Source organism: Grammomys surdaster, unplaced genomic scaffold, assembly GCF_004785775.1.
Source record: "Grammomys surdaster isolate TR1022 unplaced genomic scaffold, NIH_TR_1.0 125769, whole genome shotgun sequence".
Taxonomy (NCBI): domain Eukaryota; kingdom Metazoa; phylum Chordata; class Mammalia; order Rodentia; family Muridae; genus Grammomys; species Grammomys surdaster.
This window is the reverse complement of record NW_021620600.1, coordinates 2,530,822-2,597,650: the sequence shown is the minus strand read 5'-3', so window position 1 is coordinate 2,597,650 and position 66,829 is coordinate 2,530,822. Positions and strand designations below refer to the sequence as shown.

General features: G+C 46.7%; 3 protein-coding genes across 3 annotated transcripts; 2 read left to right on the top strand and 1 right to left on the bottom strand.

Moving 5' to 3' along the window:
* Positions 1-523: 523 nt before the first annotated feature.
* On the top strand, positions 524-4,695 carry Ptpn5 (protein tyrosine phosphatase non-receptor type 5; the record flags this gene model as incomplete). The annotated part of the gene is made up of 4 exons (XM_028788845.1): positions 524-634; positions 2,895-3,055; positions 3,143-3,256; positions 3,584-4,695. Coding segments are annotated over 4 exons (480 nt in total), but the record flags the coding sequence as incomplete, so codon positions are not given.
* A 2,664-nt stretch (positions 4,696-7,359) lies between these two features.
* Igsf22 (immunoglobulin superfamily member 22) lies at positions 7,360-20,664 on the top strand. The gene is given in 16 exon segments (XM_028788844.1): positions 7,360-7,468; positions 9,780-9,852; positions 9,854-9,923; positions 11,024-11,122; positions 11,561-11,713; positions 12,425-12,464; positions 12,467-12,591; positions 14,122-14,214; positions 15,137-15,210; positions 15,212-15,314; positions 15,317-15,403; positions 16,675-16,932; positions 18,839-19,025; positions 19,344-19,528; positions 20,322-20,518; positions 20,520-20,664. Coding segments are annotated over 16 exon segments (1,998 nt in total).
* Positions 20,665-24,481: 3,817 nt separating this feature from the next.
* On the bottom strand, positions 24,482-28,573 carry Tmem86a (transmembrane protein 86A). The gene is made up of 3 exons (XM_028788965.1): positions 28,413-28,573; positions 26,157-26,421; positions 24,482-25,851 (listed from the first exon to the last, which is right to left on the bottom strand). Exons 1-3 carry the CDS (start codon positions 28,431-28,433, stop codon positions 25,415-25,417), a joined length of 723 nt encoding a protein of 240 aa, XP_028644798.1. The 5' UTR covers positions 28,434-28,573; the 3' UTR covers positions 24,482-25,414.
* Between the last annotated feature and the right edge of the window lie 38,256 nt (positions 28,574-66,829).

Below are 66,829 nucleotides of genomic sequence, written 5' to 3'. Positions count from 1 at the left end.
AAAAAAAAAAAAAAATATATCCTTCAGAGGGAGGTTGGAGAGAGAGCTCAACTGAAGACCTGAGTTTTATCCCCATGTAAATAAGTCCAGGTGTGCTGTATGCATGCAGCTGTATCCCCAGTGCTAAGGAAGCTGAGAGACAGGCAGATCTAGGGCTCACTGGACAGCCAGTCTAGTCAACTAGTGAGTTCCAAACCAATGAGAGATCCTGTCTGAAAAACCAAGGTGGACTGCCCAGGAGGAACAACACTTGAGGCTAAACTCTGACCTCCACACATAGGCACACACATACACACACACACACACACAAAGTCCTATAAAAAGGCATCATTTTCATTTTTCAAATGGGGAAACTGAGGCTCAGCAATAAGGAGTATGTTACAGGTTATAAAGTCAAAATTTCAGCACAGACCTCTAAAACGAAGCCTGTCATCCTGTACACCCATCTGCTGGCCCCAACGGAGCAGGAAGGGACATGGGAGAGGAACAGGACTGTAACCCAGCCTGATCTTGGTCCTTGCAGAAGTGCACAGAATACTGGCCAGAAGAGCAGGTAGTCCATGACGGCGTGGAGATCACTGTGCAGAAAGTCATCCACACGGAGGACTACCGGCTGAGACTCATCTCCCTCAGGGTGAGGCCTGGACCTAGACAGGAAAGGGCTGACGGGGAGGCTTAGCTAAGACTCCTAACTGAAAACAGTACTGAAAGGCCTACTGTAGGTGACACACCAGCCCACGGCACTCCCAGGACTTACTGGTAAGCAGGGGTCAATAGACTCAGAAACTAAGAGAGCCTCAGCTGCACTTTTCAAACCGTGCTTGTGTGTGCACTGAGCTCTTCCTGTGCACTGAGCTCTTCCTGTGCACTGCCGATCATAGCAGCTCTTCTCCACACCTTCTCAAGGCCAGACTACCTGGGCAAGGAGCCTTCAAGGGCTTCCAGCATTGTCCATATCTTAACTGAGAGTTCCTTATGATTTTGAGTGATGGTAATGTCCCTTCCAATGGAGTGCTAGCTTCATGTGTGATGCACTCAAAATGCCCACCAGCAGAGGGCAGGCACTCCTTGCTACTTTGGGACACACAATCATGGTTACAGGAAATGGCTGGAAAAAGGAAGACACACAAAATATGAGCAACACGAAGCAACTCAGAAGAGTGGGGGAAGGCGTCCTCCAGCCAGAAAGTTGTACTGCTTCTGGGATAAGCAGAAGAGGAGAGACGCTCCTTTGGGCATCAGAAGGTTCTGGTTTGGAGAAGTGATGAGATGTATTTGTGGAAGGTGGAGAACCTGTGATAGCCTAGAAAGGTAGAGAAATTAACTCAAGCACCAGGAAGCTGGTAGCCTATTCAGAAACAGCATGATGCTGATACTAACAGCCATAGGGTTCAGCCACATAAAACAACTCAGGACCTGACATTTGTCTCCTTGAGCTGCCCTGTCTCTCACTGGATGCAATGCTGGGCAAGACGCCAGGGTGCCTTAGCCCCACCCTGTCATGTGGACACTGTCCACATGAGCATCTAACACCAAGACTTCCTGGAAAGCCTGAAGGCCAGGGAGTGAGGGGCAGGCGCTGTGGTCACTGTCACTACAGAGTAACCCAAGGACATGAGGAACCATCTTCCAAGTAAAACGGCTATGAGACAGGCTAAAGAAGAACCAGGGTGTCTTGGTAATTGAGGGTGTTTCCAAGCACCTGCTTTGTGGTTCTGGGTAGGGTACTGGGAGCATAACTGTGTCCTGTTCTCTGCAAGGAGCACCCATAAGATGGAAAACACCAACTAGTAATAGGCAAGAATAGAGAATGGCAGTCTGCTGGATGGCATGCTCAGGGGTGGAGGGTGCATCCTGAAGTGCTGTATGGGGTCCTGGAGGATCGGTAAGGGGTGCCCGGGAGTGGGCAAGTGGGAACGCTTTCCTAGCACGCAGAAGGTACAGCTGTATGGGCAAGCTCACATGTGTGCCCATTTCCTGGACTGTGTCCTCCCAGGGCAGGAAGGATGATGGAGTGAGGAAACTTCCTGGGGTCTCTAATCTGAGGGTATGAATCACGTCTGAAGGAGTGAACTCCTGACCCATCTTCAGATTCTCACACAATGGAAAGGAGGTTTTAACATACAAAGTTGGGGGAGGAAGCCACCGCATTCAGTCTACAGTGAAGAGTTTCCTGGTTTGTTGTGGGATTAGAGATTTAACCCAGGTTCTCACTCACACAAGGCAAGACCTCTCTCACTGAACTACATCCCTAGCCCTGTTTACCGTTTTGAGACAGTCTCACTAAGTTGCTGAGGCTGGCCTGGAACTTGCCCTGCAGACCATGCAGAACTTGAGATTGTGATCTTTCTGCCTTGGGCTTCCACATAGCTATATTTACAGGCCTGAACCATCAGACCGAGCCAACAAAAGGTCTTAAACTCTGAAGTGTCCAGATTTGTACTGGGGAGGGACCATTTTGATGCTACAGGTCTTTGGTAGTCAAGGAGGAGGGAGGTTGGACCTACCTATAGGATGGTAGAGTAGAGGGGAGGGTATGAGGTAATGAGGACAGTGGGGTGGGCAGGCAGAGCACAGTGCCTGTGCTCTCGGTCATGTGACTAAGGGGTACCTGGAACATCAGTCAGGATAAGGAACTTTCCAACAGTAATAAATTAGAGAACAGGCCCTTAGCCTTTCTTGGATGATTTTAGAGTTTAGAAGCCAATGTCACATGCGCGCACACACTGATCTGTCTTGTGCCATTAAGCAATATGGTAGATACAGACTAAGGATCCGTGCTCTCTGTGTTCCTCCCTTTCCTCCCTTCCCATCTCCATCTTTGGATCAACTAGGTCTGAAAGCATTCACATGTATCTGGGGGGTGGGGGGGACTCTCTCTCTCTCCTGGGCAGAGAGGGACTGAAGAGCGAAGCTTGAAGCATTACTGGTTCACATCCTGGCCTGACCAGAAGACCCCAGACCGGGCTCCCCCACTCCTACACCTGGTACGGGAGGTGGAGGAGGCAGCCCAGCAAGAGGGTCCCCATTGTTCTCCAATCATCGTTCACTGCAGGTGGGTTCTCCTGGCCACCCACTGGGGCAGGGCCACTCCATCCCCAGGCTGCTCTGTCCCTCACCCCATCATCCCCTTGGCCCTCAGTGCAGGGATTGGGAGAACTGGCTGCTTCATCGCCACCAGCATCTGCTGCCAGCAGCTGCAACGTGAGGGCGTGGTGGACATCCTAAAGACCACGTGCCAGCTCCGTCAGGACAGGTCAGTCCACTGATCAGGGGAAGAGAGGGTGGCTGTATAATGTGTGCATGAATCAAGGGACAGTTGACAAACCAGACATAGTGTGTAAGGCGGATGGGGAGGAGAAAAACCAAATGGGAGAGAGGAATCCAGTCAGCTCTCTTCTGGAGGAAGGCAGAGAGAGGCAGCAGGTGGGAAGGACAGAGGCTGAAAACAAAGGTGTATCCCTGAAAGGAAGGGGCAGAGGACCATGGCTGGGGAGAGTTTGTCTCTCTAAGCTGCAGACAAGCTGGTGCCCCTAGTTTTTGGGGAACCCCACCCACAGCCTTCTGCATCTCTACTGGGCAGGGGTGGCATGATCCAGACATGCGAACAGTACCAGTTTGTGCACCATGCCATGAGCCTCTATGAGAAGCAGCTGTCCCTCCAGTCCTCAGAATGACCACACTCTTCCTCTGAGATCCACTGGGCACTGCCAAGCCTGAAGCTGGGCCTTCACCCCAACTACCCAAGATCTTGCCTTGGGTCCTGGGCCTGTTTGGTGGCCCTCCCCCTCATTCCTCCCTCTCTTCAGTCTGTTCCTCATCTATTGTCCTGGCCTGGTCCCTACCCCAAGCCTAGCTCTTCTACTGTATACACTGCAGAGTTGGGGATGGCAGGGGAGGAATGTGCCAGGCCAGGCCTGGGGTCCCTGGGCCTAACCCACACTATATAGACCTGGGGCCTCAGTTTTAACCATGGTTCCACAGCTACTTGGTCCAAAAATGTTTCCATGCCACACCCCAAGTGTCCTACCACAATGTGTTCTGTCTGTCCATCCATCACAGCTATCTGTACCAAACACTGTGTCCCCTCAGTCAGGAAAGGAGCACTAAACTGATCTCTCACCCCTCAGCCCTCACGCACCCAGACTCTCACCCTGCTCCCCAGGCAGAGGTACTTACCTGCCTCTGGCCCCGCTGGCTCCCCTGAAAATGCAGACTGCGTTTGGCCACTAGGATGCAGATGGCAGATACCAGGCAGAGGAGCATGTGATGGTTGACAGAGAGATCCCTGCTAAGAAGGTTCCTGGGCAAGGACAGGCATCTCCAGCCTATGAGGCACTGGAGAGGAAGAGGACAGATGAAGTGGGGAACCCCAAAGATCTGAGCCCTGAGGGGGGCCTCCAAGAATGGGATGGGGACAGCTCCAGACCTGCGAGACATCTTTCTGTGCCACTATGGGAAACCACAAGTGTCTCGCTACATGTCGCTCTGTGTGTGTTCCCTTATCCATGTGTGTGTCCAGAGCCCATGAGCAGGGCATGCATGACTCTTCGGCAACATGTATTATCTTGGAGCCACGTGTTTTTATTGCTGACTTTAAATATTTATTCCACGGCAAACAGAGGCATTTGGTGTCTTTTTATAATCCGCTCGTGGTCATTGAATAGAGCAATAAACAGAGCATTTTGAGCAAAACTAGCCTCCTGGGTCTGTCATTTCCTGCTCTCTCCTTACACCTGAGGCTTTTGTGTGACACACACACACACACACACACAAAACCTTCCCAGCCCATGTGCATAAAGTTGGCCCTCATGCTCACTGGCGCCCCCTGTGGAGGTTGGAAATACACATGAAGCTGGATTTGAAAAACCAGTCTAGTAACACCTCAGGATTCCCACTTGCCTTCAGTCCACAGGGGTCCACTACACTGTAAGGAACCTCAAAGATGGGTATGGGACGCTTCCAGGAAGTCAAAGGAACTAACAGGTCAACAGGGGCAACAGGTGAGCCAGGGAGGCCAAGGGTGGGACAAGGGGACACTCCCATCACACCCAGGCCCCTCTCTCATTAGATAGCATGCTCCTTTTCTCTGAAACCCCACCAGGCCTTCAGACACTCTTATTTTGTTCATTATTGTCTGTGGTATACCCTCCATGGTTGAATCTTTTAAGGTCCTGCTGGCCGGTCAGCAGCCCTGCCCCGGGGTGACAGCAGTGGCTTGCAGCTACCCTTGCTTCATCCTAGGGGCATAAGAACAATGGAGACGTGTCCCAGGTGGCTTCTGATCCAGTTCCCTAGGGCCCCTTGCAGGGGAGGAGCTGCTCTCAGCCCAGGCCTTACAAGAGAAACTGCTGGTTTGCAGATACTATAGGGACCCAGGGGCTAACATGACACAAATGAACTGGTCAATAGGTCCGAGGCAGGGATGCCAGCTCAGGGAGATCTCCCACCCAGAGGATGAGCCCTTCTATCCAGATTTCAGAGTGAGGAGTAGGAAGAAGGAGGGTTAATGTCATCTCTTGCCCCATAAGGCCACAGATCGCAGAACAAATGGCACTCCCAGGATTTGTGCCAGGCGGTACATCCACCAGACTCATCCAGTGCACCTCTTCCCAGTATTGGGGAGACAAAGGTCTTTGGTCTTTTTCCCAACCCTGTTAGGCTGTGTGCACTATCATGCCCGAGTGTGGACAGGCACGTATTCCACCCTAAGCCCCTCAGCTTGGAGAGGTCCCACCCTACAGCAGTGAGAATCAGGGCCTCTTCCATAAGGCTCAGGAAGTGTACTGCTTGCTGCCACCTCAGCGTCCCTCAGGCCTGATCCCCAGCATTCTGTCCATTCCTGGGTCCAGCTTGCTCCCCTCCCCTAATTCCAACTGCCAAGCTGTGTGCCCTGCACCTGAGATAAGAGCCTAAGAAAAAGGATCCCCCAATCTTATACACAGCACCTAAGGGTCTGGCGATGACCAGTGCCCGCTATCGGAACAAAGAAGGAAGAGACTGGCTATCCTCCTTCAGCAGAGTAGCTGAGCCTCCAAGCCACAGGCACTGTCATTCAAGGTTTAGAAGGCCCAGGTTTGTACAGAAGCTAAGGCTTCCTGCCATTTCCCCTGGAAAAAGCCAGAAACTGGTACTTTCTATACAAGAAGGGGATATGGTCTGAGGCAGAATAAATGGTCTCGGAACCCAGAGATAGAAGTAACCCAGGCGAAGATACGTAAGGGAGAAACTGGGAGTTAGTTTCAAAGCACCTGCTCAGGAGAAGGCTTAAAGTTACTTGGAGGTCACTGGGACAAAGCAGGGCTGGAGGAACAAGAAGCTCAGATTCTTTCCTAGGTGACAAATTTGGGTAAGTGATTTCAATCAGACATGTTTCCTCATATGCAAAACAGGTTCTTAAAAACCACCACGCAGGTTAACTAAGAGGCAGGTGCACCCACTCCCTGTAACACCTGGGCAGTCATCAAGAACAAAGAAAAGTCTTGTAAACTGTCATACAGAGATCCCCAAGACGCAGAGAGAAATCAGGGGCAGAACTGTGTGTCTGATGGGTCTCCTGACATGTACAATGGGAAGGCCACATACACATACATATGCATGTCTGCATGGAAGAGATCCAGAGGAAATCCCAGATTGCATGCATGCAGGTCTGTATCTGAGGGCCTGAGAGGTGGGAAGGAGATGTTTGTGGCACTTTATGTTTTAAATATATTAAACTACTGGTTCAAAAAAGTACACGGAAGAAAAGCTAAGGCTCTGCTTTGTCCTGAGTCAAACGGCAGCAGAGCAGTGGAAACAGTCGCCCACCTCACCGTTCCAAATACCACCAGTCCTCAGGACCCAGGAACGAGCTAATCAGCTCCCTTGCAAGGCCTACTCCAGAACTACATAGTCAGAAATCTCCCCTTTGGCCTGACTTCCTTTCCTTCTGAGGAAACATCCAGCACTGCCTTCCTCACCCACGTACCTCTAACAGGTACCCCAGTCCCTGTGTGCCCTATTCAGTTGGGCAAGCTTAAGTCCCTCATTCTCCCTCTCCAGGAACCTGGGATTGTTTGTGTTGTTGGATGTGGAACAACTCACTAGTTCTTGTAACCAGTCAGGGAAGCAGAAATGGACAGTAAAGAAAAGAGGCCAGAGAGAAGAAGTTTGTTGCCTGACTGTTCTTCTCGATGCATTACTATCTCCCTTTGTGTCCACAGACACAGCACATGTGTGAGCATGTGTGCGTGTGTACACACACACATAAGGACGCACACACAAACACGCCACCTCTGAATATCCCTCCTACTCCCTTATCTTCAGTGGCCTCATCCTCTCCCTGGTCCACACAGGTGAGTGCCCAAACCTGCTGTCACCATGACGACCACTCAACACCAGCAGATGGTATAGGAATATGTGTCCATGGAGTTCTCCAGCTCCACCACCCACATGGAGACCTTCTCCCAGACAACCAAGACTGTGGGAGGCAAGTGGAATGGGTGAGGGAATATGAGGGGGGAGGTCTTCCTCTATACCCACTCATGGGTAGCCTGAGTGTTTGCCAGGAGTTGGTCCTACAGGAGCCCCCATACCAGCAGCAACCTCCTCTGCTCTGATCCAAGGCTGGATCTGGATGGTCAGCACAGATCAAATCTCTGGGGAAACAGACTAGGAAAAACATGAATCCCACAGATGTGTGTGAAGGGTTGACAAACTCTTCAGTTGCTTAAGACTTTCAGAGCCAGGTGCAAACAGATTGCGTGAATGTCACACTTGCAGGAAGGTAGATACCTTATCTACATGTAGGAATGCTAATCCTGGTCCACTTAAGAAATGGTAGACCCAGCCACCAGCAGAGGCAAGGAAAGAGCATAAAAGCCCTAAGTGATCTTAGTTTAATCCTTGGGGGCTGGACTAGAAGGAGAGAACACCAAAGGAAAGCTGAGAACAGGTCTCAGGGCAAGTCTGTTCCAGCTGTGTCTCTGGTACAAGTGGTTAAAAGATGGCTGGTAGCCAGGGTAGTGAGTAGCCTTCCTCATAGCCATTGCATCTACCTTCAAGGTCCCAGAAGAACAGAGGCTAAGTCCTCTGTGTACAAGGTCATGAGATAAACACCATTATCACTCTGGCCACTAAGAAAGAACCTTGAAGTAAGGACTCAAGGTCTTAGATCTAAACTAGAAATTGCAAAATGGTTTCTTCTCATGACTCTCAGCCCTAGCTGTGAATTAGAGCCATCTCAGCATAGGGGTGGAGCTGGAAAAACTAACCATGCCCAAGTCTCTCCCCAGACCATTAAATCGGGAATGTTTTTAAGCTCCTCGGGGATTCTGGTGTGCAGCCAGGGCTGAAAGGACTGACCAGCAGAGTTCAGGCAGGAAATGGGGAAACACATGTGGAGGAGAGAGTAGGGGACACTGGAGAGAACTCCTTTCTAAGGAGACAGTTGTGGTTCATCTCCCACTAACTAGCAACTGAAATTCACATGTGACATCGTTCCTTTTCCATGGACGGCTACTTTTTGTTTATACATTGTGGAGGTCAAATAAAAGACATCTGCAGGCAAAGTGCAGCCTCACCATGGCCTGTTTAAGACTTCTGGTTGCTATTTAAAATCAAGGCATGAGAGTGTCTTAAAATGTTTTCTATCTCAGTCCTTCATAGGAATACAGATAGCAAAAGCACCTACTTCACTGGGCTGCCCTGAGGATTAAAAAAATCACCTCTAATATGTGCCCCACATGGCTCTCGACACAGGGGAAAGGCTTCATAACACTAGCAACTGTTATTCATTGATAACTAATCACCCGTGAAGATCTTCTGTAGTTTACACTGCAGTGATAGAGCACTGAGCTAGAGCATGCAAGGCCCTGGGTTCACTCCACAGCACTGCAAGGAAACAAAACAAGAAGGGGATCTGGGAAGTAAGGTGATGCTCTTCCCGTTATGGGAGTCTAGAGACAGCGCCTCAGGGTTGGCAATGTGTCCTGTCTCTCACCCAAGTATCACTACTGCCAAGAAAACTAATACTGAACCCATAGACGGGCGGAGAAATCTAGAACAGAGTCAGCTAAGTTACAGCCCTCCCAAGAAGGAGCAGGCCCAACACCTTATATTAAGGGGACCAGAACTTCCAGGAGAGAAATCCAAGAGACAGACAGACAGATGCAGACTGACAGACAGACAGGCAGGCAGGCAGACAGGCAGGCAGGCAGGCAAGCAGACAGACCTCTTCAAAAGTCTCCTTTTATATATCTGTATGAGACCCTATAAGTGGTCCTTGACCATTGAGTGGTGGAGAGGTTTTAGTGCCCCCTAGTGGCTAAAATTTGATAGAATTTGATGACTATCATCTCTGATGTAAGCTTCTCTCAGTCACAGATGGCTTCCCGTCCTCTGTCACTGCCCTTCTTTTCTATGTTCCGCCCACTCAAGCAAACATGAGTCCTCAATCCCTGCCTGAACTCCCCCACCTGGAGGCTTCCTGATTTTTCTCTTGGCCCACAGAAAGTTGTGAAAGGACACAGCAGCACAGTATGATTATCTGTTTGAGCCCCTGAGTTCCAGCACCCTACCTGGAGACATGTCTCTGAGTTCATGAGAAACTCTGAGGGTGTGTCTTCCCTGTGACTCCCCTATTCCTTTTTCTTCTCCAGCCCCTTCCCCAATGCCCCCCAGTACACAAGCTGGGTATTGTGTCCCTCCATACTCCAGGCTGGACCCAGATCCCCAGGCGGAGACAAAGCATGTCAGTGCTTCCAATATACAGGCTGTGGAGTAAAGCACATCCACCATAGGAAATAAAGCAGTATCCAGAACCCTGGTGCAGGGAACCCCCAAGCCCAACATATCCTGGAAGAAGGAAATAGGGAACTACTAAGATCTTCTATAACAAAATCAACAAGGAACACATGCTAATGGTGAGGCTAGACCCCAAGGACGTAGAGGCCTAGACACCCCCCAACCATCACACACTCCAGCTGACCCCCTGCTAGGGCAGGCTGCAGGCCTCAGAGAGCCACCATGGCAACCCAAAATCAGTGGTGGGGAAAGGGACACTTGCATGGTGGGAGGGGCCTTGGGGGCTGAGGTTTTGCCAGAGCAAGGAGGGGCCCAAAATTATCTTCAGGGCAAGGTAATAGTGGGCAAAGCCCCGGGCAGGGATACAGCCAGATGGAAGGGAAGCATGGAGTCCAGTAGACAAAGGAAAAGGTGTAGCTGGTCAAAACAAGGACTCGGTGGATGGCAACAGAGTGAGTACAGCAAAGAGAGGTCATAGTGCATGGAGGGACACCGAGCTGAGGGACACAGGGACCCAGTAAGAGACTGGTCATAGGGCAAGGGCTGGAGATCCTGGACTCTCCAGAAAAGGCTTGTCAAGGACCTAGCGTGCTTCAGGTATCCACCTTCTGGGTCGCTTTCAGAGAATTGCTGCCCAGCTGCAATTCTGACTTCCAGAGGCTGATGAAAGGGAGAGACGGGTCACTGGGAGAGCCTATAATTTCTAAGGCCTTTTTCCCCTCCCCACTGTAAAAGTACAGTTCTGCCTCCCTCCACCAACAGAAGTCAGTTTCTTTTCCCACAGCCCCATCTTTGGATCTTCTGCCCACACACAAGCTTCCCCAGAGTCACCTCTTACAAACGCCCTGCCATTCAACAAGCTCTCTGAAAGCCTGTGAGCGCCACGCAGACCAGAAGCAAACCAAACTTACTCACTCCTGTTTCCTCTAGGCCAGTGTCTCGATGAATATATAAATTGCATTAGATGAAATATTCATCTCACTTCAGGAAAATGGAATATGAAGTCCAACTCAGGAGATCCATGCCCTTTAGGAGCTCATAGGGAGGGTGTGATGTGGAAGCTACTGCTGCTGCTGCTATAGACTCAGCCTCTACACACCCGTGCCCACACTGATTGCCCAGTTTTTCACACATAACCTCAACACACACCCAAAAAAAAACCTCTTTTTTTTTCCTTCTACTAGAAAATCTGTGCCACCACCCCTCACCCTCTAATGGTGTAACTCTGATCCACCTAAAGTGGCTGATCTCAGGTGACTCAGACAACTACAGGTACATTACAAACAATGAGCACACAGATGCCATTACACCATCTGTGCTGGTAACAGAGGCTGGGCCTGTCATCTCCTCCTCCTCCTCCTCCTCCTCCTCCTCCTCCTCCTCCTCCTCCCTTCCTCTTCCTCCTCCTCCTCTTCTTCATCCTCCTCCTCCTGGATTTTTCTCCTTGGGAACTAGATATCTGTCAGATTATGCCCTCTTTCTGTCCTCAGGTCATGAAAAACTAGATCAAGAAGCTGTTAAAAAAGAAGGGAGGTGGGGGGAAGTCCCCTGCCTAAGATGCAGTCTCCCAATCCAGCTGAAGCATTCCAAAGGCTTTGTCACAAAAGTTCTGAGTTCAAAGCCCACAGAAAGTGGAAGGTTATCTCAAGGTCGGTACAGAGGGAAACAGTGAGTAACAATCTCAGTCCCCCTCTAACAATCTAGGGTTTCCCTGAGCCCAGAGAAGGAGGAGGGAGAGGAGGAGGAGGAGGAGGAGGAGGAGGAGGAGGAGGAGGAGGAGGAGATGACAAATGAAAAAGAGATGCCAATGATTTGGGCCGAGGTACCCAATAAGGACTTCACAAAGGTCTGTATGGACTATGGTTTCCCTGACTTGGGAGAGCTGCTCAAGAAGCTCAAAATGATAAAGAGGAAGTGGAGAGATAGGGGGGTCAGTGCCCAAGATGGAACAGCAACCTGGGGATCAGCCCTAGGCTTCTCCCCTGCCCTGCAGACATACACACACAGACACACACACAGACACACAGACACACACACACAGACACACAGACAGACAGACAGACACACACACACACAGACACACACACACACACAGACACACACACAGACACACACAGGCACACACACACACACACACACACACACACACACACACCAAGCTGTGTACCATAAATGCAGCAAGAGAACCTAGCATCTTCCTACCTTTACTCACTTCATGTCCCAAGTTGCATGCATGTGAACTTAGACAGACCTAGGTTCAAATCCCACTTCTGCTGTCTTGAGTTTCAGTTTCTACATCAGCAAAAACTATACCTCTCTCACACATTTATTTTTCTATTGTTGTTGTTATTTGCTCAGTCAACAAAGTCTTGTTAAGCACTGACCACATAATTATAGAGTCTGTGTCCTGGGCCCAGACACATAATGACTGCTCTGTGAATGGTGGCTCCCTCTTCATCCCCAACAACCTTCCGGTGAATCATCCTCCTCATCCTCTTCTGTCTTCCAGTTAATCAATTCCTTTAGTAGGATAGGAGGTATTGAGCTTAGTCTGTTAAGGGGTTTCCTCCAGGATTCTGGGCACAACTAGACAGAGTCCAAATGCCTCTGATCCTTATATTTTGATGAACCAATCTCTCAGGTCATTAGAATCCTGAAGCCACTAGAAGATGTAGAAACCAAGATGACACCACCAGTGTCTTCACCTGCATCACAGAGCTGAAGGACCCCATCCTGAATAATACAAGTCAAGGTGGGAAGCACCTAACCACGGACCACCCTGGCCCTACCATGGCTTCTGCCTCATCTGTCTTTTCAGACCCTCTCAATCTATAAGCCAGATACTCTCTTGTAGCCAATCAAGAGGATACCTTCTGATACCACTGAAAGATGCTGATTCCTAGACTTTGTTTCTGGTCATTCTGCCATTTTTGTTTTGATCTGAAATTGTCACTGTCCTCTTCCAATGCCTTTGTCTACCCACCTTTGAACAGAACACCTGAATTAAATAACCCTGAAGTAACCAAACTTCCGCTCCTAGGAAGAAGCATCTAACAGGTTCATATGGATTATGATCCTTACAGGAAGACAAAAACTTTGGGTCTCACCAGGCTGGATGAGGAAGCTAGAGAGATTTATGGGGCCTGGGTATGTTTAGAGAAATGTGCATATACCCTTCAGAGTCAATCATGCTGGCTCTGGGGAACAGGGATCTCAGATGTCTCTTCCTAAACCCCTTCATTGCCTTCCCCTCTTCCTGTTCTCAGAGGCAGGACACTGAGCCTTTCAGGATCCAGTAAAATACAGACTGCCTTGTTCTGAGCACTAAGTTCATGTCACAACCACACTGAATGGACCAGACGTGGATGTGCATGGGTTTGATAGAAAGTCAATACTTCAGCATTGTAAATGCTTTAAACATTGGCTTGGATATGCTAACAGGGTAAATCATCAGAAAACACAAAATACTCTTACTTTATAGTAATGAAGAAGAATGGGCCATCATTTATGAATGTAAGAATTATTATAGAATAATATTATTAATGATTGTGACAACAAACTGAAGAAGATATTTGCTATCTGTAGCCATGAGTTTGGGCTACACAGCTTTGGGTCGAGTGCTTCCAGCCACCCACCCAGGAACTCTTTGGAACCATGAATAGAACACACACACCAGTTAGTTTAAAATGCCTTGGCCAACTCAAAGGCTGGGAACTCCTAAATCTTCGCTGCTACCCCTGACCCAGCTGGGGAAGTGGCCAATGACCACCCACCCAAATTCTCACATAGCTGGTTGACTTTCTCTCCTGAAGCTCCTACATCCCATCCTTCCCCCTCACCCCCAGTCATGTGATTATCTGTCTCCTTTTTCCCAGTTCCTAGCCCGCACAAATCTAAAGGTCCCACCCTGTCTCTTTATGCCCAGCCATTGGTCACTGGCATCTTTATTGATCAATCAAAAACCAACTGGGGACAAGGACCTTCAGCATTTGGACATGCAGATTCCCGATTAAATCAAAGCATTTAAACTAATCCCCAACAGTTATCTATGATAACTTGATCTATGATAAAGTTTGATGTTATTAGTAATATAATGTTCATAAATAATTTTTAATAGAAAATAAGGGCTGGTGAGATGGCTCAGTGGGTACAAAGCTGATGGTCTGGTAAAGATTTTACCAGAAGGGTTACCAGATTTCTTCCATGTTCTAGGTCTATACAAACTCAAGGCTAAAATTACTCAATGAGGTAAACATTTAATCCTAAAATTAAATACTATATCTCGAATCTCTGATAAGTCAGAGATAAGCCTACAGTTACAGTCACCTCAGGAGGTAGATGGGAACCAAGTACATGCTGGTTATTACTAACATAAACCTGACCAGGACCAGTACCTAAGGCCTGACTGTGGGAGATAAGTGGATAAGCACCATGGCAATTTGAGAATGAAAATGGCCCCCAGGCTCATATATTTGGTAGAACTGTTTGGGAAGGATTAGAAGGTGTGGTCTTATTGGAGGTGTAACACCGGGAATAAAGGTTTCAAAGGCCCATGCTATTACCAGTAAGTTCTCTCTGCCTTGTAATTGTGTCTCAAGATGTGAGGTCTCAGCTACTGTGCCCATCTTATACCTGACAGCCTGATGCCATGCTGCCTGCCATGATACTTATGGTCACTAACCCTCTGAAGCTGTAAGCCCCAAATAAGCACTTTCTTTTATAAGCAATAGAAAATTAACCAAGATAAATGCATAGTCTGCCATGCTAGATATGAAAGTAGGCATCAAGGCCCAAAAGGCCTGTCGGGTTCAGAACAAGAAAATGGCCTTGAGGGGGTCTATGGCTATATTAGAGAGAGGATTGTGATCAAGGCAGGAAAGGATTATATGGGGATTGGAGTTAGTACAAAAAGGAAACATGAGATATACAGTATAGATATTCCTTAGAGACTGTGAAGTAATGTCATGGGACAGTGTAGCATAGTGGTTAAGACAGTCCATAGTGGTGGACAGACTCTGAAGCTAGACGACTGGGGTTCAAGTCCCAGCTTCTGCTACTTATTGGATGTGCGATTTAGGGCAACTTGCTTTAACTTCTTTGCCCTAGTTTGTCTGTAAATTGGGGAATCATCATAGAACATACCTATGAGAATTAGATTAAATATTAGCTATAATAATGCCTATCAGATCTCTAATACTACATAAATGTTTTTTAACTGATATTAATATTGCTGGAGGGGAGACTATGTAAATATCATAAGACGGGACTCCAGAGCAGATGGTGACTAGCAAATAGAACAAAAGGAAGAGTGCTTCCCCATCTGTAGGCCACAGAAGGTCAATGACCCCTGAACTCCATCTCCCTGCTCCCTGCTGCAGATGAGCCACTGAAGTTCATGGAAGAAGTGAAACTGGTAGCAGTGACCATGGCAGACAGCTGTGTTTGAGATCTACTCCTCCAAGGAAGAGAATGACTCTGTGTGAAAGTTCAACAGGAAGGAGCTGAAGAGGGGTAACAAGTATGAGATCTCAGACCGTCTAAGGATGGTCTGACTCACACAGTTAAGATCAAAGATGCCAGACTCAGCAACATGTGGGTTTTCTGCCCAGGCAGGAACCTGGTACAGAAGGGTCATCTCACTGTCCATTGCAAGTGGTTCAGTGAGAGCTAGACAGATGGAATTCTTGTCATGGCAATCCCCATATATCCATCCATCCATCCATCCATCCATCCATCCATCCATCCATCTGCTCTTGACAAGACTCTGTGATGGGTACTGAAAAGAGAAGGCTCTTCTAGTGGAGGAGGCAGATGTGAAAGTAAAATTATAATAGTTACTAACCCAGAGTCAACACACACTGGGGTCATATTATCAGCTAAGTAATCATGGACTGAAAACTTACTAGCTCTTAGCTGTGAGACTTTCCCTGTGGAGATATGAATCCCCATCTGTTCTCCCCAAGATTGTCAGATTGCACTGACAATAGCCCAAAGACTATTCCACCAAGTCTAGCCTGGTGGACCAATGAGTTTATTGGAGTTACTTTCACTTGCATGAGTTGGGGGTTGCAGGAGTATGGATGTCTTGAAAGCAACTGCATCCCCAAAGCCCTTCCTCAGAGTGGGTGACAACTCACAAAATCTTCCTCACTGGAGCTTCCTGCTCAGTGTTCAGCCTCCTCTGCCTACCTATGGTTTACTGCTAACATAGCTGTGGGGAGGGGCCTTGCAAACCTCTGTTTCCCGAGAGTTGCAAGTTTTCTTAGCTTCAGGTGTCTTATGAGCCTCTATTCCCTCCTGGAGGGAATGTGTCAGTTCAGGAAATAGCTATATAACAGCTTTATAGTTCCCACGTCACATATTCCGTCAGTTGGACATGTTCCCACATAAGCAGTTGTTGCATATGTGTGTGATGGTGAGATGCCACACATGTGAACCACACCTGCAATCTGCCCTATGAACCCATCATTGCTGTGATGGAGGGAGGCATAGCAGCTGTGGAGAGCCAAAGGAAGACAATGTCACCAAGCCCCAAGATTATCCAGAAGAACAACAGGCAGTAAGTAACAGCCTGAACAAAAGCCCAGACATCAGAGAGACAAGGCAGGGAGGGCATTAAGACTTCTGACTGTAAAGATATAAAAGTTGTTGTCCACATTCACATATTAGCAAACAGACTAGATGGGTGAGTGAGTTGTGTAAAGCCAACGCTCTCTCTGCCATGCACTTCCACAGGTCATATACCGCACACAAATACTAGTGCCTCGAGTTCTTGTGATTTCTAGGGTCAGAAAAAGAGGAGCCTACAGAACTGTGGGAAAGTGTGTGGTGATTTGGGAGAATGCTAAAAATTAGTCTGTCTATGGGCCTTCCCTTTAAATCTATAATCAGTTTCAAAATGCATGTGTAAAAGAGAGGGGCCACTCACACCTTGAATGTGAGCTGGTGTCTAAGGATGTGTCACTACCCTCAGAGAAAGATGAGTGACCACTGTCGCATAGCCTCAAGTACAGTGTGAGCCACAAAGGCAAGCAAACTGAGTGTGTCATTAATGATGTACAGAGCAGAGATGGTGGGAAATACACCACAGTGGCCATGGAGGATGGGGACCCCACTGAATACTGCAGTACTGCACCCTCACTGTGGAAGGTACACATTCTCTCTGCTGACCCAAACTGACCAAACTGTTTGACCCCAGCATACCCTCACTAGAATGTTTGTTGGCTTTATAACCAGAAGCCAATTACCTAATATCTTAAGTGGCCTCTCTAAGCCTGTTTCCCACCAGGAACAGAGTAGAGATTTTACCCTAGCATCTTCTTCGAATACCTTTCAAATGCATAGCCAAGCGCACAGTACACGACACATCTTGCAGTAGTCACTTGAGTGTTACCAAACAGTGAGGATGCGAGTGGTAGCAAGGAGATGAGGTGAAAGAGAGGTGGGACTGAGAGGTAGAGGTGAGGTTGAAAGAGCACTGAGGTGGGAAGTAAAATGGGATGCAGAGGAGGCCGAAGGGGAGGGATAAAGTGAGAATGCGAAGCTGGAGTTGGGGTAGGAAAGGGAGTTTAGATTGGTTTGAACGTGATAAAGAGCTGGCCTTGTGACCTTCAACGTCCATCAAACACACACGGGCACGCATGTGCGCGCACACACACATACCATCTTGCCACAAAACTGGGGCCTGGGAAGGTTTGGAATTTCATTTATCACCCCTGTGTCCTTGGTACTGAGGGCACATAGATGCAGAATGCCTAAAAGGGTAAAACTAGTAGACAGATAAGTAGCTGTAACCCAAGGTCGACGGTAACACTAGAAAGCATAATTATTCTGGAACCTCCAAAAGGGGACAGAACTTACCTTGGATGGGCTTTTGGTACGGGTAGCAGCTAAACATGGTTTTTCAGGGGCTGCAGAGCAGCCATTTCTAAGTAGGCTCAGAGAGGCAAGGATCAAACTCTCTGAGCACATCTTAGGAGTGCTGGGTACAAAACAAGTGAGGGATCCAGAAAACTCAGAGCCCTGTGATGTCCCAGGCCAGCCAGACCTCTGGTCAATGAGAAGCCCTTCTGACCCTTTGCCTCAAAGCCCCATTTGTGAAGCTGTTGTCTGTCTCGAGACCATCTGAAGCCTCCCAAGGCTGAGTGTAGTTCCTGGGGCTCTTGGGTAACTGTGTAAATGAAACAGAAGGCCCACCTGTGAAACTGGTCATAGTAGGATGAATGGCTGTTGGCAAGAAGTACTAGATTAGACAGCAGAGATGGGTGACGAAGTCAAGCTTCACCACCAAGGCAGAAGAGGGAAAGCTTACACGTGCTGTATTCTGGTGATCAGTTCAGAGGGTGGTGGTGACCGACCTGAGACTGAGAAGCCTTTCCTCATAATCCCATAGAGAGACACTGCCTAGTGTTAAGAGGCACACCTATGTATCAGGATGGGGCCCTCTGGACACTGAGGTATGCTGATCTTTGAAGTACACCCAGGCTCATCCACTAACCACCCTGTAGGACATGCTGGTTGCAGGTGAAGAGCAAATATTACAAGAATCAACCCCGCTTCTTTCTTCATTCCAGAAATCATTTAGAAGCTGAGGGCATACAACACTAACTTACAGATAAGCTTCAGATCACTTTCATTTTTTCCCAAAGAACCCCTTGGTAGTGTCGGTATTTTAATTATGATTGCTAATTAATTACTAGCTGCACCCCTCCCAAATGATTTCCAGATGTCAGTGTGCCAAGGCTGAGAACTGTGGCACCGTTTCAGGAGCTAGAGGACTTGTATTGCCTGCATCTTACACAGTAAAACCATCTGCATGTTAGTAAACATCCATGCCTGCCCTCTACCCCAGGAGAACTCAATTAGGGTATTGGGAATTAGGACCCAAATACTAATTTGTTGATGGTGGGATTCCACATATTTCCTATTTAATGTTTGACCAGAGTTAACAATCATTGGTTTAAGGTGTTTTAAACAGGGGCAGAAATCAGTATGGATTGTGGAACTAAATATATATGCTCCCCTTCCCAGACTTTCCCCTCTCTGTTACCCATAGAATGCCCTGGTGACCGATGTGACCAGAGAATTGGTGACCATGATATAGAATGTCCCTTCCCAGGATGGGATGGGCCAGTGCTTGACAACTCTGTCAAGTGAAAGAAAGAAAGGCAATAATCTGTGGTTACCAATCAAGGACCCCAAGGACCCCATTGAGGGAGAGGTACTAGGGACAGAAGTTCTGGGCCCGGAGGAGGTAGGACAGAGGAAGTCTTGCTGAGTCTTCCTTCTCAAGCTCACACAGTGATTCAGTGTTCATACTGGGACAGCCCTCTGTATGCACGCAGTCTTCTCTGAGTTGTCACCCTATTCTGTCACCCATACTCCCCCCTGTATAACCGAACTGGGTGCTGTAGGCATTATGGTCCTGTTGTCTTTGACTAATTCTGCCAGTCACCAGATCCTTGTCCCTGAAGCCTAGAAGGAGAATCTTTGATAACCAGAAGAGCCTTCTTCCAAATACTTTCCAGTGACTGAGTGTGCTGCCTCCTGTTATTACCCAGGGCTCACCACTGCCCACTGTGACCTGGAAAAAGACAGCAGCAGCATCAATGGCTGGAAAACCATCACCAAGAGCAAAAATTATCTCCAATTCCTCATTAGCAACACCAAAAGTTCTGCCTATGGAGAATATCAGATCTTGCTTCAGAATGTGTTTGGGAACACACACTATACTGGCTTCATGCTAGTAGCAGATACAGGAAGAGGCCTGAGGATGTGTGGTACTGCCACTACTACTTACATGTGGACAGAGGCGGGGTGTGGGGGTAATCCTCGCATACTTTCCGTGCTTGTGGCAGGTACAGAGGGTGGCAGAGGCCATTTGCAGCCACCCTTCTAAGCTCTGTGTAGCTCCCCACCGCTACTTAAGCAACCTAAGGCACAACCTTTACGGGCGAGCAGACAGTGAAGGCTTTATCAGCCTTTGACTGTACAGAGGCTTTTGTACCCTCTTATCTCAGAGTCCTAAAGCCCTGGAGACATTGACCCTTGTTTCAGATTCTGTGGTTGCTCATATCTGATGAGATAAATGAAGCATAAACAGAGTAAAATCTGCAGGGACAGGGGCGGAGATGGGGTGAGGAACAGGAGGTGCCAGTGGAGAGGAATCTGCTAAAAATTAGACTGACCTCTTAACAGAGGACTGGGAGCTTTCAATAAAGGTCTGAACAGCCCCAAGAACAAAAAAGGGTGAACCTTTATTGAATATTGACTACATAGTGGTCACCTTACTCCTTAACCCTGTAAAATGAGCAGCCATTGTTACTCTTTCAAATGAGGCAATGGGTATCATAAACTTGCCAAAGGTCACAATCTATTAAATAGCAAAGTAACACTCCACAAACAGGCTTTTCTGACTCCAGGACATCTGCTGCCTACCACTCACAGAAGGACAATGTGGCATTCCATCTTCCAACAGGCTGACAGGTGGCCACAGTAAAGGCTCACCTCTGTCCCCAGAGTAGCCAACAAACCTCCAGTTCCTCCAGATTTCCAGACCTCCTGCAAACCTACAGCTATTTGAAGAGGCCCCCAACACAGTGACTCTGACCTGGAACCATAATCCTGAGCTCCAGGAAGATGGTGATGCTCACTATGTCACCTGAAGAGGGATGAAAGTAGCCCCCACCTGGTTCACTGCAGCTGTGTGTGCCCTCAGCAACAAGTACATGGTGGCACAGCAGGAAATGCTTCTTCAGAGTGGTGGCTCAAAATGAAATGTGTGACAGTGACCCACTGTACTCCATGGATACCTGGCTTGCCAATAAGGACCAGAGTGAATACAGGACTGGAGGGCTGAGTGGTGTCAGGAAGAATCCCTGATGGTGACAAGGACACAGGGTCACCAAAGGGTACCCAAGAGTTAAGATCAAAGAACCGAGAGATGGGTTATCATTTGTGAGCCCCTTAAGAATCTCCTCAGAGATGCTTTGAGTGACAGATTGATACAGAGGTGAAAAGGTACCCTTAGGGGCCCAGATAATAGTGAGAGGAAGGACGATTAAAGAGCCAATTTGAAGCCTGCTATAAAGAGAGGGACCGGTAGGCATGAGGGCTGAGAAACAGCAGTTCAGTCTGAAGAGATAGAGATTAACATCAGGAAGCTAGAAATGAGGACTAAACGGGGCAAAGAGGAGATCTTAAAAGCTGAGTTGGCACAGAAAAGTGTGGAGGAAGAATTCTAGGCTAGGCTAAAGATCTGAGAATACCAGGATCCAAGAAGTAGGTATAGGGAAAGGCTCTAGACTCCCTTAGTCTAGGAAAACATAAAAACCTGTGAGCCTGCTTCAGCTAGTCAAACCCTGGAGTAGCTGGGGCCACTGTGAGTGTACAAGAATTCTTAAGAACTGTGTGCATGGGGCATACACCTTTAGTTCTAGCACTTGGGAGACACAGGCAGGTAGTTTTCTGTGAGTTTGAGGCCAGCCTGGTCTACACAGCAAGGTCTAGGCCACCCAAGACTTTATAGTGAGACTCAATAAAAGAAGGGAAGGAGGGAGGAAGAGAGAAGGAGAGAGGAAGAGGGAAGGAGGGAGGAAGAGGGAAGGAGGGAGGAAGAGGGAAGGAGGGAAGAAGAGGGAAGGAGGGAAGAAGAGGACAGGAGGGAGGGATAGAAGGAGGGAAGGAGGGAGGAAGGGGAAAAACGAGTAAAGAAAGTACACAGCTGAGCATCCCATAATTGCTAGCACCTGAGAATACAACCCAGGTCTTCTAGGTTCCATTGAAACAGCTCCAGGGTATCTTTTGAGCTCTGAGATGAAGGTGGCTCATAGTGCCCATCCCCCCCATGCACTGAGAACCTGAGCACCAAGCTGAAGTCCGATCATCAGGACTGGCACCATGCATCCCACTTTCTGACCCTATTCAAGCCACTCACTGTGGTCTGTGACCAGCACTACACCATGACTGGCACCTTCCGTGGCTCACGGCGCTATCCACAAGGGTGATGTCAACATCAGTGTCCAAAGTTCTGGCACAACTTCACAGGCAGCATACGTAAAGCGGTCATCCCCCACCTATGCACTAAAGGATAGCAGTGAGTATTGTGTGTTGCTAATGAACTAGGCAAGAACCATAGAAGCGCCATGCTGTCATCCATTCTGTCCATGGGCAGGGGCTAGAGCTGTTTTTTATTTAATCTGCCGTCAAGTGGTACAAATATTCTCCCATCTGATCAATGGCATATACAATGCTCCAGGCACCTGCAGATGTGGGAGTTCATGACAGACCCCTTGCTAAACTGTGACAGCACACACTGATGGGCTGAGACTCACCTTTTAAAAAGATATTGGCTATCGAGTTTAAACCAGATTGACCTGTCACAATTTATCCAGCAGGGTTCTGCACAAAATCTGTACCGTTTACAAATTTTCTCAAGTGGTTTTGGTATGCATCAATGGTGAGAAGGGCTGGTCTACGGTAAAGGCAGGTGAGAGGCTCAAACGCCAGGAAGACTGGAGGGGACCACTGCTCTCACACAGGCCTGCCATGCTTTTGCTTGTGATGTGCACGCTTGAGGAGATACTTGATTCCTCACCAGCCAACATCCTTCATAGCTACATGGCTAGCAGTGTGACCCCTCCAAATGTAAAGCTAACCTGCCACGCTTGGTTGTTAAAATTCCTCCAACCTTCTTCCAATCCTCATGTTCAAATCCCAGCATCCTGTTCTCCATCAGTTTCTTGCTCTCTCACTCCCTTAAACTCTCTGTGGTGTGTGTGCCTCCATGGTTGTGGTCTCCATAGTTACAGATCTTTGTTTAGCCAGTTAGAGATGATGTCTTTCCTTGGGGGCTAGAGTATCCCACTGCTCTGTCTCTCAAGTGCTCAACTAAGTATATAGCACTAAGAAGATACGGCTTCCAGAATGACTGATGAATTGTGTTCAGAACTAAGCCAGGAGGAGATTGGCAGGGTGCGGATAGGGAAACAGCTCTCATTCCACACCCAGAGATTCCCTGAATCACTCTAGTTTTAGGGACATGGATTAGGGACAAGATGCCACTGTTGCCTAACCAGCCTGTTTCCTCACCTATTGGGTTATGAGGAAGTGTCTAACACAATTCCTGGAAAATACCAAGTGTGATCGGATGGCAGCTTTTGATCTCATAGCTAATCCAGCTTGGGAGACATAGGGACCAATTTCTATGTAGCAGCGCTAAGTCCATCAATTCCGGATCTTTCAGGAGCAGTAATAGATATCTGCTTTGATCTTTCAATGCCAAGTCTAGTCTAGCAAGTCATGTCTAGCATCAATCACTGAGAATCTTCAGAAAGCAGAGCATCTCATACCAGCTCCAGCCGAGAGCTGAGCATCGGCTGTGATGGGGGCTTCTCAGCGAGTCTGCCTTCCAGTACCTGTCACTGTACTGTACGTGTGCAGTGACAGTGCAGAACAAGAGACTCCCTGAGCTCACCCTCCCTGCTCCTGAGAGCGGGTGGAACAGGAACCATGGGGATGAACACACACAGAGTGGACCGGCTCCAAACCCACCCACAGGAAGTCACCCTGGGGCTTCCCTTCCCTCTTCACAACTACTCTCAACCCTCACCGGACCCTCAGAGCACAGAACACAATTGGCCGACTTCCTCCCTTTCCCTATCCTGCTCTCTCTCATTTCTTCACACCATGCAGATCTGTGGTCAGCATTCCAGAGTTTAAATGGATCAGGACCTTGCTCCCTCAGCATCCAGCCGTCCTCCAATGGAAGCAGTGAGGAGCTGCTCATCCAGCTTACTGGTTTTAAACATATTTTGCAGTAGAATGATCCCTGGATTTTAAACTAGAAGCTTGAAGTGAGGGAGGGTCCCTGAACCCTGCTCCTCCCTGTATTTCTTTGCTCTCTGTCCCCATGAGAGGTCTCTATAAAAACTTTATTTTGGGTCTAGCTTAACAGCTCATAGCAATACACAGCTTACTAGTAAAGAATAATTTTAGCATGTGAAATGACTTGGGATTGATCCCCAGTACCAAAAAGAACAACCAATGTTTGGAAAGGAAAAATTCATTCAGCACCCACGAGGTTTGGATCTCCCATATCACATCCCCCAAAGGCACAGCAAATATACCAATGGCCTTTTCTACTTCAGGAGCAGGGCGCTGCTTGTTAAAATCCGAATGCCTCTGGACTAAGGTAGAACAATATCCTACCAAGGCTTCAGGCCTAAACATCAGCTATCCTAATTCCATTCCCACTCCCACCCCCCACCTTCCCAACTATAGAAAATGAGTCTGCACCATTCAGAGAAGCAGCAGATCTGGGCTGGGGAGCGGGGAGAGGTAATGCAGAACTGGAGACACTGCAGAGCTAAGGGTCACCAAGACTGCTGGGCACCCGTACACAAGGGATTATGTCCAGGACAAATGCAGAACAATGCCAAGACACTACTCGTCCCCCACCCTTCCCCTCCTGACTATAATTACACACACACACACACACACACACACACACACACACACACAGAAGTGAGACCCACTGAAACAAGTACAAGTGTCAGCACAGCCAGGGAGCCAACCTAGTGCCAAGATGCCTGAGCCAAGATGACTCTGACCCAAGCTGAGGACAACCAAGGCTCCTGGCACCATGCCTCCACCCCCTGTCTGGGACAGGCACGTGCCACACAGGCAGACAAGTCAGGAAGCCAGTGGCCCTTGGGTTTTTATTTTATTTTATTTTTTCACATGGGCAGTAGAGGATGGAGTTACCCCATCCTTGCTCCCTTGCATTGACTGTGCCTCGGGTCTCAAGACCCTAAAGTGTCATTTAGAACTCACTCCCAGAGCAGGAAGGAAGCATTGTTGGTATGCCAGGGGAGGGTCCTGGCTCTGAGTCAGGTTAAGCACCCCTCAGGAGCTCTCTGAGGCCTGCCACTTTAAGTCTTTGAAGACAGCAGGACAATGACATATAAATGGAGCCTGGCCCCTTCCTTTGGCATGGTCCACCCTAGCCGTGACTGGACAGAGACTAAGGGTGATGGCATGAGGCCTGAGCTGGCCCGTGAGAGAAAAAGGACCAGTCTGAAACCTTGGTACCCTCAAGCTTCCAGACCAACCAAGTCCCTCTACTACTTCTCATGGACAGACATCCATACACTGCTTAAGACTGTTGAAGTAATGAGGCTGGAGACGGAAAACTAGACTCCACCTTCAACCAGTCTTCCCAGTCGGGGAAGCCTGGGGAAGGAGCTTTTCAAACCCTGCTCCTGGGTCATCTTGGAAGAGAAAAGGCGGGAATGGAGGGGCCTGGCACTGCCATTGGTCCTAGGCATAAGAGATAGTCACACTCTTGCATCTAGTAAAAAAGAGGGAGGGTTCAAAAAGCACCATCACCTTCCAGGGCTTTGATAGTCCTGATGGGGTGAGGAGATGTCTACCTCTGACTCAGGTGAGGGATACGAGGCTGTCTCTTTGAGCTCTCTGGGTCATCCTGGACTACCAGCTTTCCTGCGAGCTCCTTCAGTTTACTCCCTTCAGGCCTGCCATTTTCCCAGAAGCTGCCTGCTGTTCCAACTCCTGCACAGGCCCAAAGTCTGGGCCCCAGCCCCAGGAGAAAGGTGAGCAGACCCCAGTCCCTTCAGTTGGCCTTGCTCAGTCTGTAGTGTTCCACTGGCTCTCGGCTCTCCACAGCTGACAGGGCGATGAGCATCTGAGCAGCATAGTAAGTGGACATGATAAGCGCCCGAGAGTAGGGCACGGGAAAGCAGAACTTGTTGAGAGCGATGGTCAGGTCTGAGAGGATGAAAAGCAGAGCGCCACCTCCAGCCGCCAGCTCCGTCCATCGCCAGGCTGCCCCAACCAGCCGCACCCCTGCCATAGCTCTCCAGCCCATGAAGCTGATAAGGGCCACATAGACCCCCACCAGGTAGGTGAAAGCACCTGACAGCCCCGGGTAGAGTACCGCATAGCACAGGCCCGACAGCACTCCAATCACCAGGCCTGTCCGCAGAGCCAGTGGCCGCATGCCAAAGGCCGAGGCATAGAGTATGTGTGCCACAGCAAACATCAGGAGACCTGAAAGGGAGAGAGGATAAAGAATGCTAAAGGAAGGTTCATGACTAATGAGAAGGGGACTTGGGATAACCCAGCAGCTTTGCTCTGGGACTAAGAAGGGGTGAGAAGAGCTATAGTTTTAAACTCACCCTCTAATGCTCTCCCTTAAAGAACTGATCCTCCTAACAGAAGAAGACCAGAGTCTCCAGCCTCAGAAACTCTCCCACTCCCTGTTCCCTCTTCCAAAGCCTCGTCCCACCCCCACCCCAGGACCCTCTTCCCTCCAGCCCCAGGTACCCTCCCAGGCAACTCCTGTAACTACTGACCATGTTCAAAGTACCCGTGGTCCTGCCAGATGAGGAAGGCATCACCCACAGCAGAGAAGACGAGTCCCACAAAGATGAGGGCGGCACTGGGGTGGGCCAGCAGGAATCGAAAGCCATGGGCCAGCAGAAAAAGCCAGAGGCAGAAGATGGGCAGGCACTTAATAAGGGCACTGAACCAAGATGGGCTGGATGAGGGCAGCCAGAGCACAAAGTACACGCAGGTGGCCTTAAAGAAGGGCACGAGTTTGGGTCCCTCACTCTTCACCTGGAGGAGACAGAACAAGAACAATACTCAGAGGTTGGGGACACAGTGGGATCTAAAACCCTACTCCTTTCCCCAAGGCTGCAGTGTATACCCCAGCCCTATACCACTGAGAACAAAGAGTTCTGACAGAGAAACCTAGCCTGTCTGGCTCCAAGCAGCCACCAGGACGTGAAAGCCATTATCACCCTGAGGCTCAATTTACCAGGACAGGCAAGGGCTCCACTGTCCTGTCACTCTGATCTACTCTAGGTCCTGGAACTTGGCCAGAGTTGTCCCTCACTGAACCTACAGTGCCAATTAAGATATTTCCTTCTGCAGCCTAGCATCGTTCCATCCTGTATTTCTCCTCCCCCTCCTACAGGCATTCCTTGCCACCTTTCCCTGTCAGCCTGAGCTCCCAGCTGTGCAGAACTGCAGTAAGGTCAGAGGGAAACCACAGAAATGCACTGACTGACCAACTCATGATCCAAGCTTTAGGGCCAGAACTCAAGCTCAGAGCCCTGGCAACACCAGGTGAGTGCCAGGAATGTAGGAGTGACAGTACCTCCACCCCACGGGCTTTCTGTCCTGCCCAGTATGGCCCCTGACCTTCTGCTCTACCTGTGTTAGACTAAAGGTGGCATCAAGGACAAAGAGAGGTGCTAGGGATGCTGGGAAGAGAAAGAGATCTGTGTTGGGAGGAAAAAACAGTGCTCGAAACGCCAAAGATTTCCAGGGCTAGGAAAAGGGGGTGTTGGCTATTTCTTTCCCAGAGAACAAGAGCAACTTGAGGCACCAGAGACAGGAAGGGGGTGGGGGAGGGCTTCTGATCTGAAGCCAGCAGACAGGCTGGGAGGAGATGGGGAACTGAGAGGGGGAAGTTGGCCAGCTGACTGGGTCTCAGCTGGATTAGGGGGAGGGCAGCTAAAGAAAGGTTTTACTCAAGGCCACTGCAGCCACAGTCTGAGCTGGGGGAGGAGATTCTGCAGATGTTCTGTGGTCTCCTGAAGCTCCTTCCCCTAGGTTGCTAGTTCAGGGTTTCTGAGTGTGAACTGGAGCAGTTGGGGTTCCCTATAGACCCACACTCCAACAAAAGTGCTCTGGCTGTGTGAGCAAGCTGTTCCACAAAGGGCTCCGAGGAGACACTTAGATTCCCAGGCTAACAGGTACCTGATGCAACTAGGGAAGGGTAGGAAAGAGACAGATAGTGGGTCCAGGGTACAAGCCTGCTCTTGTTTTTCCAGAGGTTAGAGATGGGAGCAGAGTTTACACTCCCTTCCCATGGAAACTCCCTTATCAGGAATAATCAGGGTGAGGGCATGGCCAAAGAGGAAACCGGAGGGAATGCCCCGCTCCACTTGCCAGACCTCAGAAACACCAACTTTGCCCCGCCCCTCTCCCCCTACTCCCCAGGCCCATATTTCCTAGAAGAAACTGGCAGTGGGTAGTGAAATCATGACAGACAGAGAAGCCAGCCTTAGAAGAGTGAAGAGACAATTCAAAGGTTGGAGTTGAGAAAGTCTGAAAAGGAGGTCAAGTCAACAGAAAGAGGTCCGCCTTCACCTATCGCCTGAACAGCGTCGCTAAGATAGAGGTGTCACCTCCTGCTCCTACAATGTGAAGAGGAAACCAACTTGGGGCAAGATTCCCAGGAGGTCTGCCCCCCTCCCCACCCTCTCGAATGCTTCTCTGAGGGCCCACCACGCAGAACCCTACGGCCTGCAGCATCCAGTCCCGGGCCAAGACCCGCAGACCCGCTCCAGACACTCATGGATCAACAGAGTCACGCTTCCGAGTCACGTGCACAATGTTTTCCTCCCTCCCGCGGGCAGACGGGGGGCGCGCGGAGGAGGGGCGCTACGAGAGTGAGGAGCGAGCAAAGGACCGTGACAGCCGCCGCTTCCCGGGAGGGGACCGCAGCTTCCTCTGCCCCCCTCGGCTGCCCAGCTTGCGGCTGCCTCGTCCCAGGCCCGGGGGGCTCTGGCCGCGGGCTCGCGCGCTCGCGCACTCACCACAGTGACCGGGGACACCATGGCGGCGGCGGCTGCGGCTGCGGCTGCGACTGCTGGCACCCGCCCCGGGTTGCACCGCCAGGACGCACCCAGAGCCAGGTGAGCAGGCGACTGAACAAAGCTGGGGTGAAGCACAATACCTCCCGCGCGCCCGGCGCTCCGAGTACAGTCTGTGAACTCGACGACGTCACCACAAACCTAGCCAATGAGCGGGCCGGAGCTTCGTGTGGGCGGAGCCCGGCTGGAGGCGCCGGCCCGGCTCTTCTGAGCTGAAAAGGAGATCCGCCCACCCTCGGGCGTGGGCGTGGCCTCAGGGTCACGCCTCTTAGAGAGGCGTGCCAGGGCATCCCGGAACGTGAGGGCGACCCCCAAGGTTGAGGAGCCAGCTTGGCTAAGAGACTAGCACACCACTGCCCCGTGAGCACCGCGAGATGCATCTTCTCTTAACAAGGGAACAAAACGCAGATTCTCGTCAACCTTTAAACATACTGTCCAGGTGGACGCAATTCCTTTAAGACATGGCTTTGACAGTATAGTCGCACCTCCCAATGGACACGGGAGGGTCAACACCCAACCTTCAGCATGGTAAGAGATACGTATCCAAGCACACAGTGTACTATATAGACTCGTAGTGGCATTAAGCACGCTTGGACACTTGTGCACTGAATAAATAAAGCTACAGAAAGGGAGCTGTGGATGGACCATCGTCCTTCACAGAACCACAAAAGCCACGTATGGATGAAAGCAAGCAGCAGTCTGTATGTGGACCCCATAACAGTAAGGAGTAAACAAATTACAGGAAGTAGGTTGCCTTGATCACACACCCCACACAGCTGCAACAACAGTGACCAAAGGACTCAAAGGCACGTTTAAAAGTATGTGTTCAGAATTGGGTGGACTGGCAAGGAGTCAAATGGAATGCAATGCAGTTGTGTTTGCTACTTCCATGGCCTTTGCCTCTCTAGCCTAGATCTCCTCAACTGTAAAATGCATGGGTGACCTCTAAGTCTCTGCTCAATCCAGACAAGTTGTGTAGGTGAAGAAGGGGAAAGGTACCTGGTTTCAGGAAGTACAAGTCTATCTAGCAGGCTTCATGGAAATGTAGGTTTCCAAATATATCTGAAAGGGTAGGAATGTGATCTGTGATGTACACCGAGCTTTAACTGTGGTGTCAGCTGTTGGGAAGGCGAAGAACACTGACCACTTCCTGAGATGGGGATACAGAGCACTATGCCGGACCCCAGCCTCGTGCTGGCCAGGGAGAGACACACACTGAACTCTCCAGTGAGCCCTTCCTGGGGTCATTCTCTTCAGTTTGCCTAATTATAATGATGAATGTGTACTTTTAAGAAGATTTCTCTTACCAGGTGGAGAGTGAGTGTAGTTGAGATCAGAGTTGTCAGAACTCCCCAGACATGGTATTACAAGCATCTGTGAGTTGCCTGAAATGGCAGCTTTGCTGGGAGCAGAACTCTGGTCCTCTGCAAGAGCAGTATGTGCTTTTACCCATTGAGCCAGCCATCTCTCCAGCCCCTGAGAATGTAAACTTTATTAGTTGTTCTCAAAAACTGGGACTAGCCAAAATTACTGGAGAAGACTTTTTTTAAAACATAGTGTTGGGCATAGTGGCACACACCTCTAAACCCAGCACTCATGAGGCAGAGGCAGGTAGGTCTCTGTGAGTTTGAGGCCAGCCTGGTCTACAAAGTGAGTCCAAGACAGCCAGGGTTCTGTTACACAGAAGAAAGAAAAAAAAAAGTCAATGACCTGCCTTAGCCCTACTAATTCACCAACTGAGCCTAAATATACAAAATATTTTAGTGTCTGTGTCTTATATATTTAGTATACCTAAATATACAAAAGGTATAAGGTACAAAAGGTAGAAATGTTATTCACAGGATTTTACTACCAGTAGGCAAAGTAATTACATAAATAGGTGGCCCACAAAAACATAGCATCTCTCCTCTGTGCTGTTTCTAAGACTGCCCTCTTGCCCATTCAGAGTTGTTTGTTGTTTTGTGTTGAGACAGAGTCTCACTGTATGGCTCTGGGTAACCTGGAACTCTATGTAAGTTAGGCTGGCATTAAACTCACAGAGATCAGCTGCCTCTTCCTCCCGACTGTTGAGATTGAATGTGTGTCACCATACTCAGTCCAGGTACGTCCTTGGTCCTTCTCTCTGCCCTTTTTAAACTCTAGACTTAAGTACAGTACTTACCAGGACTCAAAACTTCTAGCTGAATTCAGCTGAGAGCCTGTCAGGGTGGGGGGAAAACATGGACAAAGCCCACTTGACCACACTGAGAATCCAGGATCCAGCATTTCTAGAAACTATGCTCATCCCTGGCTAACTCTGGGCTCTCATCCTAAAACCTTGGACCTTTGACAGTATGTCTCCGGACTAATGGCTGATTTGTTACCTAATCCTCATTTGACTCTGCCTGCTTAAACTCACTGAATTTCTGCCCTGCCCTAACCTTATCTTTGAAGACAGGATGCCCAACGGCCAGGAGTTCCTCTTCAGGTGGCTAACTAACCGGTCAGGTTTAAGATCTATTCTAAATGACTGCCCCATGACTTCTGACTTCCTTACAATCCTATGACAGTGGGCTAAATGACACCTCTCAGCACCATGACAGGTGACCAGAAAGAACCATAAATGGAGCAAAAATAGGGGCATCTGAATTCCCAGAAATGTTCTATTCATCCCCAGAAAAGTTGGAACTCTTTCTGTCCTTCATTAGACTATCCCGCCCTTGTTTCTCTCGTCAATAGCTGTAACTTCCTGATGCTCTAGCCATTAGAGCAGCTACTCTGCACATTTATCTTCCATTTCTGTTCTTGGCCAAGAATAAAAATCTTCACTGGTCAGTGAGCATTCCGTTTTATTGTGGATTCCATAACTCCAAGAGGGAAGAGGAAACCAGATATTAGCAACAGTTTGGTTAATCTGCCCACATCTCTACAGGTAGTAATTGATCCTCTTCAGTTAAATGCTGCTGAGCCTTGTCTGACAGACACTAAAAACTGTGCTTTCCCTCAAAGGAAGAACTTATCCTAATTTTATCCATATGGATAATATATTTTGATTCTATTTTTAAATTTCTTCTTCAGCGATTTGGGAAGGTTGTTCTAGGCTTTCTCGGTTCTCTATTCCAGGTAGCAGAGGGGGCAGAGTAGGACTTAATGAAAATTGGCATTTCTTCTTCTCTGTGCCCCAAATGACTTGTCATCTGGTCCTTCTCACACAGCCCTGTTGTCTCCTCTGTACCTGCCTGTCTGAAAGAAGGTGAGCCCACTCGCCGATTGATTCAACCAACAAGTGTATATGTACCAGCTATCATCTTAGATACTGGAGTTATAAATATTGATTAAGATCAGCCTCTGAGATCATGGAGTTCACAAGCAGGCGAGTAAACAGACAGGTGGTGTAGCAACTGTAGTAATTGAGGTATGAAGCTAGGTGTGGTGTCAGAAACCTGTAGTCCCAGATGCTCAGGCAACTCATGTGGGAGGCTGCCTTGAGCCCACACAGTCATGACCAGTATGGTCAACACAGCCTCAAGAAAAAAAATGATAATAATAACTAAGGGGTGAGGGTATGTCTGATGTGACATAAAAGAAGGCATCAGAGTGATTCATTGTACCTGTCACAGTAGAAGGAGGTGGGGCTTATTCTAGAAGAAGTTAGCCTTCGTTGAACAAGTAGCAATAGATACAACTCTCTAAGAAGATGGAGTCAGTTGTGTACAAAACAAGAGACACACTGAATCAGAGACAAACCTGTGGCACTGGGCACTGGGAGGGAGAGGTCGAGTGTGTGAGCTGGAAAGGAGACATTGAGAAAGTGGAGAAGGGCTAAGAGGAGCTAGGTCAGGCAGGGTCGTGACGCTTCTGTTAAGGCATTTAGACTTGGCCCAGTAGATCCAACTGTTTTCTGTTCTTCTCTGCTTGGTTCTGGCTCTCTAGGCCTGGTCCTGACTTTTCCAGAACACATCTAACCAGCTTTCTGAATCTTCACTGCTGGTTTACTCCCATTTAATCTGAAGACCTGGAGAAGAAAGACCGGAAGTGCAACCAAGTCAGATGAAGTATGAGAGTAGGTTGATAAGATTGTTGGGTTGTTTGTCTGTTTATATTTGAGACAGTGCCTTATTATGTAGCTCAGGCTGGCCCAGAACACACTGTATAGACTAGGCTGGCTTACAAAGATCCACTTAAAATCCCAGAGGGATTGAAGGTTTCTACCATCATGATTAAGATTTTTTTAAGAGAGATGAGTGTGTGTCAGCCAGATGGGGGTGTTTGGAAGACACTAGATACCGATAGAGAGCTCAGGTCAGAAATAAAGACCGAGGTCTAGACTTTCTGGTCACGGTCACACCCCGTTCTTTCTTGGGCTTTTGACTAAGATAAAGCATATAAGGAATGTATTAAGTATTACTACTGACAGCTATATGGATTCAACTAACAAATGAAGGGTCTCGATAGAGCAGAAAGGAAATACCAAACCAAGATCTGAGGGACAATGACATTTAAGGGAATGGCAGACAAAGGAAAACATTGAAAGAGACAACCATACGTAAACATATACTGGAGATGTGGCTGGAAAGCTCTGACATACTCAGATACAAGTGTACTCACAGGGAAAAAGATGGGCACAGCTAAACGATATGCACCCCAGAGATGACGTGGGGTTTGTGATTTGGTTACCTCCTTCCAGAACTGGTGACTAATGATGGTCTACTCCTTGGTGGTGTGGCAGAAGCTTAGAAGACGGTGAGCCATCACCCATCCCCATTCCTAACTACGCTCCATGCCCCAAGGTCTCTGTGAGACTCTTCACAGTACTTACCTTTCTGCTTACAGGATCCAACCTAGGGATGCTAAGTCATCTGACGACATCCATTGCGGAATGCCTCTGTTACAGAGACAGGGAGATGAGCCCTGGAGTTAACAATGTAATGCATGGTTCAAGGCAAAAGAATCTAGCAGAGCCTCAGTGGGGGCTGAATTTTGACACTACAAGAGATATTATATGGAATTAAAAGTGGTCTACTAAAGATGTTCTGGGCTCTGTGATTAGACTCTGGACTTGGGGCCGGACACACCTTGGTTTAAGTCCGGGCTCTTCATGTACTGTGTGCCCTTGTCAAATTGTTTAGCCTCTCTTAGTTTCTTTTTCTGAATAATGCCAACCTGGCAGGGATGATGTGAAAGGAAGCTTGTCAATACAGGTAGCACATCTAGCTGCCAGGAGGGGCTGGCTCTCTTTTGTTTATTGATAAGGAATCATTTCAGTTTAAGGGCCAAGTGGACTTTCATAACTAAAAAAATGTCAACCCAAATGATCTTTCTACCTCCTCAACTTCATTGCCTCCCCTTTTTAAATAACCCATTGACTCCAATTTGTGCTGCCTGAGTGTGAGGCCATCCACTGGAGCCACATGGTAAAAGAAGACTGACTCATTCCCACCCCAAGCTATTGACTAACCATAGTTCCCCCGTCAGGGGTAAGGGCTCATAAACCCTTTCCTTATCCACACTAGAATATTGATTGGCTTGGTCTTGTGCGGGTCTCACGCAGGCAATCACAGCCCCTGTGAGCCCACCTTTTCTTTTGCTTGCAACCTATCTATAGATTTATGTCTGTTGTCCCTAAATGATACATCTTCTTGAAGGCTACTTTTTTTTGAGGGGGGCACCATTTAATCAGTGCTCACTGTATATCAAGCCCTGTATAAGGCAAGAGTTTCCCCCAAAGCTCATGTTGTTTGTCCAGCTGCTGGTACATGCTTGCTGGCTGAATGACTCGGTGAGTTATCTTGTACAAAGCACCTCGAGCTGCACGTGCACATGAGTAACTCGAGGGAACCTGTAAAAAGTCAGATGTCAGATCTCCACCCTGAAGCTCTTGAATCAGAGGCTTGTGGGTAAAGTGTGGGCACCCATGTGTTTAACGAGCTTCCTAGTGCTTCTTATGTGCCCCACTTCGTGGCTGCTAAGAAGTTCCACCTGCCCTTCAGAAGTTCATCTTCATATCATATCATTCCAGGTAGACAGAAACCCACCCTGAATTTCAGCTCCCTTAAAAGGAGGGCATGCAGTTTGGTAGTTCTGACAACCACACAGAGCATCTCTATGACTCCTGTGACTCTCTTAGACCTTAGCATACTAAGCATCGAGCCACTTGGAATGGGAAGGGGAGGTGTTTGGGAAAGGACATATGTCAATGAATTGAGACTTCCTCCCAGCCCCTTATGTTGATGTCTTGCCTTGGAAAGAACCCATTAACAAAAACAGAGAGGTTGCATGACCAAAATGGTAAATCTGAAACCAGGCACATCTGTAAAACATGAAAAGAAGACTGAATTCAGGCAGAAGCTGAGAACTTGTTCTCTTTACCTTTTCTCTTCACCCAGGGAGCTTGGAGAGTCATAGTCACCCCCATTTCTTCCCTCCTAGGAATCTGATGGCCAACTTTCCAATAACTCTACAATAAAAAATATCAAGAACTCAAAAAACAAAAAAAAGAAGAGCATGAATTATTAAATACTATGTTCCAGGGATCTCATATCCCAGTGCCTTAGGCAAAGCTTTATTTAATTCCTGTAAGAACTGTGCAAAGAAATCACTTGCCTCCCCATTTCAACGGACAGAGGCCAGAGATAGTCGCTTGTCCAGCTAGTGCTGGAACCAGGAATTTCTGGCCTCTGGCACCGTCCCTGTGACAATGGGATGCTTCCCAACACCTGCCATACCCAATGCCTCTCTTAGGTGTATCCAGTTTCCCACTGTCCTCAGTGCCCAGTAGCATACTGATGCTGGTCTTGGTGGGCTTTCGACAGGTCTAGGAAAAAGGGAAAAAGACAAGATAGATGCTACTCTTCTCATCGCCTTGCCTCAGGAAACTGAGGACATCAAGCACTCTCTGCTGATGGCCAGGGAAAAGGATGCTGAATCAGTCAACACACCGAAGAACAAGGGTAGTATGAATTTCAAAGTTCTGTACACCTGACACCTTTATGTTCTGGTCTCCACAGACCAGGAGAAGGTAAAGACTCTGTAGCAGTACCTTTGGCAGAGAAGGGGCAGAGATGAAACAGTCCTCCTTATTTGGACCATATTAAAAGTCCTGAAAATTCAAAAGAAAAAGAAGGAGGGGAGGAAGAGGATTAAACACAGCCTTTTAAAATAAGCTTCACTGTAAAGCTTAAAAAAAAAAAAGGGTTGAACTTTCAGTTCTGTAGGATAGAGGTTGGAGTAGGCAGGCTGAAGGCTCCATCCTTAATTAACTGCAGCCCTCGTCTTCAGGGGATTTTGGTCAAAATTCCAGCTCTTCCTCCTTTGGAGTTTGAACCCTATTGTAACACAGGAGCCTGACATACTTCCAAACTCAGTGGTTCTCCGGACAGGAGACAGGAAGTTCGGCAGGAATAGGAAAGAGTTTGGAGAGAGCTGGGATAATATAAATAACTTTCCTGACCTTTGCACAATGTCCCCCTCCCTGCTTCCCCACCCCCACCCTCCAGCCTCAATGTCACTGGCTTCATTTCTGGTCTGAGAGCAATCTCCTCAAAAGCCCAGGCCAGCCTTCACTGTCCCTGTCCACTTTTCTGTCCACTTTCTGTCCTAGCTGGACGGGGCCTCCATGGGAGCTCTGTTGTGTTGATGTCTGTATCTCAGGATGCAGACTGGCCTGGTGGCCTGGAGGCGGGAGCTTATGCAGAAACCACGGAGAGGTGCTGCTTACTGGCTTGCTCCTTATGGCTTGCTCTACTTGCTTTCATGTAGAACTCAGGACCACCAGTCCAGGCATGGCACCACCCACTATGGGCTGGGCCCTCCCCCAGCAATCACTAATTTAGAAAATGCCCTACAACCAGGTCTAATGCCAGGTCTGATGGAAGCATCTTCTCAGTTGAGGCTCCCTCCTTTCAGATGACTCTAGCCTGCCTCAACTTGACATACAACTAGCCAGTACATGGAGTTAAAGATATGGCATCTCCAAAAGTGCCGAATGGGCATCTTGACTGTTTCCAGCTGAAATGGATGAGAAACTATAGATACAGAGCCATTTGCCCATCTTTCCCTACATGAGGCAAGCTATAAAGGCTCTTTTGAGAAGAAACTCCCTCTCAATCCAAGATGGATAATGCCTTTGGTCATCAAAGACTGGCAACTGGGGCCTCAGTGAAACTGAATAAACAAATGCTTTGAAATTATCCTTATTTCCCACCAGCTTTAACACCCCCTTATCCCTTATTTACTGAAATACCCACAGAATTTACTGCCCAAGCCAGATATCTTGTGAAGCATTTCTTCACAAATGTATATTTTTTTTTGTTTTAAAGGCATAAAGTCCTTTGGTCATTTCTTCAGGCTTCACTGTGGTGAAGATCTCCAAATTAATTGTAAAATTAATTTTAAAAAAAAACTTGTTTTCCTCACTGGGCTTCTTGGCTCACACCTTTAATCCCAGCACTCAAAGGTAGAGGAGACAGATCACGGTGACTTTGAGGCCATGCTCGTCTACATAGAGAGTTCCAAGCTAGCCACAACTACGTAGTAAGACACTGTCTTTTTTCTTTTCACTTGGTTTGGTTTGGTTTGGTTTGGTTTGGTTTGGTTTGGTTTGGTTTGGTTTGGTTTGGTTTGGTTTGGTTTTTGCTTTTCGAGACAGAATTTCTCTGTGTAGCCTTGGCTATCCTGGAACTCAGTTCATAGAGTAGGCTGGCCTTGATCAAACCCTATTTTTAAGAAAAATAAAATAAAAAATTGCTGGAGATGTCAGTGTTTAAAACACTTGCTGCCCTTCCAGAGGACCTGAGTTCAGTTCCTAGCCAGGTGGCTCACAATCACCTGTAACTGTAAGCCTTCTTCTGGTCTTCTGCCTAGCCAGCTCTTATCTGTCTCTCTTTGTCTCTGTCTCTGTCTCTCTTTTTCTGTCTCTTTCACAGACACCCACACACACAAGCTGAAGCTCTAATATAAATTAAAAAGCTCTTTGCTGCGTCTACTTCAGGAATGAAGACCATTCTGAGCAATCAGACTATTGGCTTTCCAGAAAAATGTCAGCACCACTCTGAAAGGACACCCAGTTATTATAAAGGGGCTCAGAGGAGCCTCTATCCATTGATGGAAAGTTGAGTCTCCCTGAAAGGGGAAAAAAAGGACAAGGCTCCACGTTGACATAGGGTGGAAAAACAGAAAGAAACTGGCTACTGTCTGTGTGTGAACTATCTGTGCTCAAGTACAGAACACGACCAGGGTGCACGGTAAGCTCTGCACGTGCCCCCAGTCCCATCAACACTGTCTGTGTGTGAACTATCTGTGCTCAAGTACAGAACACGACCAGGGTGCACGGCAAGCTCTGCACGCGCCCCCAGTCCCATCAACATTGCTAGTTATTCAGAAAGATGGGTCTCTGGATTGGCTCTATTGAAATTCGAAATTTTGGGAATGAAAATTACATCCACAGGATTCAGATGAGGACAAGTATTTCTTGTTCTGTCTCTCACAAAAGAATTAATCCTTAAAAGTGATATTTAACTTGTTTCAAATTCAAAGGCTTTGATCCAACAAGCCACAATGGTTAAAACAAGGACATCAGAAAGTTTTGGCATCCATGTGCTTGAGAAAGGAACTGTGTACCAGGCTAGTGAATGAGATCCAAGTTAGCCATCTCCAGAAACAGGACCCGGCCTTATATGAACAACTAGGGATGTGTTTTAGGATAATGAAAGACTTCTATTGATTGGTGAGACGTCTCTTACTAACCAGCTCTGACACCAAGGAAAGACGGCTCATATTCCTACACTTGATGTGGAGGCAGGAGGATCATGGGCTCAAAGTCACCATCATCTCTCCCTCTGTCTCTGCGTCTGCCTCTGTCTCTCTCTGTCTCTGTCTCTCTCTGTGTCTCTGTCTCTCTATGTCTGTGTGTGTGTGTGTGTGTGTGTGTGTGTGTATGTGTTAGGGGTGTGTGTCTGATACTTTTTTGAGGCAGTGTTTCTTTTTGTAGCCCTGGCTGTCCTGTAACTTGCTCTATAGACCAGGCTACCCTCAAACTCACAGAGATCTGCCTGCCTCTTCCTCTTAAGTACTGGGATTAAAGGCATCCACCACCACCACCTAGCAAGACTTTGTCTCAAAAAAAAAAAAATGAAATCAAGTCAGGTATGGTGGTACCAGACCAGCCAGGGCTACATAGTGAGATCCTGTCTTTAGGGGGAAAAAAATTCAGCATTTGGGAGGCAAAGATGACAGGATCTCTGTGAATTCTAGGCCAGCCTGGTCTACACAGTGAACTCTAGGCCAGCTAGGACTACATAGTGAGACCCTGTCTCAAAAAGTAAACAAGTAAAATAAAATCAGTTCTTGTATTCACTGAGTGCCAAACTGTCTTCTAATTGTGTGTGCTTATTCCCAGCCTTAACTGGGACGTCAGTTTCACCCCCTCCATGGCATTGTAAGTATTGAGGAAAGGGGAAGGAGAGAAAGATGGAAGAGCCTGAAGAAGGAGAACGTTGTAGAACATTGTCTCCATATGTCTTTCAGGTATAACATGGCCTTTGTGCTCTTGGACTCTAAGCAACTGTGATAATCTGTGTAAGACCAGGATCACCAACATTCCATCACTGAGCAGTGAGGGTCTCACAAGGCTCCGCCCCTTCCCGTGGATCTAAAGGAAAGGATGTTGTGTTCAGGGAACGGCCCCTGGTGAATTGTCTATGATCCCATAAGATACACTAATTAAACACATTGGTTCTCCAAACAAGAATAAAAAAACAGAAGGAGGATTAGCCGGGAAAGGAAGGGGGTTAGTGGGAGTGAGGGGGAGACTAGAAAGGGTGATATGAGGAAAATATGTTTAAGATGCACTATATCAGACAGATGCAGACACCCACAGCCAAACAGTGGATGGAGCTCGGGGACTCTTAGGGAAGAGTTGAGGTAAGGATTGAGACCCTGAAGGGGACTGGAGCGCCACAGGAAGACCAACAGAATCAACTAACCTGGACCCTTGAAGCTCTCAGAGTCTGAACCACCAACCAAAGAACATACTCAAACTGGACCTAGGCCTCCCCGCCCAAATGTAGCAGATGTGCAGCTTGGTCTTCATGTGGGTCCCAAACAACTGGAACAAGAGCTATCCCAAAAGCTGTTGCCTGTACATGGGAGATATGCTTCTAGCTTGGCTGCCTTGTCTGGCCTCAGTGGAACAGGAAGCACCTAGCCTTACAGAGACTTGAAGTGCCAGCATGGAAGAATATGGGGGGGGCTACCTGCTCAAAGAAGAAGGATAGAGAGGACAGAGGAAGGACTGTGGGAGTGACAGGGAGGAAGGCAGTGAGCAGGATGTAAAGTGAATAAGTTTTTTTAAAAAGTAAATTTAAAATTAATTTAAAACAAATGCACCATAGACATACCACAAACATGTATGAAAGTATCATAATGAAATCTACTGTCATGTCTAATTAACATATGTTAATAAAATTTTTTAAAGAACTAAGACTAGAAGGGATAGCGTTCCACTACATGAGTGTTATCTCTGTGAGACCCTATTTTCGGGGGGAGGGAGGCACGTCAAACTTTACTGATGGTATTCAAGACAGTAGGGAGAGCTCCCTGAGCATGTGAGGGACATGCTCAGTGTTGGGGGCTGAGTTGGGACAGGGACTCCTCAGCAACCAAGGGTCTCTCTCTTGCTCTCAGTGTCCTTGCTGGGGTGAGTGGTCCAGGGTTTCTTACTCCTTGGAGGCCATGTAGGCCATGAGGTCCACCACCCTGTTTCTGTAGCTATATTCATTGTCATACCAGGAAAAGAGCTTTACAAAGTTGTCATTGAGAGCAATGCCAGCCCCAGCATCAAAGGTGGAAGAGTGGGAGTTGCTATTGAAGTTGAAGGGGCAACTGGTCCTCAGTGTAGCCCAGGATGCCCTTTAGTGGGCCAGATGCCTGCTTCACCACCTTCTTGATGTCATCATACTTGGCAGGTTTCTCCAGGCGGCATGTCAGATCCACAACGGATACATTGGGGTTAGGAACACGGAAGGCCACGCCAGTGAGCTTCCCGTTCAGCTCTGGGATGACCTTGCCCACAGCCTTGGCAGCACCAGTGGGTGGAGGGATAATGTTCTGGGTAGCCCCATGGCCATCAAGCCACAGCTTTCCAGAGGGACCAAACAGTCTTCTGAGTGGCAGTACTGGCATGGAACATGGTCATGAGCCCTTTCATGATGCCAAAGTTGTCATAGATGACCTTGGCCAGGGGCCTAAGCAGTTAGTGGTACAGGATGCATTGCTGACAATCTTGAGCAAGTTGTCATATTTCTCATGGTTCACACCCATCACAAACATGGGGGCATCAGCAGAAGTGGTGGAGATGATGACCCTTTTGGCCCCACCCTTCAAGTGGACCCTGTCCTTCTCCATGATGGTGAAGATGTCAATAGACTTCACGACATACTCAGCACCAGCATCACCCCATTTGATGTTAGCAGGATCTTGCTCCTAGAAGATGGTGATGGGCTTCTCGTTGATAACAAGCTTTGTGCTGTTGAACTTGCCATGGGTGGAGTCATACTGGACCATGTAGACCATGTAGTTGAGGTCAATGAAGGGGTCATTGATGGCAGCAATTTCCACTTTGCCAAGTGTAGAGCAGTAGGCAGTCCTGGTAACCAGGTACCCAATATGGCCAAATCCGTTCACACCGACCTTCACCATCTTGTCTACAGGACAAGGCTGGCACTGCTTGAGAAGATGCCACTATCTCTGGAACAGGGAGGAGCCATGAGACCCTTTTCAGCAGCTTACTGGAAACAGTTTTCTCTCTGATGTTATTAATTCTGATTGTGAATGTAGCACATTTATCATGAAAACTTGGAGAAATAGAGAAAAGCATAAATAATATAATAGAGACTTCCTATAATCCCACAGTCCAGTGACAATGACAGTTAGGATGATTTAGCATATTTCTTCCAAAGTTTATCAGGCTTTAAAATGTAAATTTATGAGAGCTTATTTAATCTACCCGTATTTGGGGATATGCAAATTGCTTTCCTATTCTAAAAGGCACTAATAAAGACCACATAAACCAGACCTTGTCTTTAGTGTTGTCTCTGGCCAGGCAGACCTCAAATTTGCCTCATTCTTCTCCGTGATGGAATCACAGCATCTGCCACTATGCATACTTTTGTTTGTTTGTTTGTATCCTTGTCTTTTCTCAGGATAAATCTTTGGAAGTAAGATGAATAGGGAATCATTATATTTGTAAACCATAAATTACTGTTCAGATAAACTGCCAAATCACTCTGCAAAAATAGTTTATGACTAATTCATCTGATTAATGACTGTCTGAAAGCTTTACTTAAGCATAATTTAAAGATATGTTTGAATTTATATGTGTGCATGTATGAGTATATACACATTCATACGCTTGCCCTTAGAGACCAGAGGAGGGCATCAGATCCCCTGGAGCTGGAAGTAGCAAATAGAAGTTGTGAGTCACCAGCTTAAGTTCTGGAAACCAGAACTCAGGTCCTCTGCTAAAGCAGTGTGTGTTCTTAACCTCTGAGCAATCTCTTAAGCTCCATTAAGCATTTAAAATCACTTTCTGGTGCTGGAGAGATGGCTCAGTGGTTAAGAGCACTGGCTACTCTTCCAGAGGATCTAGGTCCAATTCCCATCACCCACGTGGCAGTTCACAACTGTCTGTAACTCCAGTTCCAGGGGATCTGACACCCTCACACCGACATACATGTGGGAAAAGCAGCAATGCACATATAATAAAGATAAACAAATCATTTCTTAAAGTTTCAAAAAGTAAAAATTATATTCACCTTTCAATTAATTTTCTGCAAGCTTTACTTCCTGTAACAAATATTTCATGGTGTTTGTTACATGCCTGCCAGCTTACATTTCTTCTTGAGTTTTCACAATACTTTTATGACACAGGACTAGAGCCTTACAGAAGCCAGCTAAGAGACTTGCCCTCAGTCACAAATGAGGAAACAGAAAGTCAGAATGCCAAATAATTTAATCAGTCCTTTTCAGAAACTGTATCTGTCACTAGAGGTCACAAGCCTTGGTTTCTTGTTTAATAAGGAGTTGTAAAAAAAGAAAACAGTAGACAAAGTTCCAGAGTATCCTGAATAAATAAGTAAAAGAATTAAGAATATTTATATGTTAGTTACTACTAAGATCATTTAAGTTGAGACTAGAGAGATGGCTCAATAGTTAAGAGTACACACTGCCTCTGAAGGGACCCAAGGTCATTCCCAGCACCCATGTTGGGCAGCTCACATTACCTGTAACTTCTATTCCAAAGAACGAGACACATTTTTGACCTCTGCAAGAACTACGCTTACATGCACATACCCAAAAAGCATGAGCGCGCACACATGCACACACACACACACTATAGATAGATAGATAGATAGATAGATAGATAGATAGATAGATAGATAGATAGATAAAAACTTTTTTCTAAGAAAAGTTTAAGTCAACAGGGAGTGGTTTGTGCCTTTAGTTTCAGCACTAAAGCAGAGACAGGCAGATCTCTGTGACTTTGAGGTCAGTCTGTTCTACAGAGCAAGTTCCAGGACAGCCAGGGCTACACAGAGAAACCCTGTCTTGAAAAAATAATTAAGTCTATGTTTATTATATAAGCTGTCATGTTAGTTTCTGTTATAGACTGAATATTTATGTCTCCTCAAATTTTCTACATGGAATCTCTAACCCCCCATTGGAATAGTATTTAGAGATAGGGCCTTTGGGAGACAATCTGGTTCAAATCAAGTCATGATGATTGTTGGATCCCCAGGATAAACTCACTACCTTAAAAACAAAACAAAACAAAACAAAACAAAACAAACAAACAAACAAACAAACAAAAAACCGATTAGAGTTCTTCTCTCCACTGTGAGAGAACACAAGGCCAGGACAGAGGCCATACCCAGAACCTACCATGCCAGCTGGGCTTACAACCTCCAAAACTGCAAGAAAATATCAGTGTTTAAGCCACACCATCTAAATGTTTGTTAGAGTAACTAAGACCGTGCCTAAGTATCTTAATAAGGATGGCAAAGGACTTCCCTATAATATTTCAACAGTTCCTAAGGTCATCGAATGTTGACTGTCTTGGGGTCATGATTTCTTGTATGGTACTGGGGTCATCCAGGAACCCACATGTTCCATCCAAGTGTTCTCCCACACTCCGACACAGTTCCCTTATCTATGTCTGCTTTGAGACAGGATCTCACCAAGTTGCCTTGAACTCCCTGTCTTGAAAAAATAACCCAAGCAGGCCTCAAACGTGGGATTCTACTGCCTCAGCTTCTTTTGTAGCTCTGCTCAAGAGTTCATAAGTATTCCCATAAGAAACTCCTACTACTACAGTGTTCAGGCCTGAGGCCTGATAATGCTCAATTGGTAAAGCACTTGCCGGGCAAGCATGAGGAGTTGTGTGTCATCCCAGAACCCATGAAAAATGCCAGGTATTCTGGCTTATAGTAACAAACTCAGCACTGGGCAGGCAGAGACAGTAGATCCCTGGGGCTCTCTGACCAATCAGCCTACCATAACCATTGAGATCCAGGGCTCAGTGACACTTTCTCAAAAAGCCTAAAAAGATAACTCAGCAGTTAAGAGCACTTGCTGCTCTTGCAGAGGACCATGGCTTGGTTCCCAGCGTTCACAGATGGCCGTAACACCTGTCTTAGAGGATCCAAAGCCATCTTCTGGTCTTCACTAGCAACAGGCACACACACACACACACACAGTTTATATGCACACACTCAGGCAAAACACTTATCCATATATACAAAAATATACTAATATTTTAAAGAAAAAAAAGATGGACAGCTCCTGAGGCTTGAGACCCAGGCTGACTTCTGGCCTTCATGTGCACATGCATATGAACATGCATGGGGGTGGGGAGGATCCAGTGTCTCCCAAGATTAATTAATTTTAAAAAATAATAAAATATTTGTGCTTGTTTGGTGTAGGGATGCAGCTGAATTGGTAGGGCACTTCCTTAGCATACATAAAGCCCTGTGTTTAATCTTGAGTACCACATAACCCCAGAAGAGAGGCACACACCTGTAATCCTGGCACTGGGGAATTGGAGGCAGGAGAATCAAGAAGTTCAGGGTCACTCTCAGCTACATAGTGAGTTTACACTCATCTGGTGGGAAAAGGTTTGTTATAGAAAACTGAGCTGTTTATTGGAGGTCACAAACTATGTCTATCAGTAAAGGTTAAATTTACCCATCAGTTTATGGTAACTAACTCTCTATGACTTCCTTAAGTTGCCTTACTAGTGCTTTCACTTGTTCGGGGCAGCATCATGACACCTGCCTTCACTACTCTGATATCTCGTGATGTCTATGCCATCTTGTTCTTTCGGCGATGTTGCCTCCAGTTATAATGCTGAGCTAAATTAATTATATCATTTTATTGTCTACTTTCATGTTAAATTCTAGGTTCCAAAATAGTTGCAAATAATAGATGGTGGGCCGTGCCTATAATCTCAGCATTTGGAGGTTGAGGCAGGAGGAAAGGTCAGGTTCAAGGTCAACCAGGGCTGCACAGAGAGACCGTGTGTTAGGATTGGAAGCCAGTTGTAGCAAGTCAAGCATAGTGGCCCACACCTTTACTCTCAGCACTCAGGAGGCAGAGGCAGGTGGATCTCTGTGGGTTCAAGGCCACCCTGGTTTACAGAGCTAGTGCTAGAACAGCTAGGGATATAACAAGAAACCCTATCTGGAAAAGCAAAAACAAAACAAAAACTGGCAATCGAGCCAGGCACATGCCTTTTAATTCTAGCACTCAGGAGGCAGAAGCAGGTGGATCTCTGTGGGTTCAGGCCAGCCTGGACTACATAGTGAGCTCCAGTATAGACAGTTAGAGCTATACAGTGAGGCCCCGTGTCAGAGAAAAAAAGAGGATTGGGGTTTTTTTGAGGTGGGGCACCAGTGTATCACATTTAATATAGAGCCTGGCACACAATACTATTCCTAAATGATATTATTCCATTATTTGTTAGTGGTTTGTTGGGTTTTTTCCCAGAATAACCTCCATACAAAAAAGCTCTCAGATACAAGGAACTTTGTCTTATTCAACACAGAATCCCCATACCCTGAGCTAGTATGATGGTACACACCTATAATGCCAGCACTGCCAAGGCTAATGCTGAAAGGTCACCCATGTCAAGCCCAGGCTGACCCTACACTGTGAGACTCTGTCTCCAACCTCACTCCAAGGGGGAGGGGAGATAATCCCAGTGCCTAGAAAGTTCTCAGTAGTGTTTTAATACACACATAATTGAATTAATTAAAATAAAGGGCTAAAGTACTGAGAGGTGAAGTCACTCAGCAAATAGCTGGAGGAGCCAAGGTTTGCTGTCAGATCTAGAAGGTTCTAAGAATCCAGATGTTCTCCCCAGCTGCCTGCCAGAGCTGCACAGGTGATGAACACAGCTGGGAAGAGTCTGCGTTACATCAGACCCTCTGACTCAGTGGTTCTCAGTCTGCCTAATGCTGTGACCCTTTAATACAGTTCCTTAGGTTGTGCACACCCCCAGCCATAAAATTTTTGTCGTTGCTATTTCATAACTGTGGTTTTGCTATGGTTATGAATCCTGATGTAAATATCTGTGGTATCCGATGGTTTTAGGGCACCTCTGTGAAAGCACTGGTTGATTCCCAATGAGTCTCGACTCTCAGGTTGAGACCCTCTGGCCTTTCTCTCTTTCCCAGAAACTAAGCCACGTCCCCTACAGCTGATAGGCCCTTGCTGTGAAAGTGACAGCACTCAGATGTAGGGGAAGGGCAAGCCCAGCCCTGCGCCCCATCCCTGGCAACTACAAGGTAACTTTGTAGTCCTAGTAAAGTAGGCTAAGCCAGACTAAATCACATGGTCTCTCTGCAAAACTATGACCATCCCCTTTTACAGGGACTCTTCTGCAAACTCTCATCTTCAGGACCCCCGCCATGCTGCATGTGGCAGCCGTCTCTCCTGATGAAGCTCCTCTCCAGCTTCTTGGGAGTAAGATTCTCTCCCTTTAAAGCCCCACCATGCTTCGTCTGATATGAGGGACTGTCCCTCCTAATGTTCTCCCTTCTCAAGGCCAACCATGCCACACACACACACCACGGTCTGGAAGATCTTTCTTATAATAAAGCTCTTTCCTGAGGAATAATTGGTCTCCACTTTCTTCTCCATAAACCTACAACTCTTTGTTATAACAGTAGGGTACACATATCCGCTCTGTGAACACAAGCTTCTGTCTCTCCTCCACTAGTCAAGTGACAATGTATTATTCCTCAAATAAAGACAGGCATTGCAGTATCAGGAAGCTTCAGAGCTAGCAACCAGCTCCACTTCACACCAACATGGCAACCTTGGATGGGCTCTCAAAACCTTCAGAAAGCCAAAAGCTGTAGCAATGGCCCTGGCCCCAAAAGAACTCCAGAGGCCCAAAAGCAAGTCTAGCGGTCCAGAAGCCTAGAAATTCAGAGGACCAGGAATTTAGAGGCCCAGAAGACCCCAGAGGCCTGAACAAGGATCTTGGCTCCACAAGCTAAATAACCACTGTGTGAGCATCCAGGCCCTTAAACTCAGACAAGCTTTCTTCTTCCTCTTTTTTCGTTTGTGCTGGAGGCATGATTTTATCACCACAAACTAGTAAACAACACATTTTTAAAAATAAAATAAGGAGATTGCTACAGTGCCAACTGTCAGCAAGGCTGCCTGGGCTTAATTATGGCTAAAATGTAAATGTCATTTTTGATAGGAAGTTTCCAAAATTTAAGTGGAAAATGCTGTGGCAAATGGCCAAGTAGATCAATTACTCAGTACATTTACATTTTTTTTTAAAAAAGGCATAAAATGGTCCTTTCAGCTGGGTGGAGTGATACATGCCTATAATCTCAGCACTTGGAAGTGGAGGCGGGTCATCCACAGCTACATAGGAAATCAGAGACCAGTCTGGGTTACATTAAAAAAAAAAAACCTGGTTTATAATATGCTCACATATACTTTGGATATTTTCTTCTACACTTTGTATCTTTCTGCAGAAAATAATAGTAACAATTGTTTTCTTTCATGTAAAAATGTATTGTGAAATTTGCATGGGATAATGTGTATTGAACATTTGAAAATGTGTGGTGGTTTAGGAAGCTTTCAACACATGGTGCTTTGTTATTTCTGCATTTATTATCTGTTACTCTTAAATTTAGCAACTTAAAAGATAGGCATATACTATCTTGTTTCTGAGGATCAAAACCAGAAGTGGCTTGGCAGAGGTGGTTCTGGCTCAGGGTCACGTGAGGTTGTTGTGGGCAGTCAGGCAGTCAGCTGGGGACCTGCAGTCCTGATAGACGGTGCTGAGCTCGGGTGGAGACCTGGTTTGCAAGCTCACTCACATGATGGATGGCAAGCTTCAGTTACTAACTGGGCAGAAACATTTATTCTTCCAGGAGCTTTTCCACAGTCCCCACACAGCACAGTGGAGTAAGTTCCCCAGAACAAAGAGTTCAAAAGAACAGGAGACCAAAGCCTCAGTCACTTATCTCCTTGTCTCAGGAGTAACAGTCCCCCTGTGCTTCTGGTCACACGTTCCACTCCCAAACAACGTGGTACACAAGGGCTTCTGCTCCAGAAGCAGGAACCATTTTGGAAGCCATCTTGGAGGCTACTTACTACACTGTTTGTTGTTAATCTTGATTGAATTCCCCCTTCTGGCCCCAACCCAAGGGCTTCTCCTTTAGAAGTACCGCAGTAGCCACAAAAAACAGACAGGTGAATTATCTACAAACTGATTAAAGCCTGAGTTCAGTGGGTCAGCACATCGAGGAAACAAAAAAAAAAAAATTCGGGAAATATTTTAGATTTGATGTTTTTTTAAATAAAACCATTACCCTGGAAAATTCAGAGTTTTTTAGACTTATGCATTGTTGCTGTTTGAGGGTTGCTTGTTTGATTGTTTTCAAAATAGAATTTCATTATGTGGTCCTGGCAGTCTGACCTGGAACCCACAGAGATCCACCAGCCTCTGGTTCCTGATTGTTGGTATTAGAGATGTGCTTCACCCACCCAACCCCTAGTCTTGTTTTTGTTAGCTGGCTAGCTGGTTGATTGGCTAGCTGGTTTGTTGCTTGCTTGCTTGCCTGCTTGCCTGCCTGCCTGCCTGCCTGCCTGCCTGCCTGCCTGCCTGCCTGCCTGCCTTGCCTGCCTGCTTGCTTGCTTGGCTGGCTGATTGGGTGGCTGATTGGCTGGCTAGATGGTTAGTTGGTTGGTTGGTTGGTTGGTTGGCTGGCTGGCTAGCTGGCTGGCTGGCTGACTGGTTGGTTGGTTGGTTTTTAAGACAGGGTCTCACTAAGTATCCTTGGCTGGCCTGGAACTCACTATGTAAACCAGGTTGGCCTCAAACTCAAAGACCTACTGCCTCTGCCAGCTTCCTGAGTGCTGGGATTAAAAGTGTGCACCACCATGGCCACATGGTCTTAGTAGTTTTAAAATAGTCTCTGTTTGGGTTGGAGAGATGGCTCAGCCATTAATTGCATTAGCTGCTCTTTCAGAGGTTTTGACTCTGCATCTACATGGTGGCTCACAACTGACTATAACTGTAGTTCATGGAATCCTATGCCCTCTTCTGGACATACACACAAACAACACCTATATGTATAAACAAATCCTTTTTCTTTTTATGTTATTTTGTTGTTGTTTGGGGTGTTTGGTTGGTTGGTTGGTTTGGTTGGTGTTTTTTGTTTTTTTCAAGACAGGATTTCTTTGTGTACCCCTGGCTTGAGTGCTGGGATTAAAGGCATGTTCCACCACCGCTCAGCATAAATCTTTGATTGTTTGTTTTTGTTTTTGTTGTGGTGCATTGCTTATTTTGTTTTGGAGTTTTATCCATGGACGAGGTGTTATGAATTTTAGGTTAGCTGCAAATTCATACCGAGGATAACCTTGAATTCCCAAGTCCTGAGATGACAGGTATGCCCTGCCACTAGACTTTACTTTTCAGAAGACTTTCAGGTATGCAACCGAACGAGGTAATAGCATCCTTCATTCTGTATTTTTATTTCAGCTATGTCTACAGTAGAAAGTGTCTCTGATTTTCTTGGTTAGGGTCTTGACTGGAGTCCACACTCTGAGAACTGCTGTTCTCACACCAAATTCTAAAATCATCCTTATGTTCCCCAGTTTTGATACCTGCCCCATTTCCAGTCCCCCATTTCTCTTCTCACTACTCCTAATCTTCAGCACCACCCACCTATAAAAAAATATCTGGAGGATGACCCCTTGCATAGGATCTGGGTTCTGTTCCCAGCACCCACAAAGTATCTTACTCCAGTTCTGGGGAATCCAGTGTCCTCATCTGGCCTCCGAAGACACCAGGCACATACGTAGTAACTTACTTTTACATATGTGCAGGCAAAGCACTCACACATATAAAATAAAATTAAATCTTTTTAAATTAACACATAAAAGCTTCCCTCCACAGGTGAAAAGTATCTTAAATACCCAACCCATTAGGAAACATGCTCTGAATTTATATTTGTCTCATCTCTCTCCTCTCTCTCTCTCTCTCTCTCTCTCTCTCTCTCTCTCTCACTCTCTCTCTCTCCCTCTCTCTCTCTCTCTCACACACACACACACACACTTGTAGACACTATATGTAGTGTCTACAAGCTTGCACCTTGTTTTTATTTGTTATTATTTTTTTATTTTACTTATTCACTTTACATCCCGCTCACTGCCCCCTCCTGGTCACCCCTTCCCATAGTCTTTCCCCTCATCCCCTACCCCTTCTCCTCTGAGGTATCCCTCCACCCTGGCACATCAAGTCACTGTGAGTCTAGGTGCATCCTCTCCCACTGAGGCCAGACAAGGCAGCCTAGCTAAAAGAACATATCCCACAGACAGGCAACAGCTTTTGGGGTAGCCCCCACTCCAGTTGTTTGGGACTCACATGAAGACCAAGCCGCACATCTGCTACATGTGAGTGGGGAGCACCTTGCTTTTTGAACTCAAACACCTTAGAATCCTCCTTCTTTATCATCGAGATCTGCTGACTGAGACCAAAATTAACATAATCAAAAACCAAGAACTTTGCATTTACTTGGGGCTACTTGGATCCTGGAAGGCACAGATTCAAGCAGCCTTAGAAGTGTGCTCCAAGGTCTTACAGAGCGGCAGCTGTGTTTATAGATGTCAAGGACCTAAGACCAGTTCTGGGGAAGGTGAGGTTATCTTGTGTGAATGGGGCTAAGCAGGTCTCGGTTCCTGGGCAGTTTGGAGTACGGGGTCAGCTATAGGCAAGATAGGTGGGGAGTAAAGAATACTTCGGGGAAATGACCTGGCTCAGCCCACAGGTCAGCTGGAATGTGGGTGGGAGGTCATGCCCAGTTCAAAGGTTTAACTGTGGAAGTGTCTAAGCCTTTATTAACAGTGACCTCCTGACTCCGTGTTCCGTGCCCTGAGTCAGCAATGCTTCATTTTGACTTGTGTTCCTTGCCAGGTCTGCATCATTCTCTGAGGCACAGCAGGATTCTATAATTATAATTCTACCATAGAGTATGTCATCATTTATTCAACCAGTTGCCCTTGGGTGGATGACTGAGCTGCACGCTTTGTCTGTGTCTGGTACAGACTGCGACGAATATTTATCTATACGCCTCTGAGTATAAAGACGAGGAAATTTGCAGGATAAAACTTTGGGTTTCGCTGGGCGATGGTGGCGCACACCTTTAATCCCAGCACTTGGGAGGCAGAGGCAGGCGGATTTCTGAGTTCGAGGCCAGCCTGGTCTACAGAGTGAGTTCCAGGACAGCCAGGGCTACAAGAGAAACCCTGTCTCGAAAAACCAAAAAAAAACCTTTGGATTTCAATAATTTTTCTAATTAAAGGCTGTCTATATTTCTAGCTTTGGGGTGTGTGTGTGTGTGTGTGTGTGTGTGTGTGTGCCTGTGTGTGTGCTTGTGCACATATGCAGATGTGAAATCACCTGTAGGGCAGAGGTCAAGGTCAACCTTGGGTGTCATTCCTCAAAACACTGCTACCTCATCTGTCCCTGGCCTGGAACTAGCTGATTTGGCTAAGCCAGCAAGCCTGAGGGATCCACCTGTCTCCACCTGCCCAGTACTAGACTCAACCACCATGCCTGGCTTTCTTTTTAACATGTTTTTATTAATTCTTTGAGAGTTTCAAACATACATGCAGTGTGGATAATTTAATCACGTGTACCTGCCCCACTCCTCTCTGTAACTCTGTAAGATCCTCCCACCTCCCCACCCACTTCCAGCTTCATGATCTCTCTTCTCATTTCCCTCCAGTCTGTGCTGCCCATATTCACCCACTGGGTCATGGTCAACCTGCCAAGAGCCATACCCCTAGAGAAAACTGACCCTTCCTTCCTCAGAAGCTGTCAACCATCAGTAGCTTCTCAGCCTAGGGGTGGGGACCCCAGAACTCCTCACTTATTCTGGCCCGTTAACCGACATGATCATGTTCAGACGATCACAATCGCTGTGAGTTCGCGAGTGCTGCTGTCCCGCCATGTGTGGGAGACACTGTTCCCCTCTGTCCTCCTGACCTCTGGCTCATATAACCTTTCCACCCCTCTTCCCATGATGGTCCCTGAGCCTTGGAGGGAGGCGTTATAGAGATATCTCATTCGTGGCTGTGTGCTCCACAGTTACCGTCTGTACTTTGACCAGTGTGTGTGTCTGCTTCAGCCACCGTCCACTCACGCCTGACTTTTGAAGGTTGGTTCCAGGGATTGGACTCAGCTTTACTGACAGGCAGCTAGCTCCTCAGGCCAGGTTTGATATCATTCCAAAGACAATGCTTCTGTGTCCACTCCCTCTCCCTCACTCTTCCAACACTGTGATGAGATGAATCTTGCTTGATATTTTAACCTCTGTGATATCTGAGATAGAAAATAATTCTTCAGGCTTTCACTTTCCAAAACCAGTAATGAGTGCTCAGATAAACTACTGGCTCCCTGGTTAAATTTGGATTTTAGATAAGTGAATTCTTTTCTTTTTAAACTATAAGTATAACTCAAGTACAAAGTTATTTACCATTCATCCAAAATTTAAATTTACGAGTGTCCTACGTTTTGATTTGCCTGTTTCAGCAACCCTACTTAGAAATCAAAGGTGTGATTCCATCAGGACATGAGCGCCTCAGAGAGGGCCTGTGGTACCCTTTCATACTTTTTATGCATCATTTATTACACTTATTATGTATCATGTATACATTGTTTTTCTGTGAGTTGTCACGGTCCTTTACTGCATGAATTTGAGGTTTGTTTCTTGAAGAGTTATTTATTTATTTTATGTATGTGAGTACACTGTTGCTCTCTTCAGACACACCAGAAGAGAGCATTGGATCCCATTACAGACGTTTGTGAGCCACCAGGAACTGAACTCAGGACCTCTGGGAGAGCATTCAGTGCGCTAAACTGCTGCGCCATCTCTCCAACCCCAAGGTTTTTTGGTTTTGGAGGGTTCTTGGGGGACGAGGGTGGCTAATTACATGGATGGATGGATGGATGGATGGATGGATGGATGGATGGATGGATGGATTTGTGTTTGTGCGCATGCGTGCACACTTGTGGGCAAGAGAGGGGGGAGAGAGAGGGAGAGAAAGAGAATGTACAATGTACATGCACAAGTGTGGAGTCAGAAAACAAGTTGTAGGAGACATTTATTGAACTTAGGCCATTATGCTTGGCAGCAAGCATCCTTACCCACTAAGCATCTCACCAACCCAGAATGATCTGAGATTCTACAAGGGATCTGGAGGTGGCCCCTGTGCTGTTTAGAGCTCTACTGCCACCCAGTGGTAAGGCGGGGAGGTACCACAGGCCCTCTCTGAGGCTCTCATGTCCTGATGGAATCACACCCTTGATTTTTAAGTAGGGTTGCTGAATCAGGCAAATCAAAATGCAGGACACTCGTAAATTTAAATTTTGGATGAATGGTAAATAACTCTGTACTTGAGTTATACTTATAGTTTAAAAAGAAAGGAATTCACTTATCTAAAATCCAAATTTAACCAGGGAGCCAGTAGTTTATCCGAGAATTCTACTTGAAGGGCTCTGGGAACTAGTTTCAAAACAACAGCCACACCCGTGTTAACAAGGCTGATTGACAGACTAGCTCATCATGGCTGTAGAGTTTGGATGTTGCAAATCTGGAGCAGACATATCTTGGGCTGTCTCTCTAGCCCCATTAATTGCCGCTTACTGGCTATTTCCGCACCTGGCCTAACATTTTTTTCCACTATAAAGTAAAACTTTATTACATGCTAACTTAGCTATCTTCCACTAATCCAAAAGCTAAGAATGTCACCAGCCAGCATCTAAAACCTATGGGACTCTCTATAAAGACCAGGCTGGCCTCAAACTCATAGAAATCCACCTGCCTTCACCCACCACCGCCACCCCCAACCCCCAAGTGCAGAGACTAAAGGTGTGCACCACCATGCCTGGCAATTTGTGACTTTCTTATGTTCCATAACTGTAAGGACTCCATAAAGCATTCCATAATGAAACATATTGGTTGGAACAAGCAGAATCTGCAGCTGGGCCATGGTCACTGCCTCAGGAATGAATGCTCTCAGCCAGGCAAAAATCTAAAAAATGACAATCTGATCTAGGTGGAGACCTGAGACTCCAGATGGGCTGGCTCAGTCACGTTGACTAAGGGACTTCCCCAAGGAAGGTGGCTCCCCTTATACCATCCAAAAGAAGTAGGTGGAGTAGTTAGTCCTTTAATGCAGTGGTTCTCGACCTTCCAGGTGCGGTGACCCTTTAACACAGTTCCTCATGTTATCACCCCACACCATAAAGTTATCTTATCGCTACTCCATAGCTGTAATTTTGCTGCTGTTATGAATCATGATGTAAGTATCTGTTATGAGACCACTGTGGGCGTTGCAAACCACAGGTTGGGAACTGTCTTCAATGCTACTGTATCATTCCTGCCCAGAGTCCCTGCCCCAGTGCTGCAGCTGTGTGAGGGGCGAACCGTTTTCTGGATTACTCAACAGAAGTGTAACCTCTCCTTTCTTCCTTCTCTTTTCTAAGCATGCTTTCCTCAACACTTTGGGCTTTCCCCCAGCATTTTGGCCTCTCTGACTCATTTTCTAACGCGTGCATGCCTGCCATGTGGCCGCATGTCCACTATGTATCTGACCTCTCTGGTAAGTTAAATAACATGGTGTTTTCATCCACTCCTTCATTTCCCTCCTCCAGATAACTGCTGATGTTTACAGCTTGCCTGCAATAGGGTTATTTTTAAGTCTAATAAAATGGTCCTTAAGTTTTGATTTGAGTCCACTCCTAAAAAAATTTTTTTCAAGATTTTTTTTTAAATTTTTTGGAATGGGTGTTTTGCTGGCACATATGCCTGTGCACCCCACGTGTGCCTGGTGCCCTCTGGTACATATGCTTTCATCTAAACATTCTTTCTCTTCCTCAACTCCCATCCTCCATGTGGGCCTGTATACCAGAGGCTTTCCACGGAGATCTCCGGCCTGGCCAAGTGCGAGGCTTCAGACAAAGGGGAGAGAGTACAAGCAGGGAGGGGGAATCACCTCTGCTGCCTCTGCTGCTACTGCTTCAGTTGCTCCAAGACCCTGCACCATTGCTCTGCGCTGAGTCGGGTCAGGCTTAGCCAGCGAGAGGCCAATTAGCCAGGAAGGAGTTCAGGGAAGCTACTGAAGGCATTTCAGGAGAACGGATCTCTTCCCAAGTGGCAGTGTCACAGCTCTTATGACAGAAACTCTCAGAGTAATTCTCGCATACCTTTACTCCTTCTGGATAGGATTCTTATATACAGTTTTGGGGTGGGTCAGGGTCTGGCAGCAGGTACCTCCTATTGGCTTGGTCTGAGAGCTTGGGGAGACCTTATCTGTATGTGGGAGGCCCTGGGGCACTGTTCCCACATGACCGATGGCCACAGACCTCTCTGTGGGGGGCTGTAGGGGGCTGTAGCTATGTGAAAGGAGCAGGGGGCCCAGGAGCATGGCCAAATTCCTACTGTCCCTGATGGTCTCCGGGATTCAAAGCCTGCTTGACCAGGTATCCAGCTACCTCTCACAGCCCACCGCCCTGCACCTCCACACAGGAGTACTGGGATTACATGCATATGCCACTGCTTCCAGCTTTTTGTTTTGTTTTGTGTTTTGTTTTGTTTTTTTTGTTTTTGTTTTTGTTTTTGGAGACAAGGTTTCTCTGTGTAGCCCTGACTGTCCTGGAACTCACTCTGTAGACCAGGCTGGCCTCGAACTCAGAAATCTGCCTGTCTCTGCCTACCAAATGCTGGGATTAAAGGCATGCACCACCACTGCCCAGCTAGCTTTCAGCGTTTTACATGCACTCGGGACCAAACTCAAGTCATTGGTCCTGCAATAAAAACACTTTTATCTACTGACTTATCTCCCTGCCCTAAACCACCTCTTTTGGAAGATTAATAGCAACACAGCTCGTAATGATTTCATACTAGAAACTGTTAAACATAATGAAAGGGTAACAGCAGCAGTTGGTCCAGAAATAAAGATGGCACGTGATCTCCTCCAGAAGGGTGCAGTTTATCAGGAGAAAGGGTCTCCAGGCTATGGCAGGCCTTGAGGTGGGACAGAGAGAAAGCACCAGACAGAAACAATATGTAGATCTAAACATGGTTGGACTTTAGAGAAAAGAGTCGGCAGGACTCTAAAGTTTGGAGAGGAGTTTTATTAGGAATGAGAATGAGAGAGATAAGAAGACAGAGGGAATAAGAGAAGTACAGGGGCTGTGGTAGAGGTGCCTCCTCAGAGAGCACCCTTCTAAGCAGTATCTGAGCACAAGCCACCTGAGGAACCTCCAATCTAATCCTCAGAGCAAAGGAGAAATCTGACTTCTCATAACCTTTCAGGAGTGGCGGAAAGGTTTTTATCACTATTTAGTTCAACACAACATATCCAAAGACTATTGAGAAGCCTAGGATTCCTCAGGCACTGGGGCTGTTAGAACACAGCCCAGAAAACTTCTTCACTCTCTGCAGGGAGCAGAGGAAGCCCTGAGTGAGCATGTATTGTAGACCTGGGCCCAGCCATGTCAAGGACTCCAATGTGTCAGCCTCCTGCAAATGCCAAAGCCTTCCTCAGGTAAGGCTAAGGGGGATGGCAAGGCCTTCCTCTGTAGTCCTACTGTGAGGGAGTGACCAGTAGGTACAAACAACAACAACAAAATCCTAACAATTGCAGGCTTCCTCTCTCTCACGTTCTCAACCTGAGTGAAACTGCTCACCTACATAGACCTCCTACCCTCCCACTGTGCTCTAAATAAGAAACACTATGAGATTCTGGGTTGTGTGGCAGTTAGGTGGCACTTCACCAGAGTGAACACACGCTCACCAGACCCCAGCTTTTCTGCGCACATCTGTGTCTGCCCTTGCTTCATTGCCTCAACACCCCTAGCCAGGGTTTCAGGACCCACGCCTTGAAACTTGGAGCGATGCGGTGACCCTCTATGCCAGAGAGAGCTGCAGGGAGGCTGTGGGATGTGGCCCTTTAAAAGCCATATTCTTCCACATCTCAGCCAACAGGGAGTGAATTGTGACATATCCATTCAATCACTATGCATAGAAGAATAATGGAGGTGTTCATCTGTGCTGTGTACCGTGTCTACGAGATTCAAGGGTATGTAGAACCAAACCACGCTGTGAGACAGTGCTGTCCCTTCAGAGATGGATCATGACCAGAACAAAGGTTACAGGGACATGCTTCACCCTACTGTTTGTACCTACTAATCACTCCCTCACAGTAGGACTACATGACTTGATTCTCCCACCAGAGTACACTGTCTTTGAGAAGAATGATGGAGGTGCTCATTTGCGCTTTGTTCATCTTCTACTATTTATGAAAATGCAATTAAAAAGGAGAGAGATGGTTAGCAATTAAGAGCACTGGCTGCTCTTCCAGAGGTCTTCAGTTCAGTGTGTGTTCAATTCACACATTGGCTCACAACCATCTGTAATGGGACTTGATGCCCTCTTCTGTCATGCAGGCACACATGCAAATAGAACATTCATATATATAAATAAATCTTTTTAAAAATATAATTTTAAAAAAAGACACGTGAGCTGGAGAGATGGCTCAGTGGTTAAGAGTGCTTATCGCTCTTGCAAAGCACCTGAGTTCACTTCCTAGCACCCGGGTTGTGAAGCAGAATACAGTAGAAATGATCAATTATTAGATATTGACTTATTTAGTGATTTACTTAAAGCTCTGCTTGCACTGCCCATTTGTCAAGCATGACATCACTTGCTACCTGGGACAGAATGACCTGAAGAAGGAGTTGAAACAATGGGCCGTCCGTTGCCCTTGACAACCGGCTAACTGCCACTTGTGCTTCTGTAAAATCTCACTTGCTTGCCCACCCACGCTGTGGTTTTAGAGTATAAAATGAGAATGAAAACTGGACCCAGATGGAAGCCTTTTAGGAGCTGTCCTGGCTTCAGTCCACGAGGGACATCTCCTCTCTTCCACCCTCACTGGTGTTGGAGTGCTTATTCCAGAAGGTTCCTGCAACCGTTGAGCAGCTCCCTACTGCTGTGACTCAAGCTCTAAAGGATCTGGCATCCTCTAGGTTCTTGGGGGACCTGCACTCATGAGCACACGTGTGCACATACCCACAAAAGATGCACACACCTACACTTAACTAAAAATAACAAAACCAGCTGAGCATGATGATGCAAGTCTTTAGTTCTAGCACTAAACTTGAGAGAGGCAGGCAGATCTCTGTGAGTTCAAGGTCATCCAGGTTAGACAAAACGACACAGTCAGATCCTGTTTCAAAATAGTATTTTTTAAAATTACTTGGCTGGAGAGATGACTCAGTGGTTAAGAGCACTGACTGATCTTCCAGAGGACCTGAGTTCAATTCCCAGCAGCCACATGGGGGCTCACAACTATCTGTAATGGAATCTGATGCCCTCTTCTGGTGTGTCTGAAGACAGCTACAGTGTATTCATATATATAAAATAAAATAAAAAAATCTAAAAAAAAAAAAAAAAGAACCTCCGCTACTCTTACTTTTTGGATGTGAGCCTAGCTTTTAACAGCTGAGCCATCTCTCCAGATACACACACACACACACACACACACACACACACACACACACCCCTTGTCTGTGCAGCACAGTAGAGCTAGCCCCAATGGTGTGAGCACACAGAACTGTCAGACTAACCAGCTCAGCTACCACCCAGGCCCAGATCCAGGGCTTTGAGTTGGCCCATCCCAACATCTATCTATCTATGGACTGCTGGAGTGCATGAAAGGTCCAGTCCTCCAAAACCAAAGCTGTAAGAACTCCACGATACAGGGCAACAATAGATACCTGAGAGGAGTTCCCATGAGGATCCAGGATTGATAGTGTAGCAGAAGCCAACCAGACCAACGAGTCATTAAAATGAATATTTGCAAGAAAAATTGTTTAGGCAAAAGGGTATACTGTCTGACACAGTAAGACACACCGAAGCTTCAATGGTAAGATTTGTTTGTTTTCTTTGGTTGCAAGGGCAGAGAATAGATATGGAGGGATGGGGAGATGAGTAGGATTGGTGGGCATGATGGGAAATTCACAAAGAATCAATAAAATATAAAAAAAACATGTCTTTTACATATATGCATACCTTAATTAATTGAATCAGCTTGAAGTAGCTAAACAGGTAAGGTATCTCTCCCTTTTTGCCAGTATAAAGTGGACTGGGGCTGTAGGTAGACACTAGCCTAGCATGTGGAAGACCCTGGATTCAATCTTCATCACCACAGAATAAACAAGTAAGCAAATAAAACACACAAAGGACAGGGGTATGGTGGCACCCCCTGGTAATTTCATCCTAGGGGGGTTAAAGCCCACGAGACTCTTTCTGAGACAGGAGGTTAGAGAGAAGGCAACAAGCAAGTCCAAGTCTTTCGTAGTCTTGTTTTGTCTGTCCTCCCTGTCATTTTTGTTAGAGGTTGCTTGTGCAGCACCCCCAGTTAAACCGAGGGCCTGGTCTATCCTGAGTTGTTTATGCAGTACCCCCAGGACTAGAACCTGGTGAACCCTGGGCAAGTGCTAGACCTTCAAGCTCTTTCCAGACCCAGACTCTGTTGAAAAGACTTTTCTAAAAAGACTTCTTTATGTGTATGAGTGTTTTGCCTGTGTGTAAGCACACTGTGCGTGCCCGGTGCTCCCAGAGGCAGAAGAGGGCAACAGATCCCATGGAACTGTAGTTACAGATGGTTCTAAGCCACTATGTGGGCTCTGGAAACTGAAACTGGCTCCTCTGCAAGAGCAACCAGTGCTCTTAATCAATAAGCTCTCTCTCCAGTTCCACTTGGAGATATTTTTAACCCCACTCCACCCCCTTCTTTTCTTCTATCCTTCTTCACTTCACGAAAACAATTATGAGGCCTTAGAAGCCAGGTGTGGTGTGTGGTACATGCCTGTAAGCCAGTACTAGGGAGGTAGAAGCAGGAGGATCAGGCGTTCAAGGTTATCCAAAGTCAACCTTTGTTATACAGTGAGTTAAAGACCAGGACGGTCTACATGAGATCCTTCCTTTAAAAAAAAAAATGGAAATAAAATGTAGAGAAGCCAACACTCCTAAGATCCCTCCAGAACAATAGATACAGATCTGTCACTTTTTGTTGTTTTTGTTACTGCTGTTTTGTTAGGGGTGATGGTGTGTTTTCTTTTTCAGAGTCTCACAGTGTAACTCAGGCTGGCCTGAAACAGACTAACTTAAACTCATAGAGAGCCACCTGCCTCAGAGTCCTGGGATTACAGGTGTGACCTGCTGATGGATACATTTTAAAGTGTCTGCCACAGCGCCTCACAGAATGAATGTTCAGTGGTCTTGTTGGTCCTATCTCTTTGAGAACATGAGATTCATTATCATTTTGAGAATGTCCAGGTCAGTTCTAGTTCTTGGACATTACAAATAATTCTGTGTTGTTCCCTTGTAAGCAGATCCTTACCGGTTTGGTTATCAATTTATTGTCTCACCTCCAAATTTACCCTTTTTAACTGCTTTATGGAAAACAGTTCTGGGCCCTTTAAATAATTTTTCCTTTGCAGTGATGAAGTTCTGTCATTAGAGGGCACTAGAGAGACATGGAAAGAACAGGTCCTAAGTCCTGTGCATCCCACTTCCCGCTATGCTCCCCCACCCCCACCCCACAACCCTGGACAGACTCCGTTCTGGCCTCTGGAGCCCGAGGCTCCTGCTGTATGAGACAGTTTGCTGAGCCAGCAGCAGACTCCTCCCACACTCACCCCCAGGCAGCCCTGTAGGAAGGACTACAATAAGATTGCCCCCAGCACCCTAGCAGGCAGATTTCCAGCAAGTTCCACAGATCTGTTACCCAGTGACCCACAGTCCCATCATCTCCAAGAAGGTCTGACTCTCAGTAGGGACAAGGGAATTCCTTCTTGGATGTCATTTCAGAGGCTTGGTGGTGACCTTCTGTGGACATGTTGGAGAATTCCATCACTGGGTCAGCAGACTATCTGTGGGGCTTTCTGACTGAACAAATAAATAGCCTACCTTAGCCAGGGAGCCACAGGTCCCAATGAGAGACCCTGTCTCCAAAACCAAGTTGTAGCACATGAGGGATGATATGTAAGGAACACACCCAGGGACACACGAGAGGAAGCTTTCAAGAAAGTCTCTTCCTACTAACCAATCCCTCATTACTCAAAGACAACATACTTCACCATTCTTTCACATTAAACTCCCCTGCTCCAACATCAGAGGTCGAGTGAGCCACCGTGAGTGTTCCTCCCCTCCCGAGAGCATTCAAGTCATTTCCAGGGTTTTGCTAAAACACGTAAGCCTGCAGTAAATTACACATATCCTCGTGCGCTGGTGGGTTTTACATCAGTGGATCATCCTCCATTTTAATTGCTGCTGCACAGGTACCAGAAAACTTCAACTACTTCATAATAAAGTAAAAAGGTGTCACAGACCATGACCTGCCAGGCCCATCCTCCTTGCCTTTTGCTTTTAGTCAATATTCTTGCCTTTTAATTGGGTGGCAAAACAATGTGTCACTTCATGGCCATTTAGTTTATCTCGAATATCTTGGCTGTCTTTCTTCTTTTTTTAGTTGTTGTTGTTATTATTATTATTATTATTATTATTATTGAAGCAGAGATCATTATGTAGCCGGGGCTAGCCTCAAACTCGAAAACACTCCGCCTGCCTCTCACTTGACCTTTACAAGCAGCTACTTTCCAGTAGACTTCCTGTCTTATGAGTCATTTGGGTCAGGCCCTACAATGGCCTCACTCAGCCCTGATCATTAACATAAGAGTTCTGTCTCCAAGAACATTCATGCCGGAGATCAACTTTCAACATACAGTTTTGGAGAGGGCCTGGGTAGAACACAGTCAGACCTTACTTAACACATGTACAAACAAGCAGTGTACACATCATTTCTTTTTTTTTGTTGGTATGATTGTTTTGAGATAGAGTCTCACCTGTAGTCCAGGCTGGCACTAATTTTATTTTTTTAAATCTGCCTCAGCTTCAAAACTGCTAATAAGATTAGTCAGGTGTAGTGGTACATGCCTTTAATTAATTTAATTCACTAATTTAATTAATTAATTTAATTCACTAATTTAATTAATTAATTTAATTCACTAATTTAATTAATTTAATTCCAGCACTTGGGGGTGGGGGGTGGAGTTCCAACCTAGCCTGGTCTTCGAAGAGCATACCAGGATAGCCAAGGCCACACTGAGACCCTGTCTGGGGGCCCTGAGGGGTGCTAGGTTTACAGGTTCTATCAGAAGCCTGTATCTTAATACATAAGCCCGGACACAAAATTATAGTTTTAAATAAACATATTTGTATATATAACCGGGGGTCTGGCGCATACTAGGTTGTTTGTACAGTGCTCCTAGTTAAACCTAGGGCCTGGAGCACCCTAGGCAAGTGCTACCTGTATATTTCTTGTAGACTTGAATACCAAGAAAGGAGTATAACTTCTTGTGATACAAGTAACTAACTACTTGTATATTTCTTTTTTAATTTTTTAATTTTATGTATGTGAGTACACTGTTGCTATCTTCAGACGCACCAGAAGAGGGCATTGGATCCCATTACAGATGGTTGTGAGCCACCATATGGTTGTTGGGAATTGAACTCAGGACCCCTGGAAAAGCAGTCAGTGCTCTTAACCATCTCTCCAGCCCCTACTTGTATATTTTTTAAATAAGAAAGTTCTTAAATCATCTGTTAGAAGAAGCCCCTGGAGTACACTAAAGGACAGATCAGCCTCAGAAGAGGATGACTGAACTCCTGACCGGTCTGCTTCCCCTGCAAAGCGTTGAGACTACGGGCGGACCACTCATCCCATTACTGTACTTTGAAACAGGGTCTTGCGCTTTCTGTGCTGACCTCCAGCTCACAGCCTCCGGCTAGGCTTCCACACACCTGGGATTGGAGGAGTTTCTGGCCCTTTCTCTGTCTGCCTTTCCCCCAGCAGCCCTGAGGTGCCCCTCCCTAACTGCACACTTGTCTTCATCTCCAACCAGCTTACAGCACACACACACACACCTGTTTCCCCTTACAGTTCACTAAAACGAGCCCTGTCTTCTTCTTTCACCATCTGCTGAAGCCTCTTTAAAAGTTGTGTGTCAGGGTGAGGTTACTGAACTATGGAGAAATGATGCTGAGACAGCTGAACCCACAGGGTCTGCCCCGCCCTGCCCTGCCCTGTCCAAGTCCCTGCCTCTCACTAACCAATAACAAAAGCTCTGTTGCAGCCATTCAGAGGACCAAAGGATGTGTTTCTTGCTGTAAAAGGATTTCAGAAAGGGGCAAATACTGCTAAGGCTGTCCTTCAGAACTCTGAGGAAGAAACTCATGAATCTAAAACAGCATGATATCATATCCTCTTCTCAAAAGATTAAAAAAAAAACACTTAGTAATGGAAATATTTACACAAGAAAAAAAAAACATTCAAACAGCCAGAGATGTGGTGGGAAACCCACTTCCTTCCTGACTGGAACTGATTCTTTCCATTTTCTAGACCATCTTCTGGCCCGCTGTAACCCTTATATAGACAAGCCTGTATGTGTGAATATACTTTAAATTTATCTTTAAAAAACAGAAATAAAAAAAAAAACCTTAATTTTCTTTTGGTGCTGGGGCTTGCTCTGCAAGTGTGAAGTACAGACTCTAGCTCTGAGCTGCCTCCTCTGAGCACCTTAGACTGATTCACTTTCTCTTTTAGAACATACTGTACTTTATACTTTCTGTAACAATAGATCTCAGAGATCATCCCAGATACACATACAGATGTAGTTCCTTCTTTGTCAGGGGAACAAACTCCCACTCCACTGTTCCCCAACGGCAGACACTCATGACCTTTTCCACGATGTTGCTCTTGTTTTCCTTTTAAATTCCTAAATTACATTCTATGGCTATAGTGTGTGTGTGTGTGTGTGTGTGTGTGTGTGTGTGTGTGTGTGTGTTTGCGCGCGTGTAGTTGGGGGTGGAGTTCAAGTGTAGGTGCACATGTCCTGGCATGCGTGGAGGTCAGAGGACAACTCGCAGGAGTCAGGTCTCTCCTTTCACTGTCTGAGTCCTGAGCCTCAGAGTCATTTGTTGGACTTGGTGGCAGGAGCCCTCTCAGTTGACCCAATCCTGTCCTCTTTTAAAGCATGCTGCTGTGAATATCTAACTGTCCCAGTGAGTTTGTATACACACATATCACTTTTGGCAGAACATACATCTGGAAAGATAATTTCTACACCCAAGTACTTATTTAAATTTTTTAAATTAAAAGTAGGAAGAGTGGGGCGGGAGAGGTGGCTCAATAGTTATGAAGTTCGATTCTCAGATTATACATCGGACAGCTCACCACTATCTAGAATTCCAGCTCCAAGAGACCAGATGCCATCCTATGCTGATGTACACATATCTATCGATGTAAACAAAATTAAAATACTAAGGCCAGGCAAGTAATCCAGGGAGGCAGAGGTAGGCAGATCTCTGTGAGTTCAAGTCCAGCCTGGTCAACAGAGCAAGTTCCAGGTCAGCCAAGGCTGTCAAGAAACACTGTCTCAAAACAAACAAACAAACAAACAATAATAATAATATACTCTAGAAAACCACGTGAAGTCAATTCTGACACAGACAATATTTGGGAAGAACTCAGGCAGTCCTTTGACCCACTTGCTTAATATGTAAAAACTATTTACAAGAGTGTCTAGTACACAAGAAGCATATCTGCAGCATTAGGTTTTATGATACTTTACCAAACTGACCTCAAATATTTTCATGATAGTATATTTCCCTGACCTTTATCAGCATTGCTTATTTGGAATTTGAATTGTGTCAATCTAAAGGGAATAAATATGACATCATTAGGACTTTCATTTCTTCCTGCCTCCCTGCTCAGAATCTCACTTTGTAACTCTGGCTGTCCAAGCTAGACTCAAACTCAGAGATCCACCTGTCTCTGCATTTCAAGTGCTGGAATTAAAGGCATCTGCAACTACGCCAAGCTCTGACTGCTGTCTTAAATGCGTCTTCCTACCCTCCTACCCTGACTCTCAACACCTTCTCAGCCTTCGTCACATTTCTGATCTTATTTCTTACCATTGTAACTATACCTGCTAAGTTCTTGATTCGATCTGTGCTCAGGTTCCAACTGCAATTCTTATCAAATTCTAAACTGGCCGGCTGAAGTGTTCAAGACCCAGCTAGATCTACTTTCAGAAGCATATCAAAGGTTTTAACTGCCAGTTTATTTGCAAACTCTAGCACCTCTTCACTCTGCCCGTTCCTTAACCAGTCGTTAGCACTTTCTGTGTTATCAAGTTGCTCGTGATCAAGAGAGTTAAAGCTTTGGTTGGGCAGGAACTGGGTCTTTACACTGTTAATCAGTTCTTCCTCTGGAACTATCTGCCGAAATCACTGTTTCTCCTTGTAAAGGTAGTGTAATGGCTCTTCCTGGTTGTCAACTATATCTGGAATGAACTACAATCCAGAATTGGAGGGCTCACCTGTGATCCAGACCTTGAGGCTGGAAGACCTGGATCTTAGCATGGAGATCTTGAGGCATAATGGCCATGAAAAACTTAGGCCCAAGCAAGGTAGTACATGCCTTTAATCCCAGGAGTCTGAGTTAATTAGATCTCTGAGTTCAAGGTCAGCCTGGGTGGGACAAAGCAAGTCAGGCTTGGTGGGACACACACCTTTATCTGGGCCACACCTCCTGCTGGGCCACACCTCCTGCTGGTCCTTATATATAAGGACATTGGAAGAGGGAAGAGTCGTTCATTTTTGCCTGAACTTACTTGCCAGCAGATCTGTTGGAACTTCTAGAGAAGAGCAGCTGAAACAACTAGCCTCGTGGGACTGAGTAAGTACTAAGTCCTTAGACTTCCTATTCATAGTTGATCATTGTTGGGGTAGTGAGAATACAAACTCTAAGTCATCACAATAAATTCCCTCAATATAGAGAGACATTCCATAAGTTCTGTGACTCCCGATAACCCTAATACAGGTAGGGAGTCTGTCTTTCCCTTACTTCTTACTGAATTATCACAAACAGCAGTGATTTAACATTCTCTTTCTCCCTCTCGCTCTCTCCCTCTCTATCTCTCTCTCTCACACACACATGCACACACAACCATTACTACTATATAGTTACTGATAGCTAGTTTCATGGGTACATATTTACAGGAATTCAAATGAGCTAACATATGGAAGAGACGTGCCTTGTTTAGTGGTGCACACCATAAGTTCTGGGATTCTATAGAACTCTAATTACAGGCAAAAAATCCACCACACACACACACGTGTGTGTGTGTGTGTGTGTATAAAAGCATCTATAAAAGGAACATTATGTTGGGTGAGAGAGAGTTCTTAAGATATCTGAGGCTGAGGAAGAGAAAAATTAAGAATTTCAATACTGGCAGCCAGTGATGGCGAACGCCTTTAATCCTAGCACTTGGGAGGCAGAGGCAGGTGGAGCTCTGTGAGTTTGAGACCAGCCTGGTCTACACAGACAAACCCTGTCTTGAAAAGAAAAGAAAAAATTCTAGGGGGAAGGCAGGCTTCATCTTGGTCTGTTACCCAGCCTGAAGTGCAGCCATTCCAGTACAGCAGGCTACCATCAGTTCACAGAAGGTCTATTGGACACACTCACCCCTTTCAACTGTACAAAAAAATGGTAAATAATGCAGTCACCCCCACAGTGCAGTTTGGGGGTATTTCCATCAAACCAAAACGACCTGTGTGGTTCATTCCCATCCCCAGACCTAGGTATCACGTGTACTGTATTAAGCCAAAATGACCAAGTTCAAGATAATTCAAAAGAAAGTCAGGCTAGACTCCCAATGA

Coding starts and splice junctions, on each gene's coding strand:
- Tmem86a (XM_028788965.1), bottom strand. CDS start 28,433: ATGGTGTCCCCGGTCACTGTG. Junction 26,422..28,412: donor TGGTGTCCCCGGTCACTGTG/GTGAGTGCGCGA, acceptor TGTCTCCTCCAG/GTGAAGAGTGAGGGACCCAA. Junction 25,852..26,156: donor CCACGGGTACTTTGAACATG/GTCAGTAGTTAC, acceptor TCTCCCTTTCAG/GTCTCCTGATGTTTGCTGTG.